We start from the raw sequence: 72,089 nt of genomic DNA on the forward strand, positions 1-72,089 counted from the left end.
GATTGTTTTATAACATGATACACCGCGTACAGCTAATTAATTATCATGTGATTTTGGCCCATTATATATATGTCCCCTACCAGGCTACCACCACGAAAGTGGTCACATGCATTGCATGCTCATTAATTTGTTTGTTAGCCTGGCCATTCATTCTCAGCCCTAGCTAGCTAGCTACCTTTATATATCAATAATTAATGTATTAATAATCGAGTAATGTTACATATAGTCGTAAAGTATGCAAGTATCGTGCAGTCGTTTTAAAAAATAGTAAAATTTATTATTAAAAAATTAATTTTTTTCAAATAGATATCGTATTTATTTATTTTTTTAAAAATAATTGTGCGACATTTATAGACTGTAACTATTATTTCTCTTAATCACCGGACAAAAGTTCAATTCATGTCGGATTTTATGTTCTAAATTAATTAATTAAAAATACTACAATTAGTTAGAGTGATCTGATCTTAATCAAGTAATTATATATATATATATATATATATGCCACAATAATTATAAAAAATATTTAGGTCTCGGAACAAGATGAGAGGTTTAAGGAAAAGTCGTGAGCTTTATTTCCCGAACAGTCGCTGCTGTGGATCGAGGCAGGCAAGAACATCACACATGCATCTCAACATGATAATAATTATCATATATACAACGGAAAGATCAATTCCTGCGTAATGTTTGACAGCTCTCAAATTTTAAAAAGAAATATGTTATAGTAATAAAGATATATTATAAAAATAAATTTATAAATAAAATGTATTAGGTTTAATTTTATAATGAATTAGTTTTTTTTAATCTAATATTTTATGTCAAATTATAATAATTTATATTTTTTTATGATTAAAATACTTTTCTTATAAATATATAAAAAATTATTATTATTCCGCTGGACGAGGACTGGTCCGTCGGTGGATTCTCGGTAGGTCCCATGGTTATCTGAATACACTATACAGTCATGGTTACCTGGCTCAAGAGTCATGATGACGAAATAATTTCCTTTTTCCTTTTCCTTTAGCTATTAGGTGGCACAGTACAAATTAATTTCCTTGTAATTCTACTAAGAAGAACAATTTTAATTTCATTTATATGTATAAACTCAACACATTTTTTTTATTTCTATTTAATAACTCAGTCATAAAAGTGAGTAAAAATAACCATTCTTGTATCGCTTGCTAACTTGTGTATATTTGCATATATAACATATAGGACATTTAGACCGCGTTTAAATGTTGAGATTATTTTAAATTATTTGAATTGATCGGTAAATAATAATGTTTTGTGAATCATATTAAGATATGTTTGAATGTATGGAGTTAGTTGAATATATGTCTTTAAATATATCCGAAACATTCTCTCACAAAATTGATAAATCTCTCATGAGATGTTGGTGGGACTTTGATCCAAAACAATCTCGTAATTTTACTCTAAAATCATAGAAATCCATTTGCAAACCCAAATCTACGAGAGAATTAGACATGAGATTAACCTCCCAGTTCAACAAAGCCTTGCTTTGTAAATTGGGTTGGCATCTGGCTTCCAACGCCACCAGCATATGGAAGGATCTCATAACTAGTAAATACCTGAAACACTCCTCCTAGTTGTCTGTGCAGATCAAATCCTCTGACTTAAAGTTTTGGAAAGATTTGCTTAATTAGAGAGATTTTCTGGCCTCCAGTTTTTGTATGTAGATTAATAATGGAACCAATACTCGAGTTTGGAAGGATTCCTGGATCCCTACCCTATCCCCCCCCAATTCCAACACTTTCGGCCTCCACCTTAGCATAAGACCCACACATGAGTCTCTGAGCTGATTATTAAGAAATCGAGGAGATGGAACACCATTCTTTTACAAATCATGTTCTCTCAAGAAATTGCTAACGAAATCGAAAAGATCCCCTTTGCCCAACTCAATTTCTTTTATATCAATGATAGCCTGAAATGGGTCCATCATTCATCAGGAAAATTCTCGATTAAATCTGTCTAGGCTGCTGTGGTCTCCCAAAATAGCAATGCTTATGTGACAAACGACCAAAACTCTTCTACCTGGAAAAAAATGTGATCCTTGAAAATTCAAGATAGACTCACGAAAAATTTTCAATAACATTCTGCCAACAAGAGCTCTCTTGAAAAACTGCATCTCCATCTCTGAAGAACAATCACAGTGTCCTATCTATAATTTGGCTAAAGAAATCGTCTACCATTTCTTCATAGAATGCTCCTACTCTAGAATCTTTTGGAGATAATTTTCCTGGTCTCTTAACATCTCTTCTATTGGGCAAAACTTCCAAGACTGGATCATGTGCATCTTAGATCCAGCCCTTGGACTCCATATTCCGAATACTCAAGTCCACAAATTTCAAATTTTTGCTGTGTTTGCTATGGATAACATATGGTTCTATAGAAATCAGCTTGTGCATGACTCTCGTCATCTTTCTATAAAACAATTTGCAATGCATGAGATTTGAAAGAAAAAAAAATGAAGTGTTGGAGAAAAGATGGACCCTTCCCCCGTGGTTAAAGTCTCAATTACTTTTGATGTAGGGGTAAAATCAAATAGAAGCACCCCAGCTCCAATATGCCGATCACACAATGGAGTTATAATTTTCATTGTGGCCAACCAACTTGGGAGTTGCAACTCAAATCTAGGAGAGGCAATGGCAGCATTTATAGGGGAGTCAAAGAAGCACATTCCAGGAAATTTAAGAGCATCTCAGTTGAAGGAGACTCCCAGAGAATGTCAGTTTTGACAGAGCCAGAACATACACAAAACTGGATAGCAGAAGGTATTATAAGGGATACAAGAATAATGCTGGACAAGTTTGAAGCTTAGGAAGCCAAAAAAATATGTCGTTTTCAAAATCGATGCTACCACGACATTGCGCAATACGTAGCAGTAGAATTACTGGAAGCATCGCTCTGATCAAAGTTTCTCAATGCCTACTAGAGTTTCATAGCGGAAAGGATCCACCGGATGTAATTTATTAGCTGTCTTAGAGCATTAGCATTGGATTCATCATTTTTATCTTCAAAATTTGATGAAAAGTATATATTTTTCATAAATCCAAAACCTCTCTATCCATAACCTCACATTGGATTAACCATTAGATTCATCAAAATAATAATATAATATTATTTCGTTAATAATAATATTTTTAATTTATTTTTTTCATATTTGACAATTACACTAACTATATGTTAATTAATAATTTAATTTAATATTTAAATTATTATCTCCTAACTTAAATATATTGTGGCTCAAAATTGGGAAACAATAATTTAAATAAATAAAATAATGGTTATAGAGTGTGAATAGTGAGTCTTCAAATTTGAAGATGAAGATGAATGTATTGTAGCTAAAAGCTTGACATTTGAGCATATGATGAATCCAATACCAGGATTTTAAAACCAAAATATCAAATTTTGAAGATTGGACTCATTTGATGAGTCCAATGCTAATGCTCTTATAGCTTTATATTTTTATAGTTTTATAGTTCTATATTTTTGTAATGTCTGTAATCTATAAACTCTTTGTATCTATCTTTACTTTAATGCAAGTTCTTTTCCTGAGAAAAAAAAAAAGTAACTGATCGAACCTTCTAAATTAACATGATGATTTTCAACTCGAATTTTAGATTCCATAATCCAACAAGAATTCTTTGGTTCCGGTTAGTCAACAGGTACGTACAGCTTCCTTCAAAATAGGGTGGGGGCGCCCTACTTCAACTTTAAAAAGATAGTACATTTTTTTTTAATAATTAAAAAATAAACCAAACTGTAAGATGACACATACTAACGTACGTGCTACATAATTTTGAAGACCCCTCATGATCATGTTAAAGCCTACTAATATTAATAATTTCTTTGCACATGTTTTGACCATGTAGTCAATTAAAGATCTATATCATTAAGTACTCTATATATACCTTCCATGCATTTCCATGTGACTTTTATTGGTGCGTAGGACCATGCATATATCTTTAAGCTAGCCAATAAATTCGGTGATAAAAATCCAGAATCTTATGATCTCATGCAGTGGGCACTGGGCGGGTGGGTGGATATGCGAATTAAAGCTTCAATAAACTTTTCCAGGAAATTTAAAGAAAAATACTTGGGATCAAGAATGATTCCCCAAAGTTACTGATGTTTTTTTATTTAGTAATTAATAAAGTGATTTTTAGTAATCCGTAAATATTTTAAAATGTTTAAAAATATTTTTTTAAAAAATAAAAATATTTGCATTTATAATCCCTACATGTACAAGAGCACCCTTCTCAATACGTTGCCGGTAGGCCTGCAACCCAATCCACCAAAGATAGATTTGGGATCGACCCGACCCGACCCGACAACAAGCTAGATCAAAACAAGTCCGACCCAACCTGCGGCAGTCGGGTTGGGTTAAAAAATCTCAGAATCGAATGCTCACATCTTTTCTTTTCCTTCATTTTATCTACCTTACTCACCTCCAAATGGTGCGTTGAGTCCTTTTATTTCTTCAGCCTCATACGATGCATATCTTCTCCCTTCTTCCACGATGCATTGAGTTTCTTCACTTCACTTCCTCTTCCATCAATTCCAAAGCCCTCTTTTCAAACTTGGCTTCTTCCTCACAGCAATAACTTTCTCTCTCTTACCCTTCCATTCTCTGTCTTCATAAGGATTATAACACTTTTCGTTTGTCTTAAATGATCAGTTTTTAGAGAAAATCTACTACGCCTAAAACAATTTTCAAAAGGCTATCCTCTCTCTCTGAAATGAATCTGCAGGAATGAAATCACTTGAACCCACAATCAATTTGAAAACTTTCCTAAAAAAGCTAAAATCAAGTCAATAGATGTAAAATCTAGACACGTTGAGAATTCGTTTCAAGAACCTAAATTATATTAAAATCTAGACACATTGAAGAACTTGTCTCAAGAACCCAGATTACAATTATGAACGCCACAAAGATTGTGATTTATCTTTAATAAGTTCAAAAGTTCAATCAAGAACAAGAGGAGTAAACTCAATTTACAATAAAAATTCAATATTGTCTAAGGAAGAACTTGTGTTGGATGTCTACAAGGTATTTAAATACCTAAATCCCAATTAACTCTAAGCCAAAACAAGGCCCATTTGACCCAAAATACCCATGGATGAAAAGTATCGCATCTACAGTAACACGGCTACAGTACTTCTTGAAACCCTAATTCAACAAAAAAAAAAACATATGTGGGACAAGCATCCTCAAGCACGATTATTCTAGATTAATTCTTATGACTAATAAAATAAATCATTTAAATGATTTAAACAAATTGAAAGCCTTCAAGAACAATAGACCCAAACAATAACTCTAAGTCATGTCTTCCACAGCTTGTATCAAGTGGATCAAAACAGGTTCCCCTTCTTTCAAGCTCATCTTGAGTGTTGGACTCTTACTAACTTCATCCCAAGTGAATTACACTAATCATTGCATTGCTTCTTTTATCTTCTTGGCTCTTGATCTTGTAATTGGCCCCTCTGAAACTTGCAAAAGATCTTTAAAACTAGGTCCATCTTGGTGCCTGTTACTCTCTCTCAAGATTCAACCCATTAGTTCCCCTGCAACTTCATGGGCATTCCATAGGTTGAAGTTCGCCATGGGAGAATATGTTGGTAGCCCATTTTCGCCAAGGATCTAGAACTAAATGAGAAAGAAGGCAAGATGCTTGGTTCTCATGACAAAGGTAGCTGGATTACGAGACCTACCATCGCCATACTTTTCTTTAGCTTCGTGCCACCATAGGATTACGAGACCCACTAGCACCATGACCACAGACTTGGGAGAATTGGAACTGAAACAGATAGGAAGAATCCACACATGAGTGCGACGAATTTGGAGGAAATGGCTTACCACACTTTCAATCAAAACACCCAATATTTTCGTGTTTAGATTTGATACTTGCGACAATGAGTAGCGATGGTGAGCGGCGCGATGGACTTGTAAGGTTAGGGTTTTCATCCGTGGTAGTGCGGTATTTGGAGCCTGAAGGCTAGGGTTTGAGAGAAGTGAAGGTACTTGGGTAAGAACAATTTTATACTTTTGTCGGTGTAATACAAAAAATTCAAACCCATTATTTATCGGATTGGTAAACCGATCATTGTAATGACCCGACATGTGCCAAGTCAGGTCGGGTCGAGTCTCACAGATCACTCGGTTTGCCCGGTCATATGCACAGACCTAGCTACTGGACCAGATTTAGGTTGCGTTTGGATGTTGAGAGGAGTTGAGATGAGTTGAGTTTTTTATGAATAGTAATGAGTTGAGATTGTTGAATGAGTTTGATGGAGTCCATTTAAAGTGAGTTTAAAATATGTTTGGATGTTAAGATGAGTTTAGATATATTTTTATAAAAAGTTGTAAAAGAAATGAGTCCCACCATTATTTTATACTGTTCATGTTACAGTAAAAACGGAATACTTTCCGTATCTGGTGCCAAGAAACTCCATGGGTTTTTAATTTGGCTCCATTGGCACTGTAGCCATGCCGCCAGCCTTGACCATGTAGGCCATGGAAAATTGCCATACGGTTTTTTTTTTTGAATTGTGAATAGTGTCCGTATTCTTTGATTATTGTTATTCAAGCTGCCTTCTTGCGATTCCAACTAACATTCCTAAGGCGCGCGATCAAGATTAACGGATTTTGAAGTCACACGGGAGTTTTCAGATTGTTGGGGAAGAAGGACAGAAAAGAGAGAGGGAGAGAGGAGGCTACGTTTTAACGAAAAGGAGAAAAAAAAAATTCAAGGAGGCAGACGAGTCAGGAATCTCTGCAAAGGGGGAAAATATCGCGTCCATCTACAGTGTAGAAATGAGTTTCAAATTGAAACTAGCTTGAAAGTTCGTTTGGATGGCAGACGAAGTTCAAAAACAAACTAAGTTCAGCTACTTTCAACATCCAAACATACCCTTAAATCACCAGGGCTGTACACAGTGTACATGATTTAGATATATATACTTTCATGTACGCAATTTAGCGGGTGAGAAACAAAGAATATCATGAGTACTGTTTGTCTGTCTTTATAAGTACAATACAAGGAGATGAAGCTCGCTCATGCCATTATGGCATTGGCCTCTAGTACGTACTCATCGGCTTAGAGCGTACTATTTTAATTTGTTCTAGGTTGGTGGATAGTTGGGGTCAGATATATTATAATTAGTATGACTCAAATATTAATCCTGTTGGAATAATTAATTAGTTAATTAGCGTTTAATTGCGACTACTTCTTGTTTAAACTTTTAATACTGAATCATGATTTCCGCCTATTGCATGCATGGTGAAAACTATTACCTAGCTAGTACTTCATTTTACGAAAAAATTATTGTTTATAGATACAGTGATAGAGTGTGCAAATGTCGCGTAATTTTTTTAAAAAATAATAAAATTTATTATTAAAAAATTTATTTTTTATCATTTGATTTTCATATTTACTCACTTTTTTTAAAAAAAATTACGCGACACTTACCTATTTTACTATTACAAATATCATTTTTTTTATTTTGAACTTTATAAGGTGGTTTAATTTTTGTTCTACTTGCTTTTTTTTTTTTTTTTTAATCAAAAGAAAGAATCAACTCCGCATAATCTCTATCGACAACGGATCGAAAATCAAACACATGTCATGTGCCTTTCTTGTCAATTGTTTTTTTATTATTATTATTATATAATTATAGTACTTTATTATAATATGGCTTCGATCGACTTGGGTCCAGTTGCTTATTAGTGTTGGATTTTATTTGACACGTACGATCTTTATATCTTTAGTTATGGGACACGTGACATGCAATAATCTGAAGGGGTCTAGAAGTACTGGACCCAAGCCAATTTCTTTTGATAGTATATATAAGTACTACTTATAATAGTATTCAACAAAGAAAATATATATATATATATGTCACAAGGAATTTACGTACGTACGTACAAAAGCTAATTAATGTATTTAATATATATTTGTATATATATATATATATATATTAAATTTCTTTATACTATGTTTTGATCAACTACCTAGAATATTGATCAAGTGATCTTTTGAAATTTTAGGAAGCCTAGCTCCTAACTGTATACATTAATTGTTAATGTTACTTGTATCGATCTTCAGGATAAAATTAGATGCTCAAAATAGGAGTACTCACGCATTATATATATTAATTTATCCCTCCAAATCTAATCTCTACACTTTAAAGTACAGAAATGATAGAGCTGTATTCTGATGCTAAACTTTCAATGCCAATATGCCACTAATTATGAGTAATGACCACTATAAGAAAGACCGACTATTGTCATTAATTTATTATAATTAAAAAATTATTTATAATTAATTTTAATTATAAATAATTATTTCGTTAGAATTAATCGATCATAAATAAATAATTTTTTTTTTTTTTGTTTTAAGTGAACCATGCTTGCATGGCCTAATTATAATTCAAATTATAAAATGAGTCAAAGCTGTGGACCTAGCTAGCTAGTACAACCTTTACATGAATGTACGTGTGGTTCTGCAGTACTCCTTTGGTCCATCGTTTTAATAATTAATCTGACTTTGGTTTTCCTTTTCTTTTTCCTTTCCATGATCAATTTCTTCCTCACTAATTATGCGTGCGCTCAATATGTATACATAAGTTGATCCAATGTTCGATTTAGGTGGTATTTTTTGTATCATGAGTACACATGGGTATATCACACTACAACAGATGATGTTATGGTAATTTCAGATGATCTATAAATAGTAATAAATAATAATAAAAAAATAATAAATAATTTATAAATAGTATTAATAAGGTAGTCTGATCAGATCTCAAATCACCTTACTAATGAAACGTAGCCTTAATTTTAATAAAGCAACGGTAATTAATATACAATATTTTGAAAAAAAAACATCCATGCATGGAGATGATTATTGATAAACTAGGAGGGGAGAATTTTTCAAAACCAAAGACTTAGGTGCCGTTTGGATAGTGAGTTGATGAGATAAGTTGAAATGAAAGTTAAAAGTTGAATAAAATATTGTTATATATTATTTTTTAATATTATTATTATTTTAGAATTTGAAAAAGTTAAATTATTTATTATATTTTATGTAAAAATTTAAAAATATTATAATAATAAGATGAAATAATTCTTATATGGAAACCGAATATTAATGCATGCATGCATGCATCCATGGTCGGGATAACGAATTAGCTAGATGAGATCGGACTGCAACTAATTAAAGTACATATATAGCTAAAGCTCAGGCTTAACGTCAAGAAAGGGACAAACGTACAGCTTCTAATGTTGTTGAGATCCCCAATATACTCATGCATAATGAAATTAAGAATCGTTATCTTTAGTTCCAATCCACTTACCTGACTGGAAAAGCTAGCTTTATAAAGCATAATTATGGCAATGCTATAGAAGAAGGCCGTGATGATCATGAATGCATGGCCAGGACTTGGCTTCATAATTAAGACAATCACACGCATGCACGTACATCACGATCCCCCAGCTCGATCACTTGGTTTTCTTTTTCTCATCCACAATGATTTTTTCCTTCCCAAATCTATGTATACAAGTATATAGAATATTATGTACGATACGACCATTAAAAAGAAAAAACATGAACATAGGGAGAGAATAGATAAGAGAGAAATTAGAAAGTTTTTACCCGATCGATCGACCGCTTCCTCATCACTTGCTCTGTCGCTTTTCTCTACCCCTTTCTAACACATCAGTGGCCCGTGGGTCACAATAGGAAACGAAGGGAGTAGCGGCCAGCTCATGCCCTCGCAAGACATCGACCTCACACCAACCCTTCTTTACTCTCTCTCTCTCTCTCTCTATCTCTCTCTCTCTCTCTCTCTCTTATATATCCATACCACTCCAGCACTCCTTCACGTACCCTATTACTCCATTGATACAACTCAATAAAGTGCTCTCTCTCTCTTTCTATATCGTTGATAAGGTTCGAGGACTCTGAAACAATGGGTTATAACAGGCTTGGGCAGCCCGACAAGCTGGGTGGATCACCCGAACACCGCCTCAACCCACCGGAATACGCAGTGGCGGCCCCTCCACCTAGCACCCAAAAGAAGAAGGTGATCCTCCTAACACTATTTTCAATCGCTCTAATCGTGGCATCCGGGGTCTCCGCTGCTCTCCTGGTCCGGCTACAGAGCAGGTCTTCTGGGAAACCCGAATCTGCGATCCTTCGCAAGCCGACCCTGGCTATCTCCCGGACCTGTAGCAGGACTCGTTACCCGGACCTCTGCGTCGGCTCACTCGTCAACTTCCCAGGCTCTGTCAACGCGTCGGAGCGCGACCTCGTCCACATTTCGTTCAACGTGACGCTGCAGCACATGAGCAGGGCACTCTACATCTCCTCCGGGCTCTCCTACCTCCAGATGGAGCCACGCGTACGGTCAGCTTACGAAGACTGCCTCGAGCTCCTGGACGACTCTGTTGACGCGCTCTCGCGGTCCCTCGTCTCAGTCGCACCCTCCGGTGCCCCCACCGCCTCCACACACGACGTGATGACGTGGTTGAGCGCGGCACTGACGAACCAGGAAACGTGCTTTGAGGGGTTCGCGGAGCTGAGAGGGTCGGTCAAGGATCAGCTGGCGGCCAGGTTGAAGGACTTGTCGGAGCTGGTGAGCAACTGCCTGGCTATATTCGCGGGGACAGACTCGGACGACTTCTCTGGTGTTCCAGTTCAGAACCGGCGTAGGTTAATGGAAACAGAGATTCCGGTGGATAATGCTGATGGTTTGCCGAGATGGTTGAGTCCCAGGGAGAGGGAGTTGTTAGATTTACCGATATCGGCGGTACACGCCGATATAGTGGTGTCCAAGGACGGGAATGGAACTTGTAAGACCATCGCGGAGGCGATTAAGAAAGCGCCTGAGAATAGTTCTCGGCGGACGATTATTTATGTGAGGGCAGGAAGGTAAATCCGAATGTCTTTTCTCCCGGCCTTTATTTTAACTTTTTTTTCTGAACTATTTTACAATATTTTTTATAATATATTTCATAATTATATTTTAAAATAAAAAATATTATATTAAAATATTATAATTTTATATCATGTATTGTTAAAGGTATTGTGTATATCATTTTTTTAAGAGTTTTGCTAAACAATCTTCATCATATTTTATATTTCATTTTTTTTTTTGAGTTTATTCTTTTTAAATTATTAAAATTTTTTATTTATTATTTATATAATAAATATTTGATAAAAAAATAATAAAAATTTAAAAAAATATAAAGTGTAGAGTGTTAAGTTGCGAAGATTTTTTATTTTTTTGAAAGTAAAAATTGATGGTGAATGGTTACATGAACTTTTCCATTGCTTTTTTGTCTTTGATGGCAGTGGCAGTGAATGCCTCATTGACTTCAACCCAATAATAATGCAAACTGTATTGAGAATCAATATGCTCAAAATGGAGGTCTTCGATTCGACCTCCCTCCCCAACTACACATATATATATATATATATATATATATATATATATATATGCTTCTTTTTTAAGTATATATGTTTTCTTACGAGATCTTGTAAATTTTATATTGAGTTATAAAGTCTAGCTAGCTGTATCATATAAATATATATGCAATGGATCACATTACTTTAAAATTTAGTTTTTTTTTTTTTTTTTACGTACATAAATAAGTATCCCTACCTGTACTTGATCACATGACTTACTATGAATTTGTACGTGTTTACTTTCCTATTTCTTCTATTAAAAGGCTGATGCTACTCTTTATTTTATTTTATTTTTCTATTTTAATCAGACCGATTCACGTGTTATAGGTGGCCTTATAAGCTAGCTCAGTGTCACTTAAACTACGACACATTTATTAGTGCGACTTATAAAATAATAGAATGAATATATAGTAATTGATCATTTGAAACTTACTTTAACATAAAAAATTAAAAAAATATAAAATGAATATGTATTATGTAGTAATCGATCATAGAATGAATATATACTTATGTTTTGATCATGTAAGTACGTTTCTTTTAGGTACGAAGAGGATAACTTGAAGGTGGGAAGGAAGAAGCAGAACTTGATGTTTATAGGGGATGGGAAGGGCATAACCGTCATCTCGGGTAGCAAAAGTATATACAATAACTTGACGACATTCCACACCGCATCCTTCGGTAAAGTCTCTTTCACTATATATATATATCGTTCGTCACTTTATTCTTCGTTGTCGTTGAATTTTATATACATTATTGTTGTGTGTGTGTGTTTTTTTTTTTTTTGTTTCTGAGTAAAAACCTATGGGCCATCGCTATACATGATTTGAGAAAGTAGAATGTTGTCTGTCTTTTTCTAGTTTTGATCATGCATGCCATCACATTAATATTCCTCTTTACAATTATCCGAACGACCCTTTCAAAGTTACTCCTTTAGTCGGTATTACCATCCGAAAACTCCACCGGCCTCGACCTTTTAACTCCTCCTTTTCCTTTCTGAATAATATGTTTATAGTAATGAAATATATAAGTGTGATGCAATAATTTTTTTAAAAAATGAAATTTATTATTAAAAAAATAATTTTATTTTCATGTAAATCTCGTATTTATTTAATTTTTTTAAAATAATTATACGATACTTATATAGTCACGATGACAACTATCATTTCCCTTTTTATTTTTACGTGCCAAATCTATTTATTCCAAGTAAAAACATAAGTTCACGGATTCAGCTTCAACACTAGGCAATCTTAAAAGTTCATAAAACTTTGAATCTTAAAGATGCTGTCTGTTTCTTTAATTATCAAACTAGCATGTTTTCGTTTCTGTGTACATCCTTATCCCTACCAACCTACATACATCAAATCATGTTTAATATTACTTACAATCGTAAATATATATACAAAACAGTACTGTCCCAAACTTTGGAGGTGGCTACAATTTAGAGAAACAATATTATTGGTGATGGGTCATGGATCATAACATGTAATTTAACCCTTAAATTAAATATTTGGTATAATTCTCGTCGTTAAATTCACATGACGTCTGACTGGCTTAACTCTTTTGATGGACCCACGCTGCAGCGGCAACCGGAGCCGGTTTCATAGCACGGGACATGACCTTTCAGAATTCGGCGGGGCCAGGCAGGCACCAGGCAGTGGCACTCCGCGTTGGTGCGGATCACAGCGTGGTCTATCGGTGTAACATCATTGGGTACCAAGACACGCTGTACGTCCACTCCAATCGCCAGTTCTTCCGCGAGTGCGACATCTACGGCACCGTGGACTTCATATTCGGCAACGCAGCCGTGGTTTTCCAAAACTGCAGCCTCTACGCTCGCAAGCCAATGCCCCTACAGAAGATCACCATCACTGCCCAAAACCGCAAGGACCCGAACCAAAACACCGGCATTTCCATCCACGCTTGCCGGATCCTCGCTACCTCCGATCTCCAGGCTTCTAAAGGTAGCTTCCCGACATATCTAGGCCGTCCATGGAAGCTCTACGCGAGGGTCGTGTACATGTTGTCCTACATGGGTGATCACGTTCACCCCCATGGATGGCTAGAGTGGAACACGAGTTCGTTTGCTTTAGATACATTGTATTACGGGGAATATATGAATTATGGTCCGGGAGGAGCAATAGGGCAACGTGTCAATTGGTCGGGGTACCGAGTCATTACGTCGACGGTGGAGGCGAGCAAGTTCACCGTTGCACAGTTTATCTATGGCTCATCTTGGTTACCGTCTACCGGGGTGGCATTCTTAGCCGGTCTATCCACCTAAATTACCCTCCCTGCCAAGTATAATATACGAGATATTAATGTACGTACGTACCGCTTGTTGGCCTTGTATAAATGCATGCTGGCAGTTTTTTTTTAGAATTCCTTAATTAATCCAAATTATTATTTTCAAATAAAACTAATTTTTATTTTGTCACGTCAATATTTATTATTATTTTTTATATCAACTTGGTATTTACCAAGTCGGTATTTATCTTTTCTCACATTTCAAAGTACTTGATATATTTTGACGTGACAAAATCTTAATTGTTTTATTTAAAATTAATAATGGAGATTTAAGGGATATATTTTAGGGCATTATTTAAATATAATTAAAGCTTGGGTTTGTTTTTCTATATGTCACCTCTTTGAGTAATTATTCATATTTATCTAGATTTCTTGTTTATATTTCTTTACCCAATTAAATTTATAGACCTTAAAATATTATATTTTAAAAAAATAGACACATGATTAACCGGGTTCATGGAAAGTGTATGTCTTCCCAAAAAAGAAATGGAAAAAGAAAAACTGTTTTCTTATTTCTTTTTTATGAGGGCAGTAATGACATTTTGGTGTTCTTATTATTATTATTTTTTTTTTCTGACTTGGGGTTGCTTGCATCAATGTGGGTAGGTTCCACATTGTCAGAAGTTAGACCGAGATTTATGAATTGTGTCGGTGGCGGTGTCGGTGGCGGTTGGAAGAAGAAAATTCTCGGGCCTACTAAAAACTTATCAATTTATATATCAAAGTTCAATTACATTGACTTTTAGCCCAATACATTATGGGCCCACGTCTAATAATTTATATCAAAGTTCAATTACATTGACTTTTGGCCCAATACATTATGGGCTAGGACTTTTCTCTCTTAGCATAAATGCAAAATATGGCATCGAAAATGGTCAAGTCGGCTTCCTACCATAAAGGAAAAGTTCCGATTTGATAGCACTAATTTATACTGATGATGTTTTGTTTTTGCTTTGTTAAGTAAAGAGACAACATAAATTGAAAAAACTTTGAATACAATATAGTTTGTATATTTCAGTTATTTAATTTTTCGTTGATATATAAATTCATCATATACTATAGATGAAAAATTCTTCGTAATTACCCACTTTAGCTTGTTTGGAAACAGATTTCATCTCAAAATTCTCATCTCATCTTATTTCATTTTCTTTCTAAACATAATTCAAATATAAATATTTTCAACTTAACCATTACAACTTTTTCAAACTAATTTTATTCAATTTTTTCTTTCTCTTTTCTTAAAATCTAAAAAATACTCAACTCAAACAATTTTACTACTATTTACAAATTATCTTACTATTATTTACAAAATTTTCATCTTATCTCACTCTCCAAACTAGTGAATTTTACTATCTTACTATCTTAGAGCATTGACATTGGATTCATCAAATGAATGTCATCTTTAAAATTTGATGAATTTGTGTTTAAAATCATTACATTGGATTTAACATATACTAAAATTTTCAACTTTGAGCTACATGAGTACATTTAAGTTCATCTCCAGATTTAAAAACTAATTGTTTACACTCTATAATCATTATTTTATTTACTAAAATTATTATTTCTCAATTTTAAATCATAATATATTTAAGCCAGAAAATAATAATTTAAGTATTAAATTAAATTATTAATTAAGTTAATATAATTACATAATATGAAAAAAAATATTATATTATTATTTTAATTAATTTAATAATTAATTTAATATTATAAAGTTATGATTAAGAAAATTTTAAATTTATAAAAATACGTACTTTTAATTAAATTTTAAAAATAAATTTAACAAAATTAATGACAATGCACTTACTCCCCGTTCACATGTCTATGAATAGGAACAAACCAAAACCAAAGTACTGATAAGAACAACTCAACTTGAATGATCGATCCACTGAAGTGGAAGGACATTGCTTCTCTGATTGTCGGATGGGACAATTTGCATAAAGTCACCGCCCTTTTTCAACTATTTTGAAAGGTGCAATACTTGTCTTCTAGTGTTAAAAGACAAGACAAAGTGACCCTGCCATACATACGGCTATAGTACTTCCCTGTCATAGTCCTTCCAAGGGACGGACTATGAAAGCACACTTATCAAACAGAAAACTGTGCAAGTGAAAACTCAGAAGATGATCAACGTCTAACTTGCTAATGTAATTTTCTTTTATATTTTAGGAAAATGAAATTTGAAAAACAGCCTGTATTTTCAAAATCAGTTTGTTTCTATTGTTAATACAATTTTGTTTGTATTGCATATTTAAAAAGGAAAATGCTACGAGTCGGACGGGATGGTTAGGGTCGATTTACACTAGGGCTGTGCAAAAAAGTACGTAATCTGGTCCGTCCGTAAGACCTGGTCTGTCCATAAGACCCGATCTGAATTGACCCGATCTGAATTGACCCGAAAAAGTGGTTTAAAATAGATTGCGGGTCGATCCCGCTGAAACCGACTACACGTTTTTAGAATTAATCTCAAACTCTAGCTATCAGCCTTCCCCATTTCTCTATGTCGTCATCACCACTTGCCGTCGATTTAAAGCATGAGTTTGAGCATATTATACGGATTGTTGATCCATTATTCAACCACAAGGAAAATTCTCAGTTTTATGCCAATTTGGAAAAACAAAAAGAACAAAACAGAGTATTTCATCACAAAAAAATATCCAAACCTGATAAACTACACGAACGAATGAATGCTTAAATTGAAGAAGAAAAGCAGAGCTTGCTTGCATCAACCGTGAGGAGCTCGGTCCAAGCACCATCCAGGAATCCCCTTAAAACCCATATTGAAGGCTCTGCCAAAAATGTCCATTTCATCATGGGTCCGATAAAAACCAAGATGAAAGTGACAACGCAGCACCTGAGAGGAGAACCCATTTCATCGCGGGGCCACCATTGTCACCGTTACCTGCGAGTGCCACAGCTAGAGCTGACAGGATCCACGCAGTGATGACTCTAGGAACGCAGCTGCAACCATGGCGAGCTATCCTACTCCAGGAATGCAGCTGCAGCCATGGCGAGCTCTCCCACTCCAGGAACGCAGCTGCAGCCATGGCGAGCTCTCCCACTCCAGGAACGCAGCTACATCGATGACTCAACGGTTACAGTTTCGTTTCGACTTCCTCCTCTCACTCTCGCTTTCTCTCTCACCCTGCGTTTGTGTCTTGTACAGAATGACAAATAATTTCACTTGGTTAAAATTATAATCAACACTCGTGAACTGCTCATCAAACTCATCAAACGCGGGCCGGGTCGGGTCAGGTCAGGCCATCTTTCTAGTCCTCGAAGCTAGGTCGAGTCGGGTCGATCCTAAAGACTAATCAGATCAGTCGATGCTCACCCCTAATTTACACTATCCAATTAACGAGTCACGTATGACTTCTAGTAAATGAAAAATAGAATTGCTTGCAAGGAACCAAATCCTGTATGCCTCCTCAGTGTCCTCCCCCCCTCGATCCTTGTGCCTCCTCCCCCCCCCCTCTCCCCCCTCTCAATTCTAATTCTCGCCCAAATTTTCTTTTTGAAAAAGTGAGAGAATGAGTCTATTTTCTGAAGGCCAAGCTACTGAGAAGAGGCAGCTATCTCCAAGGAGAAAGCGAGTTGGAAGTCCCTTGTTTGGAGCCAGTAGCAGCAACTGTGTTGAAAGGTCTCTTCCACTAAGGAAGAGAAATGTCAACCAGTTGAGCAAAGATAGCAATTCTATTTGTGACGATTGTATATTAAATTCTCCAAAGTCTACTGTAAAGCATGTATCTTTGTTGAGAAGCAAGCTAGATGAAATTACTGCAAGACCAAATCATAACTCTGATATTCCTTTTCTTCCTTGCACAAGTCTATCTTGAAGTTATCATTCCTTCCAATCGAAAGCCATGAAATTCTCCTCATTGAGGAAAAATGTATTGGTTGTTCCAGACGTGATCCAGAAGTGCTCGATCAAATTTTCAAGTTTTGAACTTGACTTCTCTCCACAAGAGAGAGAGAGAGAGAGAGAGAGAGAGAGAGAGAGAGACCTTGGAAATCAAAAGGGAGGAGACCGAAGTTCAGGAAAATGAGAGACAAAAAGGGGGGGAAATATTTCCTCAACATGCACCTAAGATGAATAATGTGATTTTCTTACATGTCCATTTTTTATTAGAGGTGTGAAATACAAATTCACACCATGTCCAATTTGAAGCTTTTTCCATTTGAAAATGTAACTTTAGGACACCCTCTTCTAATCTTTGCAATATTGACTTTTGCCTTATGCATAAGGGACATTATAAAACAACCTAAGGGTGGTAATCTGGGTTCCGCGTTGGGTATTAGGGTATACCCGAAACTGAATTTCAAACCCAAGCAGTGTATTGGCCCAGATTAACAAGCCAAATTAACCCGGGTTATGACTCGGGCTAATACTCGAGTGAAACCAGATTTTTGAAACCCAAAAATTCAGGTATCGAGTTGTACCCCTTTTTCTTTTATTATTTTTATAAAAGCCTATACGCCTTAATGAAAGGGCCAAACCATATGACCTTACTCCAAAAAGACTAGTCAATAATATAATTAGAGCTCCATTGAAATATTATAAAGAGCAAGAATTTATTATTCTCAAGTAATGTGTGATCTCATACACTACATATCCTTACATATCATATGAGGTATCACAATTTTCTTTTAAAAAAAATGATGTCAAAAATCATAATTGTTTTTATTACATTTTTTTAAGGAAATAAATGATGTTGAAAAGCATAATACATAATAGTAATGCATTGAACATTGTTCATATTAATAAAAATATATAAAAAATAACTAAAGTTAGAAACAAATAATTACCTTTTTAATTAAATGCATGTAAAAAATCTAATATTCATCCTGTAAAATGCATGCAACACACAATGCAATCCACTATATATTATATCAGCTCTTCTAAGGGCAGCGGAGGGTGGGGAACCTCCGCAACATTGGCTGGCCACGTCAGCTGATATTAAAAAAAAAAAAAAAGGCGCACAAACGTGCCATTTCTTTGTCTCCTTTTTATTTATTTTTTCCTTTTGGGAGAAGAAAATAAAAAATTGAAAATGAGGAAAGCTGAAATCAGAGAAGAAAAAAACGAATGAAGATGGAGAAGAGCGAGAGGCTAAGAAGGTAAGGGATTATGGGAGCGAGTCAGTGACCCATTGTTTCGGAGGTTTTGACTTGGTTTGAACATGTTGGTGGCTTAGTTTTGTTTCTTAATGATGATTTGATGAAGATTACTAATGTTGATTAGTGGGTTTTTGGGTGTGATTCTATGGGTTTAGATTTTCTTCATCTTGAATGGGGTTCAGCTTTAATATTTTGCTTCAATATTCAAAACTGAGATTTTGGTCGGTTTTTGTTTAGGAATTAGTATGTTACGATGAGTCTGCTTGAGGTAGTATAGGTTAATTTTGATTGGTTCGGGAATTGCCTTCTCCTTCCCTGAGCCCAAGTTGTAGGAATTTTCTTGTTTTAATGGAGAAGTTCAATAATTTTCTTGTTGTCTTCAACCCATAAGTACATGACGTCCCTATAGAAGAACAGACAAAGATGTCGTCTTAGCTTCCTCGTTTGATTTTGTTCTTCGACATCTTGGTTTTGGGTCAAATCCTTGTCTCATTTGAGCTCTTAGGCAGTACACTGTGACCCATTTGCAGCCCCCAACAAAGAGCCACTTGTGCAGGAGTCTTCCCCAGTTTTTTTGCAACCCAAAGGAGAATTGGATTTTTAAGGACCTCCTTTTTTATAATCTCCATAATGGGGAACCTAATAGTGAATAAACCTGAAATGAGAAAAAAGTTGATAATTGAGTAACCAGAAAACAAAGCCTCTAGCTTCTTTGTAGAGAAATTGCTTACTCCAATGGCTCGTGCCTTGCCAGAATCATATAACGCCTCCATTGCTTTCCATGTGCTTGGTATGTCTAGCCGTGTAAGGTTTTCATATTTAATGGAGTATTAATGGAGTAATCGAGAATAGAGGACGGTACAGGGTTAGTGGAGGAGAGTGAGGATGGAGAAGATGAAAAGCAAACTTCTGTCTTCGTGGGATTGGGCGTCGTGGGGATGGAGAAGTCCCGAAGTGACAAAGGGGATCAAAATAGAAACGACGTTGTTTCTATTTTGCCATGTTGGACGTGATGCTGCGGGAGTTCTCCAGGTCGGTTGCAAATAATATTTTTTAAAATATATTATTTGGTATTTATATTTTATACGTTACATTATAAAACAAAAAATTATAAAATATGAGTTACAAAATCAGTAACATGGTTTTTATCAATAATTTAATCTAACACCAAATAACAATCTTATGTGAGAGAAGAGAGATGTGCATAAGTCCAATCAAGTTTATGCATTCTTCAATTCTGCCATCATAAACTTGACATAGGAAAGATGACAATGTCAATAAAGCACAAGAAAGAAGACAGGGTCAAACTCCAATACACAACAACAAACACTGTTTTAAAGCTGAATATGCAATACTATGGGCTTTCACTGTGTTTTCATTAAGTTCGGAACATAAAACTAACTAGCAAGCGGCAACCTCCGCAAAAGAATCAAAAGCTCTATGCTTGTAGACTTGCAAATTTTAAGACTAAAAATATCATCTCTTATAGTTAACGTGTGATGACATGAGTGAGAAATCATGCATGGGGATATACTTTGTAGTGAAACAGTTGCATCTACTGCAGCATATCCACGTCTGTTTCCTCATTTAGAGTTGTGAACTGAGTCAAGACCTGGCAATCATGTGTCAAATTTGTGACTGAGTGAGAGGGCCAAGAGCATCAAATCTGAAGTTAGGTTGCGTTTGAATAATGAACTGATCTGAGATATTTTATGAATAATAAAAAAAAAATAATAAAAAAATATAAAAAATAATAATAAAATCCAAACTATCCCTTAATTTTTAAAGATTAACAAGTGTGATAAATAGCAGGTCAGATATATCATTAAAGATATCATAGGAAGTCAAAACCTTTGAATAAGCTTCAGAAGTAAATAATAATTCCGAATCAGAAAATTGAGATTCCTTGTCTCATAAATGCCCTATATATGTCAAAAGGAAGTCAGATTAAGGAGGAAACTAATCTCAATTTAGATTCCTTGTCTCATAATCCCCTATTTGGAACTTAAACTGAATTGATCTCATTTAATTTTTTTAATTTTTTTAAATTTTTACATAAAATATAATAAATAATTTAATTTTTTAAAATTTTAAAATTTTAAAATAAAAATAACATTTTAATAATATTTTATTCAACTTTTAATTTTCATCTCATATCATATTAACTCATTATCCAAACCTCTCATAATTATAACAGTGATAGGTTTTTCCACAAAGGATTACATGTGGGGAATTCAGGTATAAGTATAATTCTTACATATTAGAAGATATTTGGAAACATTGTTCATCCTGTCCCATCTTATTTCCTTTCAAACATAATTCAAACTAATCATTACAATTTTTCTAACTTCTGATATAAAAAAAAATTTTAAATTTCAAAACAAAAATAATATTTAAAAAGTTTTATTCTAATAATATTTTAATTTTATAATATTTTTTATTCAACTTTTTATCTCTTATTTTCTAAAACTCAATAAATACTTATCTCAAACTACCTCACTACTATTCACAAACCATCATACTATTATTCATAAAATTTTTATCTCATCACATTCTTCAAGCATTCTCTAATATTACTCTGAACTACACCATCTCCGGCACAAATCACCAATTGATGATGATAGTTATCTCAAATATTTTTATAAATGAGTAATACTAAATATAATCATGAATTATGAAAGTGTCGTGTACTCTTTTACAAAAAAAATAGAATCTGCCATTACAAAATTAAATTTTATTTACGTAAATTTTATATTTACTTATTTTTAAAAAGTAAATATATAACACTTACATATTTTTATGACTATAAATATAATTTCTAAAAAAATAATTATGAAAATCCTTGTTGAGCGCTATTTCTTTCCATCAATAGAGATCTTTCTATTTGGGCCGGTGTGTATTGTGAGGTCATTACTATTTATTATTATTCATAAATTTTATAATTATTCATAAATGATCTCATCCCAACTCTGTCGGTTAATTTTCTCGTAATAGAACTTAAAAATTACAGTAAAGCCTATACAATAAGATGGAGACGCCGGAATAGTCGTAACGTAAGGAGGGACACAGAGGTCATCATGCCCTTGACAGTTTGACTTGTTAGCCGAGATACTCGCAACGGTCATTATATTCGTTTGTTTTGGTGTTCTTGTCGTTTTTGTTTTTGAGGCCAGAGAGAGGAGCAGATCTAGTTCGCCCTCAGAGCCGAGGAAATGGGGAAGAGCAGGGGCCCTGACCATCCTAACTTCCAGAAATACGGCGTGCCGTTCTATTCAGCCGCTTGGGTTCCGTACAAGAACATCACACTCGAGCACGAACCCCAAGGCCGGGAGCAAGATCCCAACCTATCCAGCGATGAAATTTCCGTAGGTGACGGATCGTCTGCGGCTCTGGAATCCTCCGCCGCTCTGAACTACTTTGTTTTCGCCGGTGGCGGCGGAGAGGGTCGGAGTGGAATCCCGAACGCTGTCGTTCTCGCTCGATTCGATTCCACATCTAATGCTCTCTCCGACCAGCCAGTAAGAATTTCCCATTCAGATTTGAATTTTGGCCACTGATTCTTTTTTTTCGAAAATAACTTGGTGAGTTGTAAATGGAATAAATTTGGGACTTTTGGGGAATTTTGCGATCACTGTTGAATATTTTTATATATCAGTTTTGGATATCAAATTGTGTCTGATTCTTTGGATGCCTTGTGTAAAAACTCCATTTTCACTTAGTTTAGTTTTAAATTGAAGCTTCTAAAGGATCAACGATTATAATTATTGTTTCTACAATTACTCAATGCTTGCTACATTCTTTTTATATTTAGTATTTCTTTATCTTCCTGAGAAAAATAACTGCGAAATAAATCTTCCTGAAATAAAAAACTGTGAATGTGCCTTTTCTTTTATAACTTGAGATAATCCTTTTTTATTAATGAATATCTTGCCTTTCATTCTAGGTGGCTAAGCTTGGAACTGGCTCTGATTTGCCTTATAGAATGGCGGTTCATCCTGGTGGAGATGGCCTCGTTTGTTCATTGCCTAAAAGTTGCAGGTGCACATTCTTTACATCTTTTTCCACAAGTCTGACAATGATTATTTTAAGAGTATTACTCTAGAGGAACGAACACCCTGTATATTATGTATAGCAGGGCAATCCAGAGCCTGCGACCTTTATGTGAACACTTTAAAGATGCGTTTTACAGTTTGTCCACAAACCTTGTGAATATTTAAGGAGGTGTGTTCAGTTAACTCTCTTGGCTCATGAGCATTGTGGTTGGTCTTCAATTAAGATTAACTATTGCAGATCGAATATATGTGTCTAAGCTAATTTAGTTCTCTTGGGCTTCTCCCAAGTAATAGTTATTTGAAGTTTCAATACCTATAAAAAATAATGATTTAAAATACCTACATACAAAAAGTTTCATTAAAATATGATTGAGTGATTCCTTATTTTAGGCACTTCTACCTAGCAAGTAATAACCACTAGATACATATTTTATCAAGTGGATGGTTGACTACATTTTGTGTACTTCCGAGTCTTTGTGTTTCTTGTATGCGTCTTAGACTCAAGGTTTTATGTAGTCATCGAAGGTGTTCTTAGGGGTTTGGCCGATGCATGATTTGAACTTCTTGATCAGTCTATGTTTTTCTTTGTTAATCACTTCTAGATGGAGCTTCTTCTTCTTCTTCTTTTTCATGTAGATTGTCTTAGTTATATTACAGCTCTTGGCATATCATGAGTGAAAAATTTCAGTAAAGTTTCTATGATTCTGATTTTCTCTTCAATATAATGTTTTTTCTTTGTAGAGACGACATTCATACATATGTTAAGAGAAGTTATTTTTTTTTAAGAAGTCTATATCCATTATCCCCAAAATAATATTATATATATAAAATGAGTGGTGAATAGGCTTTGGTCTAACTGGCACTTCTTGCCATCCTTCTGGATAGTTGGGGTCTAGCTTGGGGGTTCAATCCCCCTTATTGTGGTTCTATGCCATTAGGAGCAGATTTTTTTTGTGTTTTTGTTAAAAATTAATTTTATTATTATTTTGTTTCCTTAAGATTGAATGCATTTTTTATATTTATTTTTGGTTATGTGCCATTACTTAGAAATAAGTTGTGTTTTCATTGGGTATTATGTGGTTATTATGACACAAGACAAGGAGGCCTTTGTTAGCTAATTGACGGAAGTAGCTAATTGATCATTTGAGTCAAACCTTAGTAAAATGATAACATTGAAAACTTGAGGAGCTTTTTGCAAGATGTATAAGATCCATGGACTACTTTTGGATTTAATCCTTTATAAAAAAAAGAAAATATCAAAATGTCTAGTACATATCTAGAAGTAATTTTGAAGCAATAGTACATGTTCAAGGAATGCATTAAATCTTCATACAATATTTAGATTATAAATCAACGCTGAAGCTACTTTTTTTTTTTATAAGTAATCAACGCTGAAGCTACCTTTAGTTCATTAAGTAGTTTTTATAAGAACATATAGTGATAAGGGGCACTTATATTTCATTATTCCACATATGCCCCCCCCTCCCTCTCCCTCTCTCTGGATATCAAAGGCCCTAAGCTGCTCATCCGTTATCTCTTTCTTGGTCTTCCATTTCTCTCTTTATTTGGAACTCATTGGTTTAACCTCAAAGCCCCCTTTGTCCTACTCTCTCACTCTCCTGCTTTTCTTCTCTTTCTCAGTCAAGACCAAAAAGCTGCAAAAGGAAAAGGCTGGGCATATCAGATGAGGGGCCTTTCATGAGTTTTCGTTTTTGAATGATTTGGATGTTATTGGGGATAAAGAAAGATAAAAAGGGGAGGCAAGATCGAGGTAGAAGTTTGGCGGTGCTACCCAACATGCCTTGACTAATTGTGAGATAGGGAGAGTGGAGGATTCTCAGTTTGCACTGGAGGTGTTGTTGAGATGAGAACGAGAAACTACTTACGAAAAAAAAATGAGATGAGAAACTAATAACCAGACACATAAAAAATGCTTACAACCATGTCTGAGCCGTATTTGTATCCAACAAGTGTCGAGCACTAATACTCTTAGAGGGTGTTGTGATGAAATCTGGTAATTATGTACCAGTACATCCTTTTCTCTTCAAGATCCTAGAGTAACTCAATTAAGAACCACTGGGGAGGACCTCAAATAGGTGTGCTGTTGTTGAGTTGGATAATATAAAGGCAATTAAAATTATTGTTGTGGTATACGATTTAGAAGCTTCATCAATTTCAATGTGAAGAAACTCATTTTTCAGAGATGTGCATGTGCACAAAATTTGAGTCCCTAGTCCCTTATTAATGCACTGTGAAAGTTGTTGGATAAATTAACCGATTAGCATTATTGTTTCTATTTAATTGAATTTTTGGATCTCTAATTGTGCTTTTTCCAAGCAGATGGTTCGAATGGGATGTCGAAAAGAGTGCTGAAGTTCATAAATTGTGTCCGAAGCTTTCTGACAAAGTGCTCACCCAGTTGGAAGATGTTGGACAGCAATTGGCATTGGCGTTTAACAATGAGGGTTCTGCACTTGCTGCCGGTGGCGAGGTAGATATTATCTTTCAACTTTTTTTCAGATAACTTAGACTGACATCTGCTATATCACATTGTTTTCTCATGTCTTGCAACATGAGAAAACAACACTTCAGATCATTATTTTTTAGTTTCCAGTTCTGCACTAGAGAGATGCTCGTCTTCTAATTAACCACACAACCTTTTTGTTGAGGGGGCAAGTTAAAAAGGTTTTGTAAAATGTAAATAATTCTCTGTACCAATTTTTTTCCCTTTTTGTGACTCATTATGTAATGTCTCCTTGGCATCTCAACTGAGGAATGATTTAGACCCTAGACATATAGTGGGGCTTAGATGGTGAGATAAAACATGATTGCTGATGTAAAGGTATGTGTGACCCTTTGTAGAGTTAAATTGTGGAAATGTTTATTGTAGCAGTCTCATATAACCAAAATTTATTAAAGTGAAATTGAGCATTTTGATGTTAACCTTTATTTCTTTCCTTCTCTTTTAGCTAGTGTAGCTCATTTCCCCGTTTGGATTCCGAGTTGATCTCAACTCATCTAAATGTTACAACTTTCTCAATTTCCCAAACAAAATATAATAAACAATTCAAATTTTCAAATCCCAAAAACAATAATAATATTAAAAAATAATATTGTAACAATATTTTATTCAACTTTCAACTTTCATTTCAACTCATCTCATCTCAACTCACTATCCAAACCTCACCTATATGTGATGGGAATTCTCTTGATCCTCTCTTTAAATTACATGGTTTTACTTAATTGAAAAGGAAAAAAAAAAAAAAAATTGCTTGGTATAATATGCCATGTGATGATCTGAATTCTGTGCAGTACAGGATGGCAATTTGAGGGTCTTTAAATGGCCTAGCATGGAAATTGTTCTCCATGAGGCTGGTGCTCATACTACTCTGAAGAACTTGGATTTCAGGTCTGATGGCATGCACTTGAAATTTCACTCTTAATTTTGCGAGATCAAAAGAAAAAAAAGGTTTTTTTTTTTTTTGGGGGGGGGGGGGTGTTTACCATATATGCTAGGAAGTTAAGCTGACACTCTAGCTTCATTGTTTTGCAGCTCTGATGGGAAATATCTTGTCTCATTGGGAAATAGTGGCCCTGCAAGGGTTTGGGATGTGACTTCCTCAAAGGTCATAGCTTCTCTTCCAAAGGAAAATGTAAGCAATTTGTCCTGAGGGAAAATCAGTTCATTTTCAACATCAATTCATTAAGTTGACTGCTGCTTCCAGTCAAGTAGATTAGTTGATATTAAAACATGCAGTCATGGTATTGTCAATTGTGTGTTTGTTGAGCATCAGAAGCTAGATCATTCATATGAAACTGCTTTCGAACGGTGAGATAGCCTTCTTGTACAACAAGCAGAAAGCATATTATATTTTTCTACTTTTTATAAAACCTATAAAGCCATAGTGTTCAGTGACTCAACCTAAATTATTATTGAGACCACCTGACCATGACCTCAAGTATTGTCATACTGTACCAGTGAAATGAAAAAATTTACCTTTTAGGGAATATTTTTACTTTCCCCTTAATTTTAGTAGATCGATTTCCTACAATCTGGGTAGAATTACTTTATTTCTATCTGCATGCAGGATGAGGTTTTTAGCTCATGCAGATTTGCTGAGAGTAATGATAAGAATCAGGTTCTATATATTGCTGCAGTGACAGGTGACATTCAGACTAGATGCCACCCTCTCAGTTTCTGAGGGAAGTTTCTGCCTTTTACATTACAGTTTAATAAGCTGGCAATTGTGATTATTATTCTAAATAGGTAAAGGTGGGAGCATTGTGACATGGAATACATCCACATGGAAGAGGATGGGATCAAAGCCTGTAGCTCGTGACACAATTTCTGCCTTCAATGTTTCACCAGATGGAAAGCTCCTTGCCTGGTAAGATTTACTTGATTGTGCCTTATTTCATCAATGATCCAGCATCTACAGTGGAAATATATTTGGCCAATGCTTAACTCTTACAGTGAGAAAGAATGTAACTCAGATGCTTTTCAAGACATCTGGCAAGATGCCAATGGATATCCAGGCTATTCGCTTAAGGCAGACAGTTTATCATGACAGCAGCTGTTGCTTTCAAGTGTAGCCTTTCTTTACAATGGTTGCCTTTTTTTGTTGTCTTGAAATGGCTAAAACTGGCTTTCTTGGTTGAAACCCTTTTACTGTCCATGTTCATGAGTACTTAACCTTCCTCTTCCATTGATTGGTTGGCATGCAGTGGAACGACTCAAGGTGACATTTTGATTTTAAATTCGACTGGTTTGTGGGTTCATACAATGGTTAGGAAAGCACATCTTGGCTTTGTAACTGCCTTGGCATTCTCTCAAGACTCAAGGTTTGAATAGGCATATCTCAGCTCCTTTATATAACAATTATGCTGCTGCATTTATCATCTAGGAATAATAATGTGACCGTAGACCGTGTTACTTTGAATACAGGACTTTGGCTTCTGTATCCCTGGACTCAAGTGCAAGGGTGACAATTATTGATGACAAGAAGAAAAGGGGTACGTGCCTCCCATAGTTTCTGATGTCGTTATTGAGTAATTAATCTATCCCTCTGCTGTTGGGTTGGCAATGGTCGAGCTGGCCTCTACAGCCCTAGTAGTCAGTCGCTTGATAATATCTGACATGGGCTCAAGATTTAAATATAGGTCTCTAAGCGTTAGGATTGTCATGGTGCAGTCACGGCTTCATTGTTTCAGTTGATAGGATTGTTGTCTAATGGAAATGTCATTGTATCGAGGAAGAGTGAAATTAATCCTGAAAGCTCTCAGTAGAAGGCAGAAATTGAATTTGTTAATTCTTTCTACATGTTAAGTAATTAATTGCTGAGCTGGGACTCACTCCTAAATCATAGTTCTTTTTTGTTACAGGAGGATTGAGCTTATGGGTCGTTGTGTTAATCATTCTAGTTGCTGTTGCTGTATATTTTGCGAAGAATGAAGGAATCTTTAGCTAGAAGTTGCAGTTTTGTACGGTTCGAATGAGGAAACTGTAGCAGTAGAACTGTCCAAAGCTTTTTAAATTTGCATAAGACTGATTTAAAGCTTATACTATAATCTCCATAATGTGTTCAACCTCTTTTTCTTTGAAGCTCAACTTGCTTTGTTAAAATGCTCTTTTAACCTTGAAGGATATTTTTTTTTTCCTCAAAAATTTTCAAACTCTCTTTTCCTCTACATTAAAAAATCTTTGTGTAACATCTAATTTTAAAAAATAAAATAAATTTTAAAAAATAAAATTATTTTCATTCCATGGTTTTATATAGGGTGTTAGTGTGCATGTAACATTATTCTTCTTTAGAAGGTAACTTTAAGGGCCGGTTTGGATTCAGATATGAGATGAGATAATTTTAGATAAAATATGAAAGTTAAAAAAAATATTATTAAAATATTATTATTTAATATTATTATTTATTTTGAGATTTGAAAAAGTTGAATTAAGATTTAAAAAAGTTGAATTGTTTATTATATTTTATGTAGAAATTTAAAAAAAATATAATAATGAGATGAGATGAGATAAAATATTTTTTAAATTCAAACGGAGCTAAAGCTATATACGTGGGTCTCACATCTTTTTTTCCTTTTTTGTGTTTCATCTCTCTCTTATACTAAAAGTCAACGGCCTCCCTCGCCTACTCTTTTGATTTTTGCAACTTTCGTGCATGTGGATCAAGCTCCTTTTGGTGAAATCTCTGACAGTTTCAAAAATCGACGGCTTAGGAACCCTGCAGTGCGAGTGGTGGTCGCTGGTCATTAGAAAACATCAAACGTCGTTTCTTCATGCTTTGATCGGAAAAAAAAAAATTAAAACCAAAACATCAACCGGAAATATTTTAAAAAAACCCACTATATAGTAAATTTAAAAATGAGAATATTTATTTATAAATTTTATTTTTAGACACTCAGCACACCGCTGAATGGAAGTTTTTCACATCAACTATGCTAAAAAATTATTGGTGTTTTGGTTTTTTTAAAATTATAATATGTTTTACTATAAGTGATATAATACACCCGTTAATGTGTAGCCAAATTCTGTAAAAATAAATTTTAATTCTACCTACTTACTTTTACGAAACAATTAAGTAATTAATCGTACAAGAATTTTGAATTTTCTTATATATCAAAATCAACCTATGGAGAACTCACGATAACAATGTGAGGACACTCTGAGCCTATCCCTCCCCGCCAATAATCTAATTACTAGCCCAATTACACTTGCTGAATTTCTTGCATAGTAATGATGTATGTTACAATTTTACTTATATTTTTATTTTTAAGATTAATTTTATTATTATTTTTTTTTAATTTCAAATTTTCTGATTTTCAAGCTTTTTTATATTTAGCATTTTTCTTCTTGTATTCATTGGTATTAACTCTCTCTCTCTGGAAGATCCAAAGCACAAGCAAAGGCAAAAATGGAGGGCGTCCCTCCTGGTTACCGTCTCAACGTTGGCATTTGCCTCATCAACTCCAATAACCAAGTATCCCTGCTTGTTTTTCTTTTCCTTTTTTTTTTTAAAGCTTTTTTCTAATTTGTTTATGGTTAACTAGTTCATAGTAAGACGTCTTATTAATGATAAGTAGCGAATTTGCATATATAAAACTAGAATTGAGCGTTGTATATTCTTTTTCTAGAATTTTCTGGTAGTGATTCTTCTGTGGGAATTGTGTGAAGAGCCCAAATCTGCAGCCATTAGAGAATTGCGAGAAGAAACTGGAATAGTGTCTGCTGAAATTATTGCTGAGGTTTGTGGGGGTAACAGTAAGCATTCTTATGTTTCAGTTTAGTTTCCATATCAGTTTGGTTCTTGCATTCTTGTAATTTGTACATGCGTATCCATGTTCCAATGATTCTCTTTCTGTCATTCTTTCAATCTCTGAGCTTTATAAATGGGCATAGAGATGTTAAAACTATATTAAATTATTGATTGCGGACAATCAATAATTTAACTGTGTTTCAAAAAAGTAGAAAAAACATAGATCTTCTCGTGTTTTTTTTTTTTCTTTTGAAGTAAGAAAAGGACTGAGAAAAAAGAAGATAGAACATGCCAATATTTGAGAGAAACACTTATCTACCTGTTAAATTGCTGTGCCTTCTTTGACCTCTTGGACCATTTGTTGAATCACTTTGATGAAGGTACTAGAGTTGTACAAAGCCCTTGTAGGATAAAACAAATCTTTTGGAAGCATATAAGATGTGGTTTGTCTAATTGTCTTGCCACTCAAATTTATTTTTAGGATGGAGTAAAGCAAGGATAGGCTCTTCTTACTAATGATTCAGGTTTTGTGCTAACAGGTTCCAAACTGGTTGACTTATGACTTCCCTCCAGCTGTGAAGGCCAAAGTCAATCGTCCCTGGCGAGGTGAATTTCATGGGCAGGTACAAAAATGGTGTGTCTTGCTTTCTTCACACAGTCAAACACATCATGAGCTGTAGCCATTTGAGTTTTTTTTTTTGTTTCATTTCATTTTTTTATCTGATGTAACTTGTCGTTTTGAACTTGGAAACTTAGTAATCAGATGCACCTTGCATTTGATGTATTTTGAGGGCTGGTTTCTTTACATGCTTGTTTGGACGATCTGCTGCTAAAGGAATATGTGATAAATACTATGACTCTTCTGGAGTTGGTTATTGAAGGCATCTTAGTTTAAGTTGCTGGCAGTAGAGAGACAGGCTCTCTCGTGGACCTGTTTGTGTTAGAGAAACGGACATTAGCTCAAGGTTTCAATTTTTTTTGCCAAAAGCTACCCTTCCCAAGGCTTTTTAGACTGTAAACGTCTGATTCTTGATTAGTTAAGTGGAAAAGACCTCTCAGTTTCTTTAGTAACGAAATTGAGTCACAAATGGAGTTTCTTTTCCTCAATTAGCTATGATATTTTGAAGGTTGCCATCTATGCCATGTTTGCATGCCCGGTAAATCAAGTAACATATTGCCTGCAATTATCGTGAATTACTCATGTTGTCAGATGTACTTTGTTTTGTCCATTGATGTTATAACGTACTATTGAGGCTATGGATCTATGTCAACACATTATATTGTTGATTTTAGTTACTTATCTCATATGAGGGGAACAGCTCCAAATACAAAGTTCTTAAAAGTACTTAAAGAGAGACACTATCCTTTTCTTTGGTCGCAATGAATAGTACATATGGGTAGTGACTTCTATCTAAGTTACTAGTAATTTTTCAGTTCTCACCTGTCAGGCTCATACCTCAGTGGTAAATATACATATGCACGAGCATACACATGCATCAGAATCGCTTTCATATAATTGGGGCAATTAGAATGCAACTCATTGCCTTTTCATGCAATCTTGTAACTTTACCATTTGCCAATAAACACTTGTACGCACACGTTTTCACCTTGACTTTGTGCTGCCTAATGATGAATTTGGACACATGACAGGTTCCTTATGAAACTAACAAAAGATGAGAGTGAGATCAACCTAGCTAGTGGTGAAGCAAAACCAGAGTTTGCTGAGTGGAAATGGGCAAGCCCGGAAGAAGTTATCGAGCAGGTGTGTTAATCAATCTCTCTATGATAGATGTTTGAAGGACTTAGTAACATGTTGGATAAAACTGATGACAGGTCGTGGACTACAAAAGGCCAACGTATGAGGACTTAGTAACAGATGTTTGGATCTTTGATTCAATTCATTTTTTTTTCTTTTGTAATTTTATCTTTTATTAGAATGTTCCAAAAATCAACCAATAATAATAATAATAAGTTTTTTTTTAACACTCAGGAGCTCTACACCACAAACTTAATTTTATTTTTGATCTTTTTATCCTAGTATGTTGTATAGGACTGCTGAGTAGAATTTTTCATAATAAAAAAACAAGCTTTTGAAATAGGTGAGGTGTGGAAGATTATGTTTGAGATATCATATTAAACAATATCCAATGAAGTCTCACTGAGCGATTTCATATGGGGGGAATCAATTGGAACATCCGTCATCTTTATAGCCATATCAAATTTAGATTCAAGCCCCTCCCCTCCTTTTCTCTGTCCCTCTAAATATAGACTTTTACGTGGGGGATAAATGTTAAAAGCCTGCATTGCCACTATGAGGGGGCACTGAACCAATCGGCCGATTTTCACCAGATTCTGACCTTGAACTCACGGTGGTCGGGAATTTAGTCACAACCTTTCCGCTCAGCCACTTGGGTTGAGGTTTAAAACTCCACACATTTACTCAGCAATCAAATGAAAGCACATTAGCCTAAGTACTTAATCTGCATGAACTTCTACAGTGAGTTCACAATAAACTAAAGAAAAAAAACGGTGTACTGAACTCATAACAAAAACTGTTTTGCAAATGCGTGTCTTGCTTTAGAATGAACATAAATCGACCATACCAATGACTTGATGGATTTAAATGTCTGATGCTGATTTTTGTTTAGGTTACCAAACCCAGTGGTCCAGATTTTTGTTTCTCCCACCAAATGACAAATGGTAGTATAATAAACTGCAGCAGTTTTTAACTCCATTACACATTTATCCACTAAATAATCACTCCTTCTCTCTCTCTCTCTCTCTCTCTCACATACACACACACACTTGATTGGCACCAGATAATTTTGCACTTACGACATTTGGACTCATCTGGCACAGCATTGATATTTCCCTTTTAGCCACTGCCGTCAAGTTGTCCATGAGAGAGAAGGTGTGCCATGTATTGCTGCAAGCATTGAAATAAAAAAGCACAAGTTAAAAGCTGTAACATGTATTGCTGCAACAACAGAATAAAATGCAGTAGTTGTTAGAGAACACCACAGTGATGGGTTTTAGTCTATACAGAACCTATTCAAAGATAGAATTCTTAATTTTTCGTGTAACGACACTGTCAAAATAGATTTCTATGTTAATGACGAGTATATGTATACAAATTGGCAAAATCATTGTTGGTAGCAGTTTTAAGGATCTTTTGCTTTTCTGAGATACATTATACAAATGAAAGCTTTTTTATTTTCAAGGAAGTTTGATGGGGGTAGGATAATGGCGTTCATAAATTCTTGATGATAACACACTCCCAAACCATCCCAGCAACAATCCTTAAGATGCTATCGTTTTTGCAACTGCTGGTAATAACACATGCCAGATAAGGAGTGGGCCTGCCAAGTTCACAGGAACCATGAACATTCTTTCCGATGTTTATGTTTCTTTCAGCCTCAAATTTCCTGGAGTCAGAGTAACTTTTGTTTCTCCATTAATCTTCTTGAAAAATCTCATCTTTGTGCCCCTTTCAACAAAAACACCAAATTACCCCCAAACAAAATGTTAAGATTACATGTTACTCAAGAACAAGTAGCCATAAGTGATCTTTAAGAAGTCATTTAATTAAGGCCAATTTGACTGTCATCTAAACTTTTAAGGACCACGTTAAACTTTTGTTAAGAACTTAAATGTACAAATATTTTTTGCCATAATAGGATCATTAATGATGACCTCATAGGACAAACTGCTGAATCAATTGATGGTGCCATATAAACATCCACAAGGGAAAGAAAAATAAATTTGTATCGGGGGGAAATTTTCCTCTGCAAATAAAACCATTCATACCATACAGATGCAAAAACCGAGAAGAAGGAACTAGTGTAGGAGTACTTACTGCATGATACGAGTATGGCGATTTTCCTTGACGCTCAAAGTGTTTCGCCATGATGCAGTACTCGATTGGACCCCAGTCTTCCGCTTCGAAACAATTGCCGAGTGCAGCTTTATATAACTAACGAAAAATAAACTCAACTATATTACCAGAAATAAAAACTCAAAGAAAGACCGGAAATTATCTCAGTAAGCTACTAAGCGACAGAAAGGCACATCCAAAAACTACGAATTCGAACGTGGAATCGTATATTTCACAAACCAACCTTAGCCGTGTCGGTCAAGAGCTCAGTTCCAGCAGGGTAAGACGCATAGAATTGGTCAGCTCTAGAATACCCAGCTCTCGTTCTGTAAACCCACAAATCCAAAAAGCCCACAAATAGAAAAGTGCAATAATCAATATAAGCAGCAGACCCATGACATGTTTAGCATAATAAAGGAGTTTAAAGTGGTACCGTACTCACGTATTACTTGTGTAAGCATAGCTCAGGACCGTAACGAAGCAGTAGAATCCGGTATAGGACACGATCCTCCGAAACTTCTGAATCTTTATAATCTCTTTGAAACCATCGTATAGTCTCATCGCCGATGGCACAAAAATGGTCCCTGAAAGCCAGAATGTCTAACGTCTCGGGTAGACATTTAATCAAATAGTTCATGTGCATACGATTTCGGGAGCTAAGTCTTACCTGTTAAATGAATTTGTTGAGATCTCAGGTTCTAACTGCTTTCTTAACCTTACCCAGTTACCTCCTTGGTTCCTTCTACCATATGAATCTTGGTGTTGGTTTCTAAAGTAGAAGAAATTGAGATTACGAAGGTACGGTGTTTCGAAGTTTGGAGGACTCGCTGTGATGTGATTTGGTGGGTTTTATCATTTATGGGAGGAAAATGGCAGTGCAACACTTCAAACTTATCGTTCAATCTTCATGTATTTTATTTATTTATTTTATTTAAAAATTAAAAAATTAACTATTAATAAAATTGTATGATTTTTAATTTTTTCTAATGATTAAAAATGTTAAAAATATACTTAAAATAAAATCAAAATAAAAATAACAAAATATTTATAATTAACAATACGCCCAATGATAAACATTGGACAGCCCGCTAACATGATCTTTTATTGGTTCTTTGGAGCTTTTTTCTGTGCTGATTTCGAAGGTTTAGAAAGAAACATAAACACTTCTTTGGATTATATAAAATGATAGAAAAAGTTTATTCATTATCTCACATACCACATACAACATTTTTTTTTTCTCTTATCAAATATATGGTGTATGGATAATAAGTAGGAAAAATTTAATTAGTTTAGAAAGAATAAAATTTAAAAAATTTAAAAAAAAAATAAAAATAAGTATAATGTACATTATGTAAGGATGATAAGTAACAAAATTCAAAATGATATGATGCTCGTGAATAGTAAATTCGAATGTAATTTAGCCTTAAAATTGTTTTTTCATATAAAGCTTTTCAACAAAGAAAAAAAGAGAGTTGTTCCACAAGCCATATATTCTCGTCATTGGGAAGTCAATTTAGGTCTCGATCACTTTCACAAAATTTTTTAACTCATTTCATTCCATTTAATTATTATAATTTTTTTAAATTTTTACATAAAACAAAATAAACAATTCAAATGTTTTAAATTTTAAAATAAAAATAATATTTAAAAAATATATTATAATAATATTTTATTCAACTTTCAACTTTATCTTATCTTAACTTATCTTATTTTATCTGTGAAAATAAACGAGTCCTTAACCCCTAAGAATTCATCTTTTTGTTCCATTAAGATTGCATTTTATATTTTTTTATGAATAAATAATTTCATTAAATAACTATAAGAGAAGTACCTCGGGAGGGGGTGGATTCCCAAAACTTACCTAAAAAATGTAGATACAAGGCAAGAAATAGAAATAATAATAATAAGAATAATAATAAACACTTATGGTTAAACAACACCTTTGGCTTTTAGAGAGGATGTCTTTCTTTTTTCTAGAAAATTTAATCATTCCGAGTGTTTTCATCGGAGAGGAGGCTAGAGATGTGTCTCTTACTTTCCTTTCCGTTTCCTTTTTGAAACTACTTTGTTTATGATAGTATTTTTTTCCCTCTCTCCTCCATCGGTTTGGTTTTGGTGATCTATCGCTCTCCAGAGACCACCTGTCGACATGCACCCCACCACGCAACCTTACAGTCGCTGATCTATTGGAATGATGCAGAACTGTTGCAAAAATATCGGCGCGTGACCCACACGAGTGACTTACTTCTGTGCTTGGCCTTCATGCGCCACCGTGTCCCAATGAGCCTGTCTGTTACACACGCCACACCAGAAGATTCCCCACTTTGAGATCTTTCAGATCTGCCCCACCTCACCTCTCAATCATCGGCTTGTGGCCTCCACGTGCCACTACAGTTGCACAGGAAGACAAATGATCCGCCGCTGATCAGTCCATCTGATCCTGTTCTTTTTACTATGTTAACGCAACTGATGATCTTGAAAAAGGGAATACGAATCCCTCCAAGAAATATCTCAAGGCAAAAAACTGTAGTGCATCTACTTCCATTGCCTCAAGCGGTGTTGCCATAGTTCGCATGGCAATGAGAAATATAAAAAATCATCTTTTAAGACGGTGTCCTCTTTGTAAGGCAATGGTGGGGATCAAGAAATTGGTCCCAAAATCTATTTCTTTCTCTTTTTTTCCTCCATCTTTGCACTGTGGTTATTGTATTGGGGCGTTTGTTGGGGAACTCCACCCCCTCCTCATGTATCATCTTTTTTTTTTTATCTGAATGAAAATTTGTTTGCTTAAAAAAAATAATAATAAAAAAAAATCGGAGAAGAGTACCAAATGATGGTTTGGTGAGGGAAGGTGAAACTGTGTGAGATCCATACGTGCTAGAGTTGGCTTTTGTGGATTAGGGGTGAGCATTGACTTAGTCACAGTCAGATTCTCCTAAATTCGATCTGACTCCGGTTTTGTCAGAGTTCAAATTCGAACTTCGACTTGTATAGACTTTGATTCAACTTTGATTGTGACTTGTCGGAGCGGAGTCAGATTTTGACTTATTTTTAACTTCATGTTTAGCCTATTTTAAAAAAGAATCTTTTTTGGACTTTCAAATTTAAGTTTTTTCAAAAATTTAAAATCTAAAACTAAAAAATTCACTGCTAATTTCTAATATCTAACTTATTTTTATATTAAACTTGTACTATAATGTCTAATTACATGTTATTATACTATAGTATTACATGTAATTTTTAGTACCTAATTACATAATATTATATATAGTATTATAGTATTGTCTAACTTATTTATAACGTATTTCTACACTAAACTTATTTCTAACTTAATTATATACTAGACCTTCTAGTGCCTAATTACATGTTATTATACTTTAATAAATTAGTATATGTGTTATTAACTTGGTATACTAAGCTTATTTAAATACTAGTGTCTAACTTATTTATATTCTTGATTATGGATGACAGTAACACTACGATATTTACATATACTAAACTATCATTAGTATATTTATATTATAGTATAAGTATGTTATTTTAAAATAATTGGCTCGTAATAGTATATTATTGAATTTAACTATATACGTTCTAGTTATATAACTATACTAGTATATATGATAAATATATAGATAAATATATATTTTTATAAGATATGTACAATATTGGAGTCATATTCAAAGTTGGAGGGCAAAGTAGGAGTTGGAGCATAAAGTTGGAGTCGAATTGGATCAAAGTCGGAGTCAGTCTAGCGACACCACCAACTCTGACTCCGACTGAAAAATTTTAAAAAAATCCGACTCCGTTTTTTGGAGTTAGAGTGGAGTCAGATTTTCAAATTTTTACTTAGTCCTAGTGTGGATCTGGTGCACGTTGGTTCAAGGTATAGCCGATATCGCCAAAATGAAGATGAAGAGAGGGGTGCAAAGGGCCGATGGTCTATGTGGCTTGTAATAAGTTTTTTTTTTTCCTTTTTTAATCCTCCTACAAATACAAAAATAGCCTAAAAACACATAAACACAATAAGGGAAATGAGGAAGTTGGCTGAAAACTAGAGCTTTTGGTGTTGAGGGGATGAAAGAAGTAGCTGAAGCTCCTCCTTCTACCTGAAGACAATCCTCTATGGAAGGCAGTGATGGCTAGGGCAAAAGACAATAGGTTGAGAGAAAACGGAGGACGATTTTTCTATTTGTATTACATATCTTTTGTTGAATAGCACTCCCTTACCAAAAAAAAAACTTTTGTTTTGTGCAAATGAAAACAACAGTCCTTAGCTCCACAACGGAAATAGAGTTGACCTGATTTTCAAGGATACTTCTCAACCTTACTTTGCAATTGAAGTTCTTTTAAGGTTATCTTATAATTTTTTGTCATTTTCCTTTATACCTCATTGGTCAATTAACATGTACTAGAGGTCACAAGTCTCCACTAATTAAAAGTTGTGGCATCTTTCTATGAGAAGATTTTTTAGTACATGTAATTCTATGTCTTGAAAATATATTAGAAGTAGATTTTATGGATTCTTATTCCTATAATGGAGACCATATGTAATTTTTTTTTTTAAGAGGATGATGATGCTTCAATTTTATTAATTACCTTCACTTAGGGCAGAAGAATACATTATACAAAGAGAGAAAACTTGGGGGTTGCAAGGATAGAAAGAAAAAGTTCCAAAACCAAGTTCCTATAAAATAACTAAAGACTATTTAAAAAACATAATACAACGAGCCTAAGAATTAATGAAGATGAGTTAGTGCCGAATGGAAGAAAAACCTGAATGATCCATAGCGAAAAGCACATTCAATATATTTAGGGAGTTGAATAAGAGATGAAAAATTTATTGTATGTCTCATGGCACCAAAGTAAGCTAAACTGTTAGCTAATGCATTGTCTTATTTGCAAACATGATTAGTACTAAAAGGATAACAATTCTTTAAATGCAAAATATCATCCCAAATGTCTAAGTAGGGTTAGGTGAGAAGAACTAGGGTTGAACGAAAATTTGAAAATTCGACTCCGAATCCGACTCTAAAAAAATGGAGTCAAAGCCATTTTTTTTTTTTTAAAAAAAAAATTCCAATTGGAATCAGAGGTTTTGCTGGACTGACTTTGACTCCAATTTTGCCCTTTGACTCCTATTCTGAATATGACTACGATATTGTACATATGTTATAAAAATATGTATTTATCTATATATTGATCATATATCTAGGATATATGATCAATATATAGATAAATAATTATTTTATAACATATGTGTAATATCTGAGTGTAGTATAACAACATGTAATACTAAGTCTAGTATAAAACTAAGTTAGAAATAAGTTAGACACTAGTATAATAATAGGTAATATTATAGTATAATAATATGTAATTAAACACTATAATACAAGTCTATAATAGGAATAAGTTAGACACTATTATAGAATAGTATAATGAGTTAATAACATGCAATACTATAGTAAAATATGGGTGATGAATTTGTTGAACTCCTCGAGAGGGATATGGAGCTCTTGTATGAACAATATGTTATGTTTGATGGTGGGTGCGCAAGTGGTTCTAAGTCAACTATGTCTCATACTCGTAATGAGGGTAGTATATCAACGAAAAGTAGCTATATAATTGATCCATTGACCTTTCTGAGAAACTTCCATAAAGAGTGGAAATCAGCAACCTTGATGACTGTAAGTCAGAGGTAGAATGGTATTTGTTCGAGGATGTTGAGGTTCATATAGAGAGTTTCAGCATTTTAATGTGGTGAAGGGTCAACCCTACCAAATATCCAGTTCTTGTTTTGATAGCAAGAGATATCTTGGCCATTTCAATAAGCACCGTAGCATCTAAGTCTGCATTTAGGCTAGGAGGTCGTGTCCTGGATCCGTTTCGGAGTTCTTTGGCTCTTAGAACTGTAGAGGCTCTTGTGTGTGTGCAAAATTGGTTGAAGTCCACTCCTATATATCTGAGTCAAAATTATTCGGACACAATTGATGATATGGACAACTATAAGTTAGACTTAGGTAATACATTTAGAGATTTTTTTTTTTTTTTAGTTTTTGTTATATATCTTTATTTGTCATTTTGTGATACTAATTTCTTATATTTTAACATTTTAATGTAGAATTAACCACCGGTATGGCAAGTATACTACATAAAGATGATTGAGGTGCATTTTAAAATTGTGTAACAATTATTTGTATAATTATTTTTATAAGTTTACGTGGACCTATCTTATTTTCTCACTAATTTTGTCTTCTTTTCTTCATACACAACTTGGGATGGTACTTGGATTTTAGTTCTTTTGTTGTTGACTTGTTGGAAATTTGGGATGTGAACATTTAATTTGGTTGGCACAACTTATTTGTTTTAATTTGTTCTTGCTGATTTTTTTTTTTTTTGTTGGAGTAGGAACTTAGAAAATGTTGGTTGTTGTTGTAGTTGGGAAGAAATAACATTATTGCTGCTAGTTGTGTTTCTGCAATGTGTTATTGGATAATTTGGATTATGGATGATGAATTGGTTGGATAATTTGGGAGGCTGGTTGTGTTTTACCACAACTTGGAATGGGAAGAAGCCTAATATTTAGCTTTGTTTGTTGTTGGAATGAGAATATGTAATTGATTTTAATTTGTGTTGTTGGTTATGTAACCTATGTTGTTTTGGTTATTTTTTTTTAACTTGTCTTGAATTATTTAGTTTTGCAGTTTTGGTTATATTTTAAATAAAATTGAAGTAAATAGCACTGAATGATTTCGTTTTAGTTTTTAATTTTTGTAAAAATTGAAATTTGAAAGCAGACAAAAAATTCATTTTAAAAAAATGGGCAAGATATGAGTTTAGACATAGGAGTTTTAGCTTCAAAAGGGATGAAGATCATGCATTCATTTCTTAATCTTACCAATAATAGTAATGGCATTAGATCAGAGCCCTGAAATCTTTCTTTATTACATGCTACCCATAACTCCCAATATAGGAGAGGTGGTAGCAAGCATGCATGCAAGCAAGGTAAATTGATCAGAACTCTTGAAAGAAGACCACCAATGAATAGCCATACTTTTCCAACAGTTGGAGCCCAAAAGAGTATAACCAGAGACAAAAGAGAAGTAATGCCAAGTGTTTTTCGCGAGAGAGTAGTCCGAAAAATATATGATTTGCATTTTCAATAGAACCCTCGGAACAAGAAGAGCATTTAGAAGCCATGGAAATCCCACATTGTTAAACTATATCATCTATAAGAGAACTTACCTTGATCATTAAAATGTTTCCAGACTCTAATATCACAACCAGACTTAAGAGAGACATGGTAGTGGTTAACTTCTTAAATAAGAAAGAGGTCGCCTAAAGTGGAAAGCATATATAGGAGTATTCCAACCAGTGGAGGAAAAAACATCTCTAAGAAGAAGATAATGGTTGTTGATATGGATAGGAACAGAGGTAAGAACAGATTTTATCAGAGTGAGCTTTCCTCCCGTGGATAATCAACAACGTTTCCACCAAGTCTTTTTTTTTTTTTTTTTTATATTTTGTTTAAAATAGAGTCAAAAGAAGAAATGGGGAGCTTACTATAGGAGACGGGGGCACCAAGCTAAACAATGGAAAATTTACCCTCATTGAAACCCCTGGTAGTTCTAATAATATTATTTCTAGTGCTAGGAGCATTTCTTGTGCAGAAGAAACACGCTTTTAGGATGATTGATTTTTCACCTCGAGATATTATCATAATGAGTGATGGAGTTCATAGGGCTTGAAGACCCTAAAGATAAGCATAGGCATAATACATAGTAGCGAGATGAGAAGCCAAGATTTTGGAGACAATTTTATAAGAGACTTGACATAAACTAATAAGCCTGGATTCAGAGAAAGTAGAAGGTCTATCAGTTTTAGGAATTAATGTGATGAAAGTGTGCTTGTAAGAGGGGCGAAAAGCCTTCCTTTGAAAAATTCCACCACAGCCTCAAGAAGAACATTACAAATAATAGGCCAGCAGGAAATGTAAAAGCAAGAGGAGAAGCCATCAAGGCAAGGAACAGAGCCATAGGGATGATCCAAACTGCATGTTTAACTTCTTGAAGAGTGGAAATCTTATGAAGTAAAACATGATTATCCTTGTCAGTCATAAGATTGGGAATATGCCTCATGAATAGGTTCAACAGTCAATTGACTATGGAAAAAATTGATGGCAACAATGTGAATGATATGGTGATCAGAAGTAGTAGATGTTCCATTAGGGAGGAAACGTTAGCTTTCCTCCTTTTATGGGCATGCAGTTATCTGATGGAGGAATTTAGTATTTCCGTCACCCTCCAACAACCAGTGAATTGATCTATATTTTTGTTTTAGAAAAGTTTCTTCTTGGAAAAGCTTGTCATCATAATTTTTTTTTTTTCTGATTTTTGGAGAGCGAGAAGATCATAATTAAGATTTGATTGTTGTTAAGTAATTTTAGCTCTGGATGTTTGGTCCTTCAAGGAAGCAAGGATTTGAAAAAGATTCCCAAAAATTGAAAAGTTCCAATCTTTCAAAGCTCTTTTAAGATGTTTCATTTTGAAAGCCATTGGAACTGGCCTTGTTATCTTTCTGGAGTACATCTTAACGGCCTTTTATTTAACATTTTAAGTTGGCTCCAATGGATCTATATTTCTCATATATAGTGGAAATGGTACATATCTTAATAAATATATTACTCTTAAAATACTCTTTGTTTTACATTAGAGATGACAATAATTTAATAAATTATATCATGTTGCATGGAAATATGGCATCGCAATAGGCGAGATCTCTCGATCTCTACAAATTAGATGGACCAAATATTGAAAGTTATTTGAAATTTACATGAACTAGCCAGTGGGTACATGTTAAAGTTGCTAACAATTTTTTTTTTTTTATCAAATTTGCAAGCATGACCACTACAAGAAAAACGAGCAATTGTGACAGATTATTTGTGATGATAATGACTAGTTGCGACGAAAATAGACTCATTTTGACATAAAATAGTAATTTTTGCAGGAAATAACTGGAACAAAATAAATAATTTTCTTGTAATGGACTATGAAATGGCTTGTCATTTTTTTATTTGTATGCCAATCATGTTCGCAATTAACTGTTCTAAGAGGAATGACTTTTAGTCAGTTTGGACTGATGATTCCAATTTTAATTAGGTTTAAGATTCTCAATTGCTATACTGATGCCAATTAACTGACTATATATAGGACAAAAAAAAAAAAAAAAAAAAACTGACTATATATAGGAAGATCATTAACTGAAAATCAAATAATTTAATGCACTCATTGTTCTGAATTCATAGATCATTAGAAAAGTAGTAAAACTTATTAAAACATTTGTCCCATTTTTTCTAATCGTGTTGGGAAGTTGGAACTTTTTGAATGTCATGGCAAAGGATCAGGGTTAATGCCAGGTGGTATATATCATTAATTATTGTCCCTTCTTCATAATATGAGAGATTGAATAACGTCCAGCTTATTGTGGAACAGGTACAGCTAGGTTAAGTACCTCATATATGGGTCATGAGTAGGTAATAATGAAATAAATAATAACGATGATAACCAAGAGACATTACAGTTTTTATTTTCCTACCATTATTGTGTATATCTCCTTAATTCCTACCAGCTCATGTACCTGGAATTTTAATGTCTTTACCATATTTCTCATGATGTATTAATTAAGTTTTCCTAACATTTTCTAGATTTATCATTCAGGCAGCTAGGCCTTATTAATATTACTATGACAACTGATGGCTGACATATATAACTCTGTTGAGATGAGCTTAAAAGAAGGGGAGTCGAACTCCAAGTTCTTCCATGCTGCATTAAAGCTTAAAAGAAATAGAAGGATGCTTCAAAAGATCATGAAGTTGGATGATGGAACAATGCTTATAGCTCCCCTCAGGAGCTACATGAAGAGGCGGTTAAATTTTTTTAGGGTGCTTTAGCCTTTGAAGCGGTGAAAAATCTAGATACATGCCGGAATTTACTCCACGCAGTTATCACAGATGAGGAAAATGACTCATTATGCAGAAGACCAACTTTGGAGGAAGTCAAAACTGCTTTATTTGACATTCCCGAAGATAGTAGTCCTGGACCGATGATTTGGATCTTTTTTTTTTTTTTTATGAAATGCTGGGATATTGTCAAAGAGGACATTGTTGAAGCAGATTCTGATTTTTTCAATGGGACTCCACTTACTAAGTTTAATCTTCAACGTTCATTGTTAGTATTCTCATAGAGGAGAACCCATCGAGTTTTGCTAAATTCAGGCCTATTAGTCTGTGCTCAGTGATTTATAAAGTGTTTTCTAAAATTATGGTTAACAAACTTAATCCTATCCTTTCTAAAATTGTCTCGAAAGAACAAGGGGCATTCATCAAAGGCCGAAACATACATGAGAATATTGTGTTTGTCCAAGAAATGATTCATAGCATTAACACTAAGGTGCGATGAGGCAATGTGATGATTTAGGTGGATATGACTAAAGCTTATAATCGGCTAGAATGGAGTCTTCTATTGGAAGTATTAAAAATCTTGGGTTTTTTCCGAAAAATGAAGACAACTGATAGCCAATTGCATTACTATGCCATCCTTTTCTATTTTAACGAATGACACTAGTAAAGGCAATAGTAAGGATGGCCAAAAAAAAAAGAAGTGGGTGACATGGGACATTGTCTGCAGACCTACCGGAAGAAGGTGGTCTCGATATTAGATTGGAAGAGAGAGAGGCAGCTCTTCATATGAAATTTGTTTGGCAATTTCTGTACGAAAATTCGGTTTGGGCTATTTTTTTCCGAGCAAAATATAAAGCTCCTATTCACCCTTTCCATCACGAATCTCATTTTTGGAAAGTTTTAAAACCATTGATCAAAGTGGTAATTAGAGGCTTGGCATGGATTATTAATGAAGGCAAGATCTCATTTTGGATTGAAAACTGGTCATCTTTGGGGATTCTTTGCAAACTCTCCGATGCTACGGATCCCTACTTGACTGTAGATGAGGTCTTTTCCGATATGGGAGGTAACTGGAAGAAAATATAGGAGATAGTAGGGAACCCCATTTGTGAAAAACTGAAATTACAACACATTTATCACTCATCAGGTCTTGATATTCCCATATGGAGAGCGGAGCAGAATGGCAACTTTATGACATTTTCAGCTTGGCACTACAACCATGATCCTAAAGAAAAAGTGTCGTGGGCTAGATGGATCTAGCATAAATTAATTTCGAGTAAAATTTCTATATTTATGTGGAAATGTATGTTTAATGGTCTGCCTTTTGACCAGAATATTTTGAAGTTGCATATTTCTATGGCAACTAAATGTGAATGTTGTCAAGTGGCTGACTGTGAATCTTTAAATCATTGATTACTTTTGTGAGAGATTTCGTCCTTTGTTTGGAATTTATTTGAGGCAGCACTGGGTCTGAATCTTGTACCTACTAATACATGGCATGGAAAAATTCAGAAATGGCTATCCAAGGCTCAGGCGGTTTCACAAATCAACGTTGCATTGGCATTCTTCCTTCATTAATAAGCTAGTTCCTGTGGTTATACAGATGTAAAGCTAGAATGGAGGGGGTTGTTCAAACTAGGGAGCAAGTGTGCTACAAAATCAAGAATTTTTTAGCTCAACTCATTCACACAAAAATGAATAAGCCATTCACCAAATGCTTAGATGGGGTGATTTTACAGCAACTTGGTTTAATGAAGATGCCTGTCCAGAAAAAGTCTATGCAGATATTGAAGTAGATGCGTCGGGCTTAGGGATTTGCTAAACTTAACATTGATGGCAATAGTTTGGGTAATCTAGGTCGAAGTGGAGGTGGAGGGATTTTTTGAGATGAGAATGGTCATATGATTTTTGCTTTTGTCAGGTTCTATGGTATTAATTCAAAAGACATTGTAGAAATAAGAGCCAGATCTGATGGTCTTAGTTTGTGTGCTAAAATGAATATTAATCAGATAGAGGTTGAAATCGATTCCAAGCTAGTGGTAATTAATCGGTGGGAGAAAGGTGGGCAAGTTCCTTGGCGAGAGATACTAGAAAGAGGCTAGATTGAAGACACGTTCGATGGTGGATCATTCTTTTAGGGAAACGAACCATGTTGCATACTGATTAACTAAATTGGGTACGAGGTACAAAGTATTTATTTAATTCCAGACACAGCCTTCCAAAAGTTATTATGAGAGTTATTCGAATGGATCAGACAGGTTTACAAGTTATACGACATCGATAACACTTTTGTTGTACAAAATATGTTTTATTTTGTCTTGATTTGATTGCAGGCCTTGTTAGCACGCACTTTTATATTATGATTTGTTGGGTATTCCTATTGGATTAAGGTTATCGTTTTTTCTTTGTGTTCTTATAGTTCATTTTGATACCTGAGTTTGGAATTTAGGATGATATGTAACCCCAGGTATCCAATTGTAACCACAGTTTTTTCCTGCCAGAATTAAGAGCAATCACTAAAATTGGGGTATTGTTTTCTTTTAAAAAAAAAAACTTGATCTAGTTCCGTCTTAAGATTCTTTATTTCCTGATAGGTGTTGTTTGGGCAAGTTATTGAGCTATTTCCCGAAGGAAAAGACAAGGTCATATTTGTCTCAGCTAATGGACATATATTATTATAGTATGATGCTTAATAGAATCTGCACACATTTTCTCGGAAGGAATCACACATTTTCCTTCAATGGGAAAAATTAAAAACCCCAATCAAATAAGAAAAGAAGTGGTCTGTCATTTTCACAGTTCTTTTTTCCTTTTTTCGAGTAATTTATTTGGTACAATTTTTAATTAATTAAACTTCTTAATTTAAAAATAAATTTTATAAAAATAAATTTACAAATTCACGTAATATAATATAATATATCAAATATATTTTATATTAAAAGATTTCATACAATTCACTCAAATTTCAAGATATATAGAATATAAGTATTATATATATTTGTAAAATATGTAAATATCGTATATGTGATTTTTGTATTTATTTATTTTTTAAAAAATAATTATATGATGTTTATATATCCACGGCTCTGTAACTACTATTTTTGATACGATATCGCTCGATGCGAGTATATGCATGATGCTGAGGTCAGGCCGAGTGAGGACAAGCAAACAAGTGGGTCCGAACGTGGTTCCTTATCCAATCATATAGGTCCCATGCAAGGCTTCCATGTTCCATGTGTTGTCCCAAAATCAAAACCTAATCATCGAAGTTGGCCCCACATTCCCCTCACTCTTTTTGCCATGAGATTTTCTATACATACTTTGCTCTCCCCAATCCCCTCTTCATTCTCCTCTTAATTTCTCAAGAGAAAATTGGGTCTAGCTGTTTGCAATGTGTGTGCGTACATGCATGACCTGATGACCTGACACTTTCACCGGCGTTATGCATGCTTCCTTTTACACGCCAAATTTCATTACAAGTAAACGTCGGACCAACCAAAAGTCTTGATGATATCTTCCTCTGCTTTGATTCTGCCATTTTCATTGGCACCAGAGAATATTTGTGTAAACTTTGTCGATGCAATTAATTAGTCATCTAAATAATTTGATAAACACAAAGTTTGCGGAAATCATTTGAGATTGTTTCGATTATCAACGTGATTATCAAGTACTCGTGCTATTTTAGGACTTTTACTACGAGTGTGAAACCGTTTCATCGCGGTTAATTTGCCATTTCTTAATTTTATTGTATGTAGGTTAATCCTTACTTGCCAAAATCAAGTCAAACGTATCTATTGATTTGATCTTTGGATGAGATTCGGCAACTAATACAAGAACAGGCTAGTAGTCAGATGTGGTGTGAAGATCATGAGATTTACACCCTCTATTAAGGCAGTCGAATTACCAAAAGACTTGTTACAACAACCTTCCAGAAGCAAGAAGAAAATTCAAGAAGATTTGGATTGTAACCAACTTAATGACGTGTCCCAATCATAAGGATTCTGTTGTTCTCTGCTTTCTCTATATATTCATCATTGTACGCACTACTTTAGTGTGCAAGTGGTTATAATATCTTTGTACTCTCTAAGAGAAACTTTCTCTCATAAATATTATCGAACTTTTGGTGCTCATTATTCAATATGGTATCAAGAGCCTGACTAGGACTCACGTCCTTCTTCTTCCTGCGTTATTTTTTTTGTTCTTTCCCTTCTTTCATGGCTCCATCAGACAAAACACCCACCACAAATATTCTTAATACTGTATCTCACTTCATTACAGTTAAGCTCATCTTAGATAATTACCTTCTATGGAAAGCTCAAATTGTTCCCTTCTTGCAGGGCCATCAATTGTACGGGCATGTTGATGGTTCTCGACCAATGCCTCCTTCCTCTATTGACAATGCCCCTAATCCTGAGCATGCAAAATGGGTTTTGCAAGATAAACTCATTATGTCTACTCTCAATGCGTCCCTTTCAGATTCCGTCCTAGGACAAGTTCTTGACTGTCATACTTCATATGAGATATGGACCACTCTCCAGAATCTCTTTTCTACGAAATCTTCAGCCCATGTGTGTCACACAAAGTTTTAGTTAGCTACTCTAAGGAAGGGTCCCGAATCGGTTTTTGATTATTGTAACAGAGCCAAATCCCTTGCAGCTACCTTAAGTGCCGCTGGCCATGTCCTCAGTGACTCAAAATTTTCCATCTCTTTGCTTGCAGGTCTAGGTACTGAGTACGAATCTCTGGTTACTTCTCTCACCACTTGTGTTGATACTATTTCTTCTCGTCAACTTTACAGTTATCTGCTAAATCATGAGTCCCGTATCTCTTATCAAACCCATAATTTACTCGCTAACACCTTTCTTGCTGCCCATAACACCACTAGCTATTCCCCTTCTCCTCAACTCTCTCGTGCTCCATCCCATGGAGGTCGATGTGGGCGTGGTCGTGGTTCCTTCACTCCACGCCCATTTTCACCTCAATTCAATACTGCTTCTCCTCGTCCTGATACTTGCCCACAATGTCAAGTGTGCCAGAAATTTGGTCACACTGCTTTGACCTGCTACCATCGTCTTACCACTCCATATCCAGCACCTTCTTCCTCACCTCTTACAGCTAATAACACATATCTCTCTACTCCATCACCCAATACCACAACTTGGTATCTCGATACAACTGCTTCTCATCACTTCACTTCAGAGTTCAATAATCTCAACCTGAAGTCGACGCCATATCAGGGACCTGACCAAGTTTTCATCGAAGATGGCTCATCACTTCCAATTCATCATCTCGGTTCTGCACAAATATCGACCACATCTGGCAATTTTTTCTTGCATAATTTACTTCATGTTCCCTCAATATCTAGAAACCTTCTTTCTATACGTCAATTTTGTAGTGATAATAAAGTTTTCTTTGAATTTCACTCTGATTTGTTTCTTGTGAAGGATTCATGTTCCCGGGAAGTACTCCTTCAGGGTCACGTTGAAGATGGTCTCTATGCGTTTCAGTCTAGTGCAGTGACCTCCTCACCTCCTCATGCCTTTCTCGGTGTTAGAACTTCTGCTCAACTTTGGCAATCCAGACTGGGTCACCCTTCTCCACACACTACTTTTATCCTTCGCCATTTCAATCTCCCGTTTACAAGTTCTACTTCAATAAATAATTGTCTTGCTTGCTGCAACGCCAAGGCTCATGTTCTGCCTCACCCGCCCACCTCGTCACGCTCAACTCGCCCTTTTGAACTACTGTTCCTTGATGTTTGGGGCCCTGCCCCCGAGCCTTCCATGAATGGCATGCGCTATTATCTTTCTTTAGTTGATGATTATTCAAAATATGTCTGGTTTTTCCCTATGCAAATGAAATCTAATGTTACTCCTTTAGTGTTGGCTTTTCTTCTATATGTGAGTAATACTTTTAATACCACAATTGTCTCAGTTCAAACTGATTGGGGTGGCGAATTTCTTCCCCTTAAAAATATTTTTCAGTCTTGTGGCATAACTCATCGGGTCACATGTCCACACTCTCATCAACAAAATGGAAGTGTGGAACGTTGACACCGTTATATTGTTGAAACGAGACTATCTCTTTTATCTAATGCCTCGGTTCCTCACTCCTTTTGGGTCCAAGCATTTCAAACAACAAATTTTCTAATTAATTCTATGCCAACTCCGCTATTGCAAAATAGGTAACCCTTTGAGGTATTAATGGGCCGCATTCCTGATTATAAATTTTTAAAGTGTTTGAGTTTGCATGTTGGCCAAATCTAAGGCCTTTTAATCAACATAAACTAGATTATAGATCCAAGCCCTGTGTGTTCATGGGCTATAGCCCATATCACAAAGGGTACATTTGTCTTCATATTCCCACGGGCCGCAACTATATTTCTAGGGATGTTATTTTTTATGAGACCACTTTTTCCTTTGCCTTTAAGTCTGATCCCTCTCCCATGACCCAACATCAACTGCATTCGGTCTACCCCTTTCATAATCAGCCCAGCACCTTTTCCTTTCTTCTGTCTGATCAAATAAATTCCCCAAGGCCCACTTCTCTTATAACCCAGGCCATTTCCCCAATTAGGTCTCCCTCTAACCATAACTCCATCTTATTCTCTCTTACTCGTTCCTGTGCCGCTGCCTCGTCTCCTTTACTTTCCAGTACTTCTCACATCAACTCTCAATCTTCCTTATCTTCTGTTGCTGCCTCATCATCCTTGCCATATATTGCTTCCCAACTCGAGTTTGTTGACCTTCCCTCTTCCTCTCATGGCCAACTTCCTCTTTCTTCCACTCATCCCATGGTTACAAGGTCCAAAACTCATACTATGTGTCCTCGCCGTCGCAATGACGGGACAATCCCATGGCCTTCTAGTCAACCTTCTGGTTCCTTTACCACATCAATGATTCCCCGAAAATCTTCTTCCCTCTCTGTTCCCAAAGAATCAACTTCCTTTTCAGAAGCTTCCAAGCATGCTGAATGGCGCACTGCCACGGCTACCGAGTTTGATGCTCTTCTCCATAATCAAACTTGGGATCTTGTTCCTACCTCACTGACCTATAATCTCCTTGGGTCCAAGTGGGTTCTGAAGTCCAAATGCAGAGCTGATGGTTCCCTTGAGCGTGGCAAGGTGCGCCTCGTTGCTCAAGGGTTTCATTAGTAGCTTGGTTTGGACTATCATGAAGCCTATAGTCCGGTTGTGAAACCGGTCACCATTCGACTTTTGCTCTCCCTTGTTGTTACCGCAAATCTGTCATTGCATCAACTTGACATCCAGAACGCCTTTCTGCATGGTGACCTTGAGGAGGCTGTCTACATGAAGCAACCTCCCGGCTTTGTGAATCCAGATTTTTCGGCACATGTCTGTAAGTTGAAAACAGGCTTCTTAAGTGACAAGCTTCTTAATCTTGGTTTTACTTGTTCTACTTCATATTCATCTCTATTCATTATGCCTACTGCCTCAGATTGTTTGTATCTTCTGATATACGTTGATGATATATTAGTGACTGGTTCAAGTTCCACTCTCATTGCTGATTTTATTTCTTCCTTGAAGCAATATTTTCCTATTAAAGATTTAGGGTTTCTCAATTATTTTCTTGGTATTGAAGTGTCCCGCACTCAATCTAGCTTATGTCTATCACAATCTAAGTATATTGATGATCTGTTGATACGGACTCATATGCATGACTCTAAACCAGTAAATACGCCTATGTCTATTACTAAATTAACAGCCTTAGATGGACCTACTTTTGATGACCCTCATTGGTATAGAAGTGTTGTAGGAAATCTTCAATATCTAGCCTTTACTAGACCAGATATCTCATTTGCAGTTAACCATGTTTGCCAATATATGCATAGTCCTCGTCTTCCCCACTGGAAGGCAGTCAAGCGCATTCTTCGTTACTTGAATCAGATTGCAGACATAGTGACTAAACCTCTCTCAGCACCTCGGTTTGCACAGCATCGATCAAGCCTCACAATTGTTCCAGTGATGCTTGGCTCGTGGAGGGATATTAAGGCAGTCGAATTACTGAAAGACTTGCTACAACAACCTTCCAGAAGCAAGAAGAAGATTCAAAAAGATTTGGATTGTAACCAACTTAATGATGTGTCCCAATCATAAGGATTCTATTGTCTCTACTTTCTCTATATATTCATTATTGTATGCACTACTTTAGTGTGCAAGTGGTTAGAATATTTTTGTACTCTCTAAGAGGAACTTCTCTCATAAATATTATCAAACTTTTGGTGCTCATTATTCAATACCCTCTAATAACATAACGACATGTCATCATTGCAAAGAGAATAGAATAGAACCGGCTTCACCACATTAATCCCACAATACCCCTGTCGTGCGCTCTCTTTCTCCCATACCTCCCTCTTTCCTTCTCTACTCTCTTTCTCAAGCCTGAGAACCCATGGCATCAATATGAAGTCAATGAAGGAAGTGATTGATCCACAGAGCATCAGGGCCAGAGAAATCCCCAACAGAAGCGAAGCGAAACCCGTTGGCGAGATCTGCGTCACCAAAGAAGGCCACCGGGAGATTGGTGAAGACGATGTCGTCATCTCTGCCGGCTGAGAATTTTCAGAGAATGAAAATGGAGACAACGGGAATAGGAGGATGTTGTGGACCAGAGTGGAGAGCTCGAAGAAGATCCTAGATGCTGCTTGATTCTGCCTTCTTAGTTCTCATCATTCTTTTATCAGAAAATTCGACATTTTACTTCAAAATCTTAGAGCATTAGCATTGAATTGGTCATTCTATTCTTCAAATTTTGACTAATATGTAACTTTTTTATCTTTAGCTAATCATTCAAAACTTGAAGTCTACATTGGATTAGTCATCACACTCTCTATAATAATGACATATTATTATTTTTTATTATTTATATTTTTTAATTAATTTTTATTTTATTTTCATAATTTTCAATAACTTCCAACAAATTATATTCATTTTTATTTTCACAATCCAACAATCTATAATATAATAATCTCATGTGTATATAGATGGTAAAATTTCATATGAATAAAAATCTCATATCTATAATATAATAATCTAAAAAAATACTTTTAGACTTGCTATAGTGATTTTCATATTTGAAAAGAAGAATAGATTTACTGTAACTTATAATTTGGATGAAAACAATTTAACTAATTCAATGTGGAGTAAATATAAATGATATTTGTTAAATTTGAAGATGAAAAAATATTTGACTAATCTAATACTAATGCTTTTAAAGACCAAACCCAAATGAAAAAAAATTATAAGAGGAGTTCTATATAAACTTTAAAACCATAAAAACGCTTTTTTTTTTTTTTTTTTATCCTTAGAAAACGTGGCAAGTGGATAGACTCAGAAACTTTATCTACATGTGGAGAGTTGTTACGGGTAGCAGTTTGTTTGTTTCCCTGAAAATTCTTCCTACAAAATCTAGAAGAAAAAAACAGAGAGAGAAAAAACATGCGACGGTGGCAGTATATTTTGGTTGTGAATATGCTCGGATGACCAAGAGGTGTCGTTCAGCCTGAGAGAGAGAGAGAGAGAGAGAGAGAGAGAGAGAGATTGAATGGAATTAACGAGGTGAAGACGGTTCTATTTTAATTTCATTAAAATGATGATGTGTCGTTCGATTATTGGAGGGTGTAAATCCCTTTTGCAATTTGCACACCACAACCTATGTGAAGTTAAACTCTAATAGCATTGATATTGACTTCATAAAAAAATCTAACCAAATATAAAATATGATAAATTTTATCAAAAGAGAGCTATATTAGATTAACCAAAAAGATAAATGTGAAATTTTGAGTTACAGTAAATGTATAGATTTCTTCAAATTTAAAGGGCTACTGTTCACTTATCAAATCTATTTTTTATTCATTTTTAATCTTCAATAATCTATTTTATTCACGTTTAATCTCCTATTGTCTTTTAATAATATTGTAAGAATCAAATTAAATTATTAATTAATATATGATTAGTGTAATTATAATATATGAAAAAAAATATTATGATTTAAAAAATATTATTATATTATTATTTTGATGAATTCAATAACTAATTCAATGTGAAGTTATGGATAAAAAAGTTTTAGATATATGAAAAATATATATTTTTCATTAAAATTTAAAAATAAATTTGATGAATTCAATACTAATGCACTGAAGAAAGTTCTATCGAGAATACTCGCGCAATATCATGGGATAGCGGGTGTTTCTACACCTTTTATTTTTTACATACAAATCTTACAAGAAGTGATTGGTGTAAGTAGCCATTACAAGTACGTATATATATACATATACACGTAATATTAGATGTAATCTTAAAATATACAAATCACTTTCTTTATAAAAAAGTAAGATCTACTGTAAAAATTTGAGTTCTTTCATATGAGTGATCTACTAAGTCAAAGTGTGTCCCATATTTTATAGAAGAATTGTGCAGGATTTCCGTACCTTTTAACAATATAAATATTTTTACGACATACCAGCTAGCTTCTGAATTTCATGGGAATTTGGCGAGAGGCTAGAAATTAATGTGATTCGCATTTTGCATTTAATTCTCATTACCTAAAAGAAATTAATGTGATTCAAAATGCTTAGTTAACTACGCATTTTGCATTAAATACCTCGGCACCTAAAAGAAAACGAAGCATTTTCATTTGGACGGTACTACTCTGTCGTTCATTTAGAGTGAACCGTTTCATATTATTGTTAATTTAAATTTTTATTTTTATTTTTTTAAATTTTTTATTCATATCTTTTTAAATTTTAAGATATTTTAAAAAAATATTAACATATTAATAATTACTTTCTTAATTATAAAATATAAAAATATAAAATGTCAAATCGTAAACAAAGTAGCATTTTTTTTTTCATTTATATCAAAATCACTTTAACAAAAGCACCATGTGCCCAATCCCACGTGTTTTCTCTTAGGTCCAGCGATGAACTACCGAGATAAAATCACATACAAAAGTTGCACGTAGATCCGATTGATGCACTTTGCGAATGACTTTCTTTTCGGAGAAATGATATGCTTTCTTGGGAAGAAATAATGTTAGAAGTTTCAAAAATATAAATTTTAAATAAATATTTTGTAAAAGAAGTAAGTTCTCACTTAAAAATAATAATTTTTTTTATACTTTTTAATTAGAATCCATTTTTTTATAAAAATTTATACGAAGACACTACTAGAAAGTTACTTATTTGTAACTAATTATTTTTTATAAAAATGATTATTTTTTATTAAAATAAATCTATTTTCTTTACAAATAAATATTTTTATTATAAATAATTCATCATAAATAATATTTTTATTTTTTTAAAACTTGTATAAATTATTTGATCTGCTCATGTTGGGAATCACAAAAAAATTAAAAGATGGAGGTAAGAGGCAGGGCTCAAAGCCCTCTAATATAAGAGTACTTTCAATTACTTTTATATTATACAAAAAATATAAATTATTTAAAAAATTGCTCTTAATTAAAGTTTCATTCAATTATGTAAAATGAATTAGAAAATACAATTAACTATAGTAATCCGTTAGATGTAGCGGATACTTTTCATCTTGTAAAAACTTTTTTATTGTTGATATTTCATTTCTCCCTTATTTTCATTTACTTTGATTTTTATCATGTAAGTAAATTCTTTTTATTGTTAATCATTTAAAACATATATTTTTTTTAAAAAATATCTTGGAAATATTTTTAAACCAATTTTTTTATATTTGATTTTATTTTTAATTTTTATTTAGCTTATATATTTTTATTTTACTTTTATGATTGAATTATTTTATATTGTATATAAATATAAATTGTAAATATAAAAAAATATATGTATATTGTAAATTTATTAATAGAAATGAAATATTTGAAAGAATAAAAAAATATTTAAATGATATAAAAAAAATAAATTGATAGATGGTATAATCTAAAAAGTAATATTTAAAATAAAAAAACTAAAATTTGATAATATATTTTAGAGTAATATTACATATAATCGTGAAATGTATAAATGTCGTGCAGTCATTTTGAAAATGAGTAAAGTTCATTCATAAAAAATTAATTTCTTTTCGTATAAGTCTCATATTTATTAATTTTTTTTAAAATAATTATAAAATATTTGTAATTATAAATATTATTTTTCTTTTTAGAGATCGGAACAAAAATCTGGTCTAAGCTCCCAATCATTTCACCAGCTGGCCTTCGAACCGACAACCAGACTCAGGTTCGCTCTAATTAATATCGCTTTAATAAAACAGAAAAACCTGCCGGTTCCTCATCCTCTCCTATACAATGGGAACTCGTCTGTCGGCCGTCGGGCATCGGACTGTTCAGGTCCTTTGACTTGAAGATTAGAGTCTAAAACCCTATACCGACTCCGTACCAAAACCAAATTAAAGCCAGGCCATCCTCTGAGCATGTGTCTTTTTCCTTGTTCTATTTATATGGCCTTTCTATTGTAATCTTTTTCTCCCCATTAACCTTTTTTCTCTCCAATTCATCATCTTCTTCTGTTTTCATTCCGGTCTTCTTTTCGTTTTGCACTTTACCTTTTCTCTTTGCTAGAAATCTTCATCTTCTTGCTGTTATTTCGTTCTTGATCAAGTCCCATGGCGGTTTTACCTTCAAGCTCGTCTAGCTTGGAATTGACCATATCTATGCCTGGCTTCACTTCAACGCAGTCTCTTGCTTCATCTGGTAAGGAACTAAGTTTTTGCCTTATCGACCATCTCTCTCTCTCTTCTTTGTTTGGAAAAGGTTTTTTGATATTTTTGTTGCCTTTAAAATTGACACAATCTTCCTCTGGTTGTGGTTTCTCTACCATTAATCGCGTAAAAGTTGTCTACTTTCTTCTTCAATAATTCATATTTAATTTGATTTTAATACATGACCTTCTACCTGGCTAATAACATGAATTTTTTTGCCTCCATATTTGTTGGCCCACAAAGAGTTTTATTTATTTATTTATTTATATATATATTTATATATATTTTTTGAGTGGAGAGGGGAGTTTAGAGGTCTGGAGTTATGCAAATGGTTTACAGTATATATAATATGGTTGATTTTATGGTATTTTTGTTTTTTTTTTAAAAAAATTGTTGAAACAAAATCATAATACCGTTAAAAAATGAAGAGGGTTGTGCAGTGAGGGACTTGGACATAAACCAAGTACCATCAGGAGGAGCATATCTAGAAGAAGAATGGCTGACATTGAATATGGAAGATGATGATCAAGATCAAAGTAGCAACGGAGGCCCTCCCCAAAAAAAACTCCGTCTCACCAACGAACAGTCCCGCCTCCTTGAAGAAAGCTTCAGACAAAACCATACTTTAAACCCGGTAAACCTGATCATCTCTCACTCTCTCTTTATATGATTTATCTCTCTATATTTCAGTCTCCCCCGGCCAGGCCCCAATCCATTTGATCTTCTTTGGTAAATACCAAGCAAAAGGAATAAATGCATGGGTGCAACACCAGAACTTTCCTTAAATTTTTGTTGTTTTCGTTTTGTCGTTATCGACCAAGTCTGTTGGTGGTGTTTAATCCTTTTGGAATTTTCCTGGTGCAGAAGCAGAAAGAGGGTTTGGCTATGCAGTTGAAGCTGAGGCCACGTCAAGTTGAGGTGTGGTTTCAGAATCGTAGGGCCAGGTATTGTACCTTAAATATGCTAAGGTAGATATTCAATGTTGTGCTTCTCTCGTTGGTGGTTGGTTACAGATAATCTGAATCTGATTCGAACCCCTATCTATAAATTCATCATGTACTCTCTATATATAAAGTAGAAAGCGATCGGCCCTTTAGAGGATAAGATTTTCTCCAAAAACAATGATACGGTACTAATTGTATCATGTTTGATTATTCTAAGGTTGATTTGGTCATTTAACTTGGACATTTTATATACTACCGCGTATGTACTTTTCAGTATCGAGGTGAATAATCTCTACAGAAAAATATTAGATACGGTAACAAAGTGGATAAAAATTATGTACTTTTATTAAATAAATAAATAAATAAATAAAATTATTTTTTTAATCATGTTAATGTTTGTGTATATATTATAATATTATTATATCTAGCAGTTTTGTAGAGTTTTTTTTTTCCTTCAAATATGCCTACGTGGCTGCAAGGAAAGAATAAGTAGTTTTGCTGATTTGTTTATTTTTAGATATGAGATGAGTTAAAATTAAAATTAAAAAAATTAAATAAAATATTATTAAAATATATTTTTTTAATATTATTTTTATTTTAAAATTTAAAAAATTTAAATTATTTATTTTATTTTATGTAGAGATTTAAAAAAATTATAATAATAAAATGAGATAAGATGAGATTAGATGAAATATTTATTAAAAAAAAATTGAGAATATAATAAACAAAACAAAACATAAAATTTTCATCTCATCTCATCATTACACATTTTTTAAATCTCCATACAAAATATAATAAAAAATTCAACTTTTTCAAATCTCAATACATCTTTTTAAAATTTTAAAATAATAATAATATTAAAACATAATATTTTAAATTTTAAAATAAATCATAAAATTTTCATATCATCTCTTAAACCTGTCCTAAATCGATCAGGAGATAATACTGAAAATCGTACAAGCTTTTGGAGAACTACAGCTTGGTGGGTTAATTTGAATAATAATAATAATAATAATAATAAACCTGCCAGTTTAATTCCATAGAAAAGCTAGCTAGGACATGACAATTAGCTGAGCAAAATTATGAGCAACTAATGATGTGGTTGTGTCATGAGCTCAGCTTTGTGCACGCAACATAATGATATTGGTTGTCTAAAGTGTAACGTCGACAGCGATAGCTGCATGATATTTATTGTGAGGATCAGGGCACAGATCAGGTCCATGAAGCTAGCTAGCTAGCATGCGTTCTTTCTCCTCGTGTGCTAAATATCAATGCAACTTTGACTCATTATATATGTACTTTCGAGTGGCCATGCATGCAATCAACAGCTAGCAACTGATCTTTTCCTTAAACTTTGCAGAAATAATTAAATACGTTGTGTCTTCTACTAATTTGTAATTATCTTTATTTTGTTGTTAATTAACAACATGATGATGCATTTTCTTCCTTTAATTTGGTCCTTCTCCCCGGTGGTCGAGCTAGTTAGCTCATGGGATCATGTAGCTATATATAACGATGTTACTGTAATAACTGACATTTGACACAGGAGCAAGCTGAAGCAGACAGAGATGGAATGCGAGTATTTGAAGAGATGGTTTGGATCACTGACCGAACAAAACCGAAGACTCCATAGAGAGGTGGAGGAGCTACGGGCATTGAAAGTTGGCCCGCCCACCGTCATCTCCCCCCACATGAGTTCGAAGCCCCTCCTAGCATCCACTCTCACCATGTGTCCCCGTTGTGAGCGTGTGACCACCACCTCCATGATCAACAAGAGTCCCACCAAGAACGTCATCATGGCCACCAGTACCTCCGCCCCCACGTTGTCCACTAAAGTGGTACTGGTGCCACCTATTCAACCTCGACATTAATCTTCGGCAGGTTGTTAATTAGGAAGGCACAACTATTAATTATATCCTAGCTATCATAATTAATTAATGACCCACTTAAGATGATATAGAATTCTAACAGATTTAACATATGTTCATAGAAAAAAAAATGTCATTCAGTGATTAATTAACTAGATTATTCGGATGATGTTGTTTATTAGTATCAATTAATCTATGTAGATACTTAATTCTAGATCCTCGTGGCTTTTTTTTTTCTATTACATTAATTAGTGAATGTTGCATGTAATATAATATATTTTTCTGTAGCTTTATCGGGATTATGTCCAGCTCTTCCACCACTTTTTTAAAACATTCTGTTTCTTTCATTAATTATTGGAAATAGCTTTGGTCTTTTGTCTACCTACCCTATTAATATATATATATATATATATATATATATATATATATATATATAAACGAAATTTAAAACTTTCAACTGCCACAAGATAGTCAAACTCATTGCAAATATTCTTTAGTGATGGAATTATCTTATCTTGACCTTAAAAAGGGAAACTATGGATTTTTTTTAAAAAAGAAATAGACAAGCCAATTTTGGACTAAATTTAATCATCCCAAGGCCACATTGCTAGGTGGCACATTTGAAGTGACCAGATATTGTTTAAGTAGTTTTTTTTTTTTTAAATAAGAAAGTAGTTGATATATAGTTGAACTAATCTTTCTTCCTGCTTTGTCCTCTCCTCTCTAAAGGGTGAGGTTCTCTGCTTTGTCTTTTGACAAAGCTGGTGTCTCTTAGGCCTTGAGTCTTTAGAGATTGGCACAATGATAGAAGATATCATGCGACGTTGGGAACAAGTAAAGTTGACTGAAGAAGAATAAGAGGAGATCATCCTCTCAGATGATGTAGATTTATCAGCAAATGTCAAAGGGAAACATTGTCTCCTTGCAATGATATTTAATGATAGAACTGGAAATAGGGAAGCCTTTAAATCGACCATAAAGTATGGAACACAGAGGGCTGGACTACTTTCAAGGAATTCGGGTCAAACAAATTCCCCTTGGAGTTTCAGCTATATTCAGATAAGAAAAAGGTGATGCAAGGGAGGCCATGGTCCTTTGATCAACACTTGATCTGCATGAATGAGTCTGATGGTGTTTTATCTCCCTCAGAGGTGCAGTTTCAATTTGAGCCTGTTTGGATTCAGATACACAATCTTTCTTTTGCTGGGATGAATAAGGATGTTGGTAACTTAATTGCCTCTAGTCTGAGGAAAGTTCTTGAGGTTGAAGTTGATACAGAGGGGTTTGGATGGGGCAGTTTCTTAAGAACTAAAGTTGAAGTTAACATTACTAAGCCTCTTCCAAGAGGTCGTTTTCTTAAGATTGGTGATAAACAATATTGGCTTTCGTTTAAGTATGTGCGACTTCCAATTCTTTGTTTTAAATACGGCCTCTTGATGCATGGGAGAGGAAGTTGTTTGGAGTTCTCACAAGATTCTTAGGCAAAGGAGGAATATGGGCAGTGGTTATGTGCAATGTCCTCTTTTTCTAAAGGGGCTTTTCTGAAGAAATATGGTGGTTCCATTGAGCATGTTCACCATGGCACATACTGGAGATGGAACCTTGAGGTGGAGGGTGACAGCAGTTCCAGATTTGGGACTTTGCATCACCAACGGAAAAAAGAAACATATCAAGGATAATTCAACAAGTTTTATGGGTGTAACTCCAAATCGAGATATAGGTGTTTCTATTAAGGAAGGACAGGTGAATTCGGTTGACTGTAGCCTTTTTGTTAACAAAGATCCCGTGATTTTCTCCTCTACTTGATACTCAGCTAAAAACCAGGGAAGCCTTCCCAAAGCACCTGCACCCGTTCCTAATCTGGTAAGTCTTTTGACCAATATCTCCTTCTACTATGGGTGAGGATATGGTGATATATGAAGATTTCCCTATTAAGGATCTCCTAAATCCAAACAACTATGGTTATCCAATCGATGTGGACCTCGAGAATAAGAATGCAACTCCTAACAAACCTGTGAGAGGTAGCTCTTGGAAAAGAAAGGCTAGAGAGCAATCTATTGCCCTCACAGATGTGACAAACAAAATTAGTGACTCTTCCCTTGTAACTCATGCTAAGAGAACTGCTAAGAAGGTGGTAAGTCTACGTACTAATAATGCAAACAAGAAACTTAAACATAAGCTCAACCCTGATACAAGCAAAACTCAGGCAAGTTTGGTGGAGGTTGCTATGCAGCCCCATCAACTCTAATGAATGGCTTGAGTTGGAACTGTCGAGGGCTTGAGAGCCTTCGAACAGTTTAGGAACTTCACCACTTGGTAAAATCTAAGCATCCCAACTTGGTTTTTCTCCTAGAAACCAAGTGTAGCCATTATTACAGAATGAAAAAGTTAAGAGTTAAACTGGGTTTTGACAATTGTTTTTGTGTGGCACGTAGAGGTAGGAGTGGGGGATTGACATTATTATAGAACTCTCCTGTAGAAGTTGAAGTGTTAAGTTACACTAATTGGCACATTTATGCAATGATAAAACTCCCTTCAGAAGTTTTACAATGGCAGATCATTGGATTTTAGGGACACCCCATAACATCAAAAGACATGAGAGCTGGAACTTGTTAAAAGTTTTAAAACCTGATGGCAATATCCCTGGGCTTTGTTTTGGAGACTTTAATGATATTACCCATCAAAGGGAGAAATATGGGGCTTCTCACAGGCCTTACCGATAGATGGTTAATTCTAGGGAAGCACTAGCTTTTTGTGGTCTCTATGATCTGGGCTTCAATGGTGACAGGTTCACATGGACAAATAATAGGGAAGGGAGTCAGTTTACCAAGGAAAGACTAGACATGGCTTGCGGTAATACTTCCTGGATTAACAATTTTGACAATCACTCAGTGTCACCCTTAGCTAGTACTCGATCAAACCACAGACCTATTTTAGTTCAGACTAAGGTGCAGGTTCCTGTGCATAAAAAAGAGAGGATTTTCAGGTTTGAATTTGCTTGGAGCAAGTAGGAGGATTGTGAAGGTCTCATTAAAAGTGCCTGGGAATCTTCAGCTAGTAAATCAGGTTTTTTACAAAGGACCCTGCAAGGTCTTAAGTTTTGTCAAGATGAACTAAAGTCGTCGAGCAGGAACAAGCATAGGAATCAAGGGAAGATACTTAAAGAAAAAACTGAGCAACTTAACTATTTGAAAGAAACAAATGAAGGCAACCTACATGAAGAAATCAAGAGAGTGTAGCAAGAGATTAATTCCATTATGAATGCTGAAAACTTAAAGTGGCAGGCAAAAGGCAAAACAAGCTTGGCTGAAGGATGGAGATTGAAATACCAAGTATTTTCACAAGTGTGCAAGCCAAAGAAAGAACACCAATACAATCAGTAGGATCCAATCAAGTTCAGGCCAAGTAACAAAGGAACCTTAGGTAATCTGCCATGTGTTTCAAATGTTCTTTGAAGACTTGTTTTCAACCTCTCATCTAGTTGGTATTGAGGAATGTCTAGCATCAATGAATCACGTTGTCATAGAGGATATGAATTCTACTCTTTCAGGAGCTTTCACAGCTGTAGAGATCAAGGAGACCATCTTCAGCATGAACCTTTTAGGCTCACCTGGGCCTGATGGCTTCCTAGCAATGTTTTTTCAACAATATTGGGACACAGTTGAACCTCGTGTGTGTGAGGCAGCATTAGAGGTGCTAAATGGGGTAAGTGGGATGAGAAACTAAATGAAACATTTATAGCTCTCATTCCTAAGAAGTTGACTCCATCTCAAGTCACTGATTTCAGGCCTCTTAGTTTATGCAATGTTTTCTACAAAATCATTGCAGAAACTTTGGCAAATAGGCTGAAAAGAATCTTACCTGATATTATATCCTCTACCCAAACTGCTTTTGTTCCAGGAAGACTTATAACTGATAATGTAATTGTGGCATTCGAATCCTTACACTGCATGAAGACTAGACTAAAAGGAAGGGATGGTTTTATGGCTTTGAAACTTGACATGAGCAAAGCTTATGATAGGATAAAGTGACAATTCCTAAAATCTGTTATGAAGAAAATGGGGTTTTCAGCATCTTGGATTAAGCTTATTATGAATTGTGTCACCTCAGTTACTTATTCTCTCATTATTAATGGGGTGCCACAATCTTTCTCCTATCCAACCCGATGTATTAGGCAAGGGGATCCACTTTCCCCTTACCTTTTCATTTTGTGTACTGAAGCTCTAAGCTGTCTCCTCAACAAAGTTGAAAATATTGGTCTCATTACAGGTTTACCAATTAGAACAAATCATTTGCACATTAATCACTTGTTTTTTGCAGATGATTCTTTACTGTTCTGTAAGGCAAACTCAATTAAATGGAGTCAGCTTTATCTTCTGCTGGATACCTATGAGAGAGCATCAGGGCAAAGACTAAACAAGAAAAGACATCCATATTTTTCAGCAAGAACACTAGAGAAGAAACAAGGGAGATTGTCACAAGCATTGTTGGAATTGAAGGGACTAATTCATATGAAAAATACTTGAGTTTACCAGCTCTAATGGGTAGATCAAGGTCTCATTCTTTCAAATGAATTCTGGACAAAATGCAAGCTATGCTTAGCAGTCGGAAGACTAAACTACTTTCATAAGCAGAGAAGGAGATATTACTTAAAGTAGTATTCCAATCTATCCCAACATATAGTATGGGAATTTTCAAGTTGCCTAAACAATTGCTCCATGAACTTAACAAGTTAATCAGGTCCTTTTGGTGGGGTTAGCAGGCTTAAGAACACAAAACACATTGGGTAGCATGGAAACAGATGAGCAAGTCCAAGAAATTAGGAGGATTGGGTCTGAGGGATTTTGAGAACTTTAATTGTGCTCTTCTAGCTAATCAATGCTGGAGACTCATCTCCTCCCCAGATTCTCTTGCTGCTAGGGTCTTAAAAGATAAATATTTCAAAAGATGATCTTTTTTAACAACAAATATTGGTAACAAGTCTTCTTTCCTTTGGTAGAGTTTTGTTTCTGCTAAACCTTTGCTTGAGGTGGGCTTAATTTGGCGTATTGGTGATGGAGAATCTGTGGAGATATGGAATGACAAGTGGACTCCCCAACAATCCACCTTCAAGCCTCAAAGTACAATCAGATTCTTGCTAGTAGATACAACAGTTGCTATGCTCATTGATAGGAACAACCACCAGTGGAATCAATCGCTGCTTGAAACTATTTTAAATAGGGAAGAAGCTGCTATAATCAAGAGGATTCCCCTCAGCCCTTACTCTAAACTAGATAGGATGATCTGGAGATGTACTACCTCGGGTGCATTTACTATTAAAAGTGCTTACCATCTAAAGTTAGAGGTGGATAATTAGAAATTGGGCCAATCTTCTGAGCTTATAAGGGAGGATATTCCTTGGACTAAGCTGTGGCAATTAAAGATTCCTAATGCTGCTAAAAAATTCTTGTGGAGGACCTGCCTAGATGCTCCTCCTTTTAAAGCAAAACTATACCAGAGAAGGGCTATAGGAGATGATTCTTGCCCAATTTGCAAGTTACACCCAAAGACAATTGAACATGCCCTTTAGGATTGCTCATATGCTCAGTATGTTTGGGTTAAAGTGTGAGGAAGATTCAAAAATTCAGTTTGCACTTTCAATCTTTTAGATATCGGGTGGAAGTGTTATTCGGGACTCTGGAGGCTGAGGAGATGATGGAATTTGCTATCACAGCATGGAGGATCTAGAAAAGAATGAATGAGCTTGTTTTCAAGAATGCCTTCCAACATCCTAATTATCTTATCCAACAAGTCAAGCTCCTGATTGAGGATATCATCCAGCTTCAACAACCTGCCAATAAATCCTCAACTGCTTTGAATGTACTCTCTCAATGGGAAGCTCCTCCTCGAGGTAAACTGAAGCTAAACTGGGATGCTACTCTTGACAAGATCAACTGCAAGGTGGGGGTTGGGGCTATAATCCGAGATTGGGAGGGAAAGGTGAAGGCTACTTTGAGAAGAATCATGATCTCTTCCCTGACCCTTTGCTTGCAGAAGCTTTTGCATCCAGTGTTTTAAATTTCGTACCGTACTGGTTGGTACGGCCGAAATTTTTCGTTTCGGCCGTCCGGCCGGTACAGGTATTATATCTGTTCCGTACTGATTAAAATACCGGTCGTACCGGCCGGTACCGGCCATTTCGAACTAAATTTCGGCCGGTACCGGCCGATATTTCAACCTGTATGGTTTTTTTTTTTTTTCGTTTTTTCAAACTACAAACTTATTTTTTAACCCCTAATTTAGACTAGACTATTTATAATTTATATATATATGTATTTATATATAATTTATTTATATATAGACTATTATTTTGAAATATAATTTATATATATTTATATATATAATTTATTTATATATCGACTATCCCGAAACGCTATCCCGAAACGGTACCGGTACCGAAATATTTTATTCCAGTGCTTTGACCGGTACGACGTCTGGTACGGTATTCAAAACATTGTTTGCATCTCTACAAACCTCCATTTTCTGCAAGTCACTAGGTTGGCAGGAACTTATCATGGAAGGTGACTCCTTACAAGTTGTTAACTGCCTACAAGCTAGCACAGACACTGACTCATATGTTGGAGTACTGATAAGGGATACTAAGTCTACCTTAAATTCCTTTAGACCATGGACTGTGAGGCATACTGTGAGAGCAAGTAATATTGTAGCTCATGCCTTAAGTCGAGATGCTCTAAGTATTAGTGATAGTATCTTTTCTGTAGATGCTATTCCTTAATGTATCCAAACTTTGATTTAAGCTTATTTGAATAAAGGATACTTTTCTCTTAAAAAAAAAAAAGTAGTTGATATATGAAATTATCAAAAAAGTTTCACATTAATTAATGTGATTGAGGATGACAATTAAACTTTGAAAGAAGCTCTATCACTAACATTGTGCATACATGTATACATACGTACATATATGATATATATATATATATATATACATACTTTTTTTTTTTTTTTTGGTTTACAAATGGCAGGGGGCCTGGTATTCCCGGAGATCAAGGATGAAAAAAGTAATCAAGATAAAGCATATATAATTGCAGAGGGGTTTGGAATCTTTGGGGAGAGGATAGGGCTTAATTATTTTGCTGTAGTGAGAAACTATTGTTAGAGAAATTGAGAAATTTTTCTTTATCATGATTAGGAATTTGGACTTGCTGATCTACATACACGTACGTACGTACAATACTACTATAGTCTACACTATTATTACCTATATATATATATATTTTATTCCTAGGAGACAAAACAGATCTTCTTGATCATTGAAATTAATATTCAATTGGTTAAACTTGTTTTTGAATTTATTGGGCTTCTTGGTACATTTATCAAGAAAATGCTCAGATTTGCAACAATAAAACATTTTCCTTTTGAAGGGGTTTGAAAACTCTTTTTCTTACTAAAAGGTTTTTTGTTAATAAAATGTTTTTTTTTTTTTGGTAAAAATATTACAGTTTTTACGCCTTTTTTTCCCGTGAGGTTTGAAAAATTTACTAAAATATTTTTGTTTTTGTCTAGATGGAGCAATAAGAGAAATGCCAAATTGTTCATAAAAATTTTCCATTTCATATGTGGCTTTCTTACAATTCTTCATCTGTTGACGAACCATTATTTGATCATTACACATACTAATACCAAATTTCTTAATTGTACTAATGATAACACCATAAGTGTAATCATCATAATTAAGGAGTCCTGAGATATCAGTAAATTCATCCTTAACTTTGTGAGCAAATAAATGAAATAAACCATCAATAAATTTTTCTTTCCAGTAAAGCTTATGATCACTATCATCTCTAAGCATTAGTCTAGACACGAAAACATCTTGATACCATCTATAATCAGACATTTGACAGCATATCAAATTATTCAAATAATCACTAATACGGTTAGAAATCAATACAAGAAATAAGACATTTTGAGGCGATCTTTTTTCTGTTGGAAATAAAATCGCAGCAAAAAGCCTTTATTTGTAGCGATTTTTTACATCGTCGCAGTCGTTTTACATCAACTTGGAAAATGGTCTTTTGTGGCGATTTTATTACTTTTTGTGATTGCCAAATTCGCCGCAAATAATAAACTAGTCTTTTGCAGCGATTTTTTTTGTTTTGCAATAGAACATGAACTCGTTGCAATATTAAAAAACACGTTGCCACGATTTGTTGTTCGATGGAATCACGAAAGTGGCCTTTTGCAGCGATTTTTTAACTTTAAAAATCACTGAAAAGAGTATAAGACTGTCATTCTCTTTGTTTATGGTGACATTAAATCGTCATAAAATGTATTCTATAAGAAATCAAGCATTTTTCAGCAATTTTAAAATCGTTGCAAAAAAAATTGCCACAAATAGAACTTATTTGCAGCGATTCCCAAGTCGCCACTGAATTATAGAGCAAATTTGGGAATTGAATTTAGTCTTTACTTTTTGCAGCGACTTTTAACCTTTTGCAACATTTTTGTCGCCGCAACTTTTGGCTGTAGCGGCATTTTATTTCCATTGATTAGAAAATCGCCTCAAATAGTATATATTGTGGTGAGAGTTGTCGCCATAAAAGTATATTTGGTCACTTAATGCTTATTCACGGTGAATAAAAAGCACTGAAAAAGCTAATAAAATTTAAAACTCGCGCGTTACGTTTTTCCCCCATTTCTTTCCCTCCAGCCGCTCTCCCCTCCCCCCATATCTCTCCCCGATCCCTCTTCTCCCTCAAGCCTCCGCCGCGCACAACCCGTTGCCAACAACCCCACCACGCCATCGCCACCTCACCTCAACGACCACCCGCTCCTTCTCCCACAGTCCCCACGATGATCTCTTTCTGGCCTCCTCTCTCTCTCTCTCTTGGATTTCTCTATATTACCGCCGTAGGGGCGCCGTTCACCCCCACCCACACCTCGACGCCATTGCCAGTCCAGCAGCCTGAGGCCCTCCCTCTCTCCCTTGCTTTGTTCGCAACCCACGACCTCGACTCGGTTTACTACTCTGCTACGCCCTTGTGAGTTTCACTTCTTCTTGTAGTATGTCAAGGTCGCTCAGGTATGGAAGAATTTAAGAAATGTTTCTTTACTTGTATTTGTCACAAATTTTTAAAGCATATTTTCAAAAAAACAATGGTGATTGGAGGAAAAAAAAAATTATGGGTGGGCTTGTATTCGTGGTTTCAATTTCTTGGAAAGGATGTGAAAGTTAGGACCTCTTGAAAAAGTAACAAAACTTTAATTCCTGTCTAGTGGATTGAATAAATCTAGCTCATTTATAACAAACGCACAATTTATTAAAAAGATTGAAGTGTTGAGTTATACATTGAGCGTAGATGCTCCAACGTAGAAGAGGTTGAAGGTTATCAAAGTGTATTTTGTTTGTGTATTTCTTTTGTTATAGCATATAGGCTTTATTTATGTATGAAATTGGCATCGAGTGTTACGGCTTCAACATGCGCATCTCTATCTTCATTTGTATTTCTATTCTTACAAAGCTAAAAAGTTAGCTTTATGCTTCTTATCTTTTCTTTTAGTATTTTTGAGTCTTGGATGATAAGAGTGAGTACCAATCAAGGTAGTTATTGTTCTTTTGTTTGGTGTATATGTTACTGGCTAATCATCCTTTGTTTCTTTCTTTCCATTCATTCGAAAACAAACCTATTAGTGTGTAATTTGTCTTGTAAAATGATTACCAGAAATCTTTTTTCATACAAGGTGCTAATTAAGTTTCTACAGAGGTGGAAATTACATGCATAAATCACCCAACAATTAAAGAATGACTGAGATGCCTTGGTCATAGATACACTTTGTTAAAGATGTCTAGTGCCACAAAGGCGTCTAAAATGATTTTTAGTTTTTGTTCATTTTTATTATATCCATGGTTTCTTTTGAGAAGCAATTGCTCTTCAAAGGAACTTGTTCCAATGAATGAGAAATAATATGTTTGGTACATTATTTATTCTAATTATTTCTTTGATGTAGATTGCAAATATTACATTTTCTGAACGAAATATGCATCCAAGATTCTTTCCAAGTCATGAGTTTGTCTTGCTAGTATTTTTCTAGTCTGGCCACCATGCTTGCACATTATGTTTTCTTGTATGATCATTACGTTTTCTTGTATTCTCACTTGAATTAGGCTCTTCTCAGATTTTTCAAACATTAGTTGCTCTTTCTAGGCTTTTTTTTCTGCATCTTTTCCTCATTGAGGTAGGTAAGTCTATGACCATTTAAACAGCCAGCAGACCTCAGTACCCGAAACTGTGTAGGTTGTATTAGAAACATGATCTTTCATCTCGCTAGGCCAGACATTTTTTTTGTAACATGCAGAAAGCTTGTTAAAATTAACCATGCACATGACGATCTCATGACTTATAAAGTGTTAAACTCATGATCATCATATATAGTTTATTCTTTTCTCAAGCATGACCAAGTGTCATCCTCATGACCATTTTTATTCTTATTACAAGATCATTAATAATATTGTATTTCATATTCTTTAATTGATTCTACAAAATGAAGTGCATGCATCCTTTGGTACAACGTAAACGATAAACGATTTTAGTAATATAAGACTATTTGTATCTTGAGGATGAAATTACTATAATTCTGTTATTTGTTAAGTGGGGGGGGAATGTGAAGATAATTGAACCAACAATTTAGTATTTTTTCAACAAGTCATGAGCACAATCTTATAAAGAAAGACCTCAAAGTTAGGCTATCTATCAAGTTCATGAGAGCTTTATTACACTTGGTAGGATTCTTGATACCCATTATGGAGTCTTTACACTTTGTTCTAACCATTGGCAATTTATATCAAATACCATTCTGCCTATTGGCACTACTTTCTCTGGTACTCTCAATTGTCCGTGCAGAAGGAAGCTGTGCTTGTGTCATCTCTGATGCGGTAGTGCAATACCCTACTTTGCTTCTCTCTTCTACCCACATCTGATCAAAGTTGCATATGGCCAAGTGTTCAGTGTAGGTTGTATCACAATAAGATGTAGTTTTCAATTTCCTGAGACATGTAGTTTTCAATTTCCTATTCCAATAATATAGATCTGATCCTTTTAACTACATTTAAAAGGCATGTAAACTACTTAAGTTTTTGATGTTTTGTCCTTTAGTACTTGGATATGATGCAAGCTTGGATTAGTATAGTTTGAGTGATGTATCTTGTAGCTTCTGATATGTTTATCAACTGGCAGGAGTGCCTCTTTTATTTGTTCCATTTGGGCAAGGCCCTTTCAATTCCATGAGAGAAGTTTCATTCTTGATTTGGTGGCAGTTTAAGCCTTGCCACATTGGCCTCAACTTCATAAGAGAAACGTTTCATAGTAGGGGTATGAGACAAATTACCCGAGTGGTGGTCATCCACCTTTTGATATGGAGAGATACGAGGTTTCTTTGCATGCCGGTTGAATGCCTCGTTCCTTTTGCGCTTTGTTATCTGAAGATATTTTGCAATTGGTAGTTCTTCTTCTTCTAATTGTGCGTTTCTTTCCATTTATCTTGCATTCCATTTTGCTAGGGTTTTTGTAACCTCTTCTCCAGGATAATTCGACTCTCCTTGCCTGTAGCACCCATCTTCCCATGGTTAGAAATAAAGTTACTTTTAAAAATTCTTGGGGAAGCCGAAGTGTTATTACTAAAGTTGACTTAAAAATATTTAATTTTCTTACCGAAACACCAAGTACAAATATTCTTTATAATAAATAAAGTCGTTTTGTATTAAAATATTAAAATCATAAGTAAAGGAGTGCGTGGAAGAATTTATTAAAATTTTTTAAAGTTCATAACATAAAAATCATAATTTAAAATCTCTATATATGATCTAGGTCACTGTCACGCCTCCATAGACTAAGTTTTGTCCTATAGCTCTACTTTCATAAATATTCTGACTTGGGGTGGTTTAAAAATATAAAAATAAACTAAAATAAGTCGATTACTCAATAAAAAATTCATCATAACGTAAATATACTTAACATAAGGTTTTTCATAAAAGATTTTATGCCGAGAACTTAACATCATTATTTTTCATACGTATGCTATGACATGCATAACTTGAATTATCTTACTTATCTAACTTATCATATTTATCTTACTGGCCCATACACTTAACCTTTTGTACAAGGTCATGCACCAGCCTCACATCCCATGGCCGCAAGCGGGGCCACCAATAGTATTCTAGTATACTATGGTGAACCACGCTTAGTTACGTGGCTTGCACACCCACTCATAAATCCGCATTGGTACTATGCATCTGAATGGTCATCAGATTTATCTTACACTTGATCTTATTAAAGCTTACGTGTCTTATGCAACGTGAGATGCGGGAAATGCATAATACATACATAATTATAATATGTAAAATGAAATATGATAAATAACGTGTTTACAAATATCATGACATGCATAGTACATAAAACTAGCTTTCAAAGAACTGGCTTTAATAATATATATATATATATATATATATTTAACTAGTTAATGTATG

The 72,089-nt window shown here is 34.6% G+C and overlaps 5 protein-coding genes across 6 annotated transcripts; 4 read left to right on the forward strand and 1 right to left on the reverse strand.

Annotated features, from left to right (window-relative positions):
- Positions 1-9,878: 9,878 nt before the first annotated feature.
- LOC108981470 (probable pectinesterase/pectinesterase inhibitor 61) lies at positions 9,879-14,153 on the forward strand. The gene is made up of 3 exons (XM_018952657.2): positions 9,879-10,946; positions 12,025-12,161; positions 13,064-14,153. Exons 1-3 carry the CDS (start codon positions 9,985-9,987, stop codon positions 13,762-13,764), a joined length of 1,800 nt encoding a protein of 599 aa, XP_018808202.2. The 5' UTR covers positions 9,879-9,984; the 3' UTR covers positions 13,765-14,153.
- A 7,756-nt stretch (positions 14,154-21,909) lies between these two features.
- LOC108981471 (SEC12-like protein 2) lies at positions 21,910-28,565 on the forward strand. Its single transcript, XM_018952658.2, has 10 exons — positions 21,910-22,423; positions 22,849-22,943; positions 25,298-25,448; positions 26,275-26,366; positions 26,511-26,610; positions 27,046-27,121; positions 27,225-27,345; positions 27,683-27,799; positions 27,903-27,970; positions 28,340-28,565. The coding sequence occupies exons 1-10, from the start codon at positions 22,118-22,120 to the stop codon at positions 28,423-28,425; spliced, it is 1,212 nt and encodes a 403-aa protein (XP_018808203.1). The 5' UTR covers positions 21,910-22,117; the 3' UTR covers positions 28,426-28,565.
- Positions 28,566-29,862: 1,297 nt separating this feature from the next.
- On the forward strand, positions 29,863-32,929 carry LOC108981467 (nudix hydrolase 25-like). Its single transcript, XM_035686600.1, has 6 exons — positions 29,863-29,949; positions 30,104-30,214; positions 30,765-30,859; positions 31,876-31,987; positions 32,059-32,140; positions 32,874-32,929. Exons 1-6 carry the CDS (start codon positions 29,884-29,886, stop codon positions 32,927-32,929), a joined length of 522 nt encoding a protein of 173 aa, XP_035542493.1. The 5' UTR covers positions 29,863-29,883.
- On the reverse strand, positions 32,842-34,978 carry LOC108981466. The gene is made up of 5 exons (XM_018952652.2): positions 34,767-34,978; positions 34,542-34,683; positions 34,344-34,425; positions 34,082-34,198; positions 32,842-33,151 (listed from the first exon to the last, which is right to left on the reverse strand). Exons 2-5 carry the CDS (start codon positions 34,658-34,660, stop codon positions 33,101-33,103), a joined length of 369 nt encoding a protein of 122 aa, XP_018808197.1. The 5' UTR covers positions 34,661-34,683; positions 34,767-34,978; the 3' UTR covers positions 32,842-33,100.
- A 21,283-nt stretch (positions 34,979-56,261) lies between these two features.
- LOC109013453 (homeobox-leucine zipper protein HOX3-like) lies at positions 56,262-59,783 on the forward strand. 2 transcript variants are annotated; one of them, XM_018995539.2, is made up of 4 exons: positions 56,262-56,749; positions 57,198-57,391; positions 57,622-57,701; positions 59,248-59,783. In XM_018995539.2, the coding sequence occupies exons 1-4, from the start codon at positions 56,662-56,664 to the stop codon at positions 59,570-59,572; spliced, it is 687 nt and encodes a 228-aa protein (XP_018851084.2). In that variant the 5' UTR covers positions 56,262-56,661; the 3' UTR covers positions 59,573-59,783. The 2 variants fall into 2 exon arrangements, with proteins under 2 accessions (XP_018851084.2, XP_018851083.2); XM_018995538.2 differs by having other exon boundaries at positions 56,263-56,749; positions 57,186-57,391.
- Positions 59,784-72,089: the final 12,306 nt, after the last annotated feature.

Source organism: Juglans regia, chromosome 16, assembly GCF_001411555.2.
Source record: "Juglans regia cultivar Chandler chromosome 16, Walnut 2.0, whole genome shotgun sequence".
NCBI classification, from domain to species: Eukaryota; Viridiplantae; Streptophyta; class Magnoliopsida; order Fagales; family Juglandaceae; genus Juglans; species Juglans regia.

Excerpts from the sequence above, each read along its gene's own strand:
- LOC109013453 (XM_018995538.2), top strand. The coding sequence starts at position 56,662 with ATGGCGGTTTTACCTTCAAGCTCGTCTAGCTTGGAATTGACCATATCT. Across the intron at positions 56,750-57,185 it reads GCAGTCTCTTGCTTCATCTG|AGGGTTGTGCAGTGAGGGAC; the intron begins GTAAGGAACTAA and ends TAAAAAATGAAG. Across the intron at positions 57,392-57,621 it reads AAAACCATACTTTAAACCCG|AAGCAGAAAGAGGGTTTGGC; the intron begins GTAAACCTGATC and ends TTCCTGGTGCAG.
- LOC108981471 (XM_018952658.2), top strand. The coding sequence starts at position 22,118 with ATGGGGAAGAGCAGGGGCCCTGACCATCCTAACTTCCAGAAATACGGC. Across the intron at positions 22,424-22,848 it reads ATGCTCTCTCCGACCAGCCA|GTGGCTAAGCTTGGAACTGG; the intron begins GTAAGAATTTCC and ends CTTTCATTCTAG. Across the intron at positions 27,971-28,339 it reads TGATGACAAGAAGAAAAGGG|GAGGATTGAGCTTATGGGTC; the intron begins GTACGTGCCTCC and ends TTTTTGTTACAG.
- LOC108981466 (XM_018952652.2), bottom strand. The coding sequence starts at position 34,660 with ATGAGACTATACGATGGTTTCAAAGAGATTATAAAGATTCAGAAGTTT. Across the intron at positions 34,199-34,343 it reads TCTTGACCGACACGGCTAAG|TTATATAAAGCTGCACTCGG; the intron begins GTTGGTTTGTGA and ends ATTTTTCGTTAG. Across the intron at positions 33,152-34,081 it reads CGCCATACTCGTATCATGCA|CAATACATGGCACACCTTCT; the intron begins GTAAGTACTCCT and ends CAATGCTTGCAG.
- LOC108981467 (XM_035686600.1), top strand. The coding sequence starts at position 29,884 with ATGGAGGGCGTCCCTCCTGGTTACCGTCTCAACGTTGGCATTTGCCTC. Across the intron at positions 30,860-31,875 it reads CATGGGCAGGTACAAAAATG|GTTCCTTATGAAACTAACAA; the intron begins GTGTGTCTTGCT and ends GACACATGACAG. Across the intron at positions 31,988-32,058 it reads CGGAAGAAGTTATCGAGCAG|GTCGTGGACTACAAAAGGCC; the intron begins GTGTGTTAATCA and ends AACTGATGACAG.
- LOC108981470 (XM_018952657.2), top strand. The coding sequence starts at position 9,985 with ATGGGTTATAACAGGCTTGGGCAGCCCGACAAGCTGGGTGGATCACCC. Across the intron at positions 10,947-12,024 it reads ATTTATGTGAGGGCAGGAAG|GTACGAAGAGGATAACTTGA; the intron begins GTAAATCCGAAT and ends CGTTTCTTTTAG. Across the intron at positions 12,162-13,063 it reads ATTCCACACCGCATCCTTCG|CGGCAACCGGAGCCGGTTTC; the intron begins GTAAAGTCTCTT and ends CCCACGCTGCAG.